The sequence below is a fragment of the Diospyros lotus genome, chromosome 6, assembly GCF_014633365.1.
Source record: "Diospyros lotus cultivar Yz01 chromosome 6, ASM1463336v1, whole genome shotgun sequence".
NCBI classification, from domain to species: Eukaryota; Viridiplantae; Streptophyta; class Magnoliopsida; order Ericales; family Ebenaceae; genus Diospyros; species Diospyros lotus.
In genome coordinates, this window is record NC_068343.1 from 15,559,526 (window position 1) to 15,631,614 (window position 72,089).

Below are 72,089 nucleotides of genomic sequence, written 5' to 3' on the forward strand. Positions count from 1 at the left end.
TCTGTCGAATGAATTTTTTTTAAAGAAGTCAACCATTTTTAAATATGTCGAAAGTTTGCCTTAAATCGTAAGAAAATTTTCAAATTCTCAATGGAAATAGTTGATCAGTTTGAAAATGGTTGACAATTTCTTCACTGATATGTTAAAATGCCTAGCTTTTACAAGTATTAAATGCTCCCGATAGCTCTTGAAGCGACTAATAAATTCAAAGCATAGGAAGAAACTTATAAATGCCAGCCCAATGATGCATTGAAGAATGTTACCAAGCATATACAAGTTTCAAGTGAACTCACCTTCATTCAAGTGCTCAAATTTTCATTATTTCTCTTGACTGAGGTTGTAATTAATTTGTTATACTTTTGTCATATATTTTAAAGAGACATTGTAACTAAGATGTTCAACTCTCAGGTATTCTTAATTGTAATTTATGTATATTTTTTAGCAATTTTGCTAGAGGGAATACTTGAGTGCAAGTATGAAGTTGTATTTACCCAATTGGTTGCTAGAGAACCTTTTCTTGTTGCATGAGAAATTGGTTTTGAAAATATATTTTGTTTGGTTTTTTATTTGTATTCATAATCATATATAGTCATGCTATTTTACTCTATGTAATTAGACTTAGGTTAACCTGATTGGAGACCTTCCAAGAGATGTTCAGGGAGTCGGTTGAGAAAACTCTTGTAAGCATGCCGATGTAGTCACAAGTGACATCATGGAGTAGAATTTTGCATTTCTTTCATGCCTACATTTTATATAAATATTCATTTTTGAGGTTCCTTAGTTGGAAAATAACTTGGGTTAATATCCTAAAATATTCAAACATTTCAAGTAAGGCAAGCAATTTGAAAGGAAATGAAGTTTTTGAATCGTAGACATGGAAAGCTTCATTATTATTTTTTGTATGCCATGTTTTATAGCTACTACATGTAAAGCATGTGTAGGTTTTATTTTGATAATATTAAGTATATTAAATATGTCAAACTTGTTATACGAATTAAATTTTCACTTAAAGCACGTCATTTTTATTTTGGTGGGAATTAACAACTTATATGTTTATATCTTGAGTTATAATGACTTAGAAAGCCCTGTTCTTTTTGCTACTTTTAGTTTTTCAAAACAGTGAAAATGTATTTATTTTTAGATTTTAAAAAATGTATTTTTGAAAGTAAATAAAATTTTTATAAATAAAACTCAAAACAATAAAAAAAAAGTCATTTTAGTTGTTTTCATCATAAATACGTTCAAAATTTTCAAAAAGTAGAAAACTCTATAGACAAAAAAAAAATGCGTTTTCAACAATATCAAAATAGATACTAAAAATATAATGTTAAAAATGAATTCAAAACTCAAAACTAAAATCTGAAACACGAAGATAACAACCCTAAATTCTAAGGGTTTGATTTCTAATGTTTTTTATAGCTTTTATTATCATTTTTCTTTTCCTATGAATATGATGTTTTGAAATGAATCAAAATTTTGGATTTCTTAATTCAAGTTATTGATTAAATTAATTTTAATACATCAGAATGAGTGCACACATAAATACCTTACCTTGATAAACTAAATCAAACATAAAAGCTTAGATGAAAAGGTGATGCCACTTGAGGTAAACATCCTAAGCGTCGCTTATGATAATAATTTATAGTGAATTTTGGAAAAATAAATAATAGAAATGAAAACTCAATCGAATACTATTTTAAATACAAGATGTAAATAAATGTAAATTATGTGTGAAAACATGTTATAAAGAAAATAGTGTTTCAAAAATGACCAACGAGATAATTATTGGATGTTTGGGTTACTAAAGTTTTCCTATCAAGCTGTCTTTCTTTCAATTATGAAACCACAAATAAGAAAAGATGAGAATAAGAGGGAAAAAAAAGAGAGAAAAATAAAAAGTTGGAGTTGGTAGAAAAACTAGCTTGGCAGCTCAATTTTCGTTGGAAGAGACAAGGAACAACAATCCTAGTAGTGTTTCAGTATTTTATTACAGCGAAATATGATGATAACGGTCGAAGACAACTTATGGGTGATAGATGATAATTTCGAGCAACAACAATAGTAATTAGAGCCTTATCGGTGGCGAGCAACAAATTGGAGAAAAAAATGGGGCTTATTTCTTAAAGTTTGGATTTTTTCAAGTGACTTTTTTATCTCAAAAGTTCTAGGTTATTACACATAGATGTACTATTTTTAGTTTATTATGCATATCCCCTCCAATTTCATTCGAATTATACTGGCACCTTGTAATTTATATTTTATTATGCATGGCCCTTTTTAATTGACATAAATTGCACTATATTGTAAAGATCTGGAAAAAAAAATTAATTAATTAATTAAATTAAATTATATATATAATAAATAAATAAAAAAAGAGAAAATATAAAAGAAAATGGGGAGGCTCTCGGGAAGCCCCGCCCAACAGAAATCAATTTTTCTCTCTCTGTTATTTTTCTCTCTTGCTCCCTCTCGGATTTTCTTCAATTCCAAGTGATCAAACCGTTCGATCTTCGATCCGACTTTATTTTTATCGTTAAAGTGCCCCCGATCTGCAAAGAGGTAAGTATTTTGGTTTCATCTTTTCGATTTTTCTTGTTGTTTTCGTGAAATGTGGGTTGAGGCGCGATGGGGTTTTTGGCCGGATGTTTAAGGTCAAATCTACGAAGATCCGACCGTTGGATTTCTTTGATCTTTGGATATGTTGGTCGGTTTGCTTGAGAGGGTTGGATGGCGGTCTTGGATCGCCGGCCACCGTGGCCGGCGACGTTGGCAGTGTGTTTGTCCTTTTTGGCCGAGAGTTTGACTCTAGATCTAGTCGTCCGATTTTTCTCATTTTTGGGTATGTTGCTCTCCTTGGTGCTGCGCATCTCGGGGTAGTTTCTAATCGTTGAAAAAATGGCCGGCGGCCGGCGAACGACAATGGCAAGATTTCGCCCCTATTTTGGCCGAAAATTAATTCTCAGATCTATTAAGATCTGACCGTCCGATGGGTTTCATTTTAAGGTATGTTGTTATTTATGGTGAGGGCTTCATATCGGTATATTGATCGGCCATTTTTGGCCGGCCGGCGGTGGTCGCCGACGGTGGCAGTTTGCTGGGAAAGAAAAAGGAAAAGGAAGAAAAGAAAAGAAAATTAAAAATAAATAAAATATAAGGAAAAAAGAAATGAGGACTTTTGGGGTTGGGCATGTCGGGTTAGGTTTTGGCCTAGGATGGCAGGGCCCGATTGGGTTTTAGGATGGTCCAATGTGTTGGGCATGACTAACCCAGTTGTGGTAGTCCTTGGGCTAACCCACTCGGCTTGTTCTCCCTTGTCGCTTGTCCGTGGACCTATGATGACTTGGTTAGGTTGGCCTTACTCAGGATATCGAGGTTGGTCTAATTTGGGTTCTCTTTAGGTCTCATAGAATTGGCGATATGATTAGCGAGTCATTTTGTTGATCAGAGTCCTAAGGACGAAACCCTATTAGATGACTCGAGACCGAGTAAGACTGACCCCGAGTACGTTCTAGGCTAGTCTATGATGATGACGTGGGTTTATTTTGAATCCTGATTTCTGATGGATTCCTTTTATTCTGAGGCTAGAATATTACAATTTATTCCTTTTAAACCATTTATTAAATTATTAATTAATTATTAAGTTTTTAAGAAAATTTATGAATTTAGTTATAAATATATATATGTATGTTTTTTTGATAAATGAGGAATTTAGATAAAAAAAATATATTATCTATATTAAAAGAAAACTAGTTTATGGGTAAATATATATATATATATATTATGATATTGCAGCCTATAAGTGGGTGTGTAGTTCCACTATACACTTACGCGTAGCATGCAAGGAGAGGCATGATGACGTAGTCGATGGCTTAGCTCGACGAATTCCATGATGCCAGATTTGAATATTGCGCGGGCCAATGTATAAAATAATCAATTCAGGGTGTTAGGTAATGGTTAGGGTTTTCGATAATTTCATTTCATCGTTATTCTTGTTACCTAAATGTGACCACCCCATTCTATTTATTGTAGGCTCAGATTCTCATGATTTTGTTTGATCTTCTCCCCAGACTCGGACTTGAGTCATCGTTTCCCAGGCGATAGACATGATATGTTATGTTTACCTTATATTATGCACGTATATACTGTTTCATTCATAAATATTATAAACTTATACTAATTTTTATATGCATAACTCGTACATGATTTTTATATGCGAATCATAGAAAAATACTCTTAAATGTTTCTAACTTGCATGAAATATTTTCATCCTACTGGGAGAGACATAAGTTGAAAGATACCCTAACTGATTTCTTGTCTTGAGAATGTGAAATATTGAATGATATGATGTATTTTAGGCACCACATGAAATGATAAATGATTATGACTTGTGCATAAATTTGAGTATCATTTGCATTATTATTAGAGGACTATCTAGTAGATTCCCTGGTGACTCATAGCAGGAAAAGATCATGGTACGGTGAGGCTTGGCATACCAAGGCCATGAGAGACACGGATAGTATGTTTCAACACTGCTATCACGTGGGCCATTATGATGATATTGTGTGATGATGATGTATGTGCCGATATATATACTTGTGTGCATGTGTATATAGGCGTTAGGCCAGTTTCTACTAGTGTGTCCTCAGAATCAGTGCATGCATCTTATACAAAAATATAGGGGACTTAGGTGGTTAGGGAACAACTTATGGGGGTTGTCTTTAGGCACCTATTTTTCCTATACTATGTTTTCCTTTGAAACCTCAAATTATTTAAACTTATGGTTCATATTTTCGCTGTTTATACTGTTATTATGTTATTGTACTCATGATGATCATCCTACCATTTTATTATATACTCTCCTAATAGACATGACATACCTTATACTTGCGAGTCCACAAGACTCACCTTTTTGTTTTATTAAAAATATTTTCAGGGAATTCTCCTTTTGATTATTGGTCCAACAGATCTTCTGGTATGATATCAGACCCTTTTTTGAATTCTGATGTGATATAGAATGCTCTGTGGAGACATACACGTATTGTAGAGTCTGATATTTTGTCTTTTATTTTTGTTGGCACATGATTGTGCCAAGAGCCTGAGATACGAGATCGGATATGTATTTATGACAACAGTGTGATAGATATTCTTATTACAACAGGTGAATTGATATTTTACTCATGTTCTATATCTTGTCAATAGTATTGTTTTATTCAAATCGAGCTAGAGAAGAGGTTTACTAGTCCATTGTGGGGCTGTTGAGCCTAGGAATTAGTGCCGATCATGACATATCAGATTTTGGGTCGTGACATATATATTTGAATTTATGCATGAAAAAAGTTTACAATTATTGCATTAAAGCTATTTTTTTAGCAAGTATGCATATATAGGCATATTAATGCCCATCATGACTTGGTAGATAAGAGATACAAGGGGTGACAGGCAGTTCACCTTTGACGATGTAGATTCACTCAATAAGTAATAAACAATGATTATCACTTCATTGTCATAATTGGATATAGTAAGTTATGCATTTATGTATTTGATTATATGCACGTAAATTATTTTTGAGATGTCACTAAATAATTCATTACTTAATTTGACATATTCAAATATATCAACAAATGAACCAAGCACATCAAAGGAAAATATGAAGGTGACAAGATAGAATATTATTCTTTAGTATTAATTTTATGTACCTTAATTTTTTTGTAATTTTCGTAATTGACTAAATGTAACTTGAACATGTAATAATTTTATTTCAACGATCAAATTTTAGTTATTTCATATTAATTACATTTGATCTACATTACGTTTCAAGCAAAACTTTAATTAATCATCTTAATTATAGTTAAAAAGTTATAAAAAAAATTTATGAAATAATATGGGTATAAATTTAAATTAAAAAAATCTTAAAATTTTCAAGATGACATGTCTAGAAGAACGGGGCATTACATCTTTCAAATACAACTTGATAAGTATTCAACTTTTATTTTTTTAATATTAGATCTAAATTTTTAATTTGTATCAAATATGTACTGTCATTTATCTTTAAAAGAGATTAGTTATTTTTAATATGCCATTCTCAATTAAATGAAATAATTTTTTTTTAAAAAATAACTAAATAAAGATGGCTTAAAATCTACTGCTTGCTAAATATGATTAGCTAAATTAGACATTTGATAATGCCAACTAAGAATTTGATATCTTCGATAAGGTGATTATATTTAGCATTTAGTTTTTTAATGAATAATTTTAATTAAAAAATAGCAGAATAAATTTTTAAAAATAAAAAATTTAAACTTACTATTAAAAAAATTAAAAATAGGAATACGATTAAAAACATAATAAAAATAAGTTTTTGTAACGAACCCCTTTTCTTTTTTTAACTAAAACTATCCTCAATGTGATTACATAAATATTTTTTAAATAATTCACTTGTAGGGATTTCGACTTTTATACAGGGCACTCGGGAGAACCCCCAACGGGAAACAAAAATACAATACCCGCACTCGCTCAAAGGCGCGTGCATTCCCTCAACAAAGGTCGCTGTATTGTTAAGACACAAACGTGGTTGGGCTTTGAGTCGCACGCTTTCCTGAAGCACGTGATCGTTGAGTTCTCAGATAGTCTCCAAATACCAAGAGGGGCGACCCTGTGAATCAACTTGAGGGGCGTCCCCGATCCTTCACTGCTCGACCTTCAAATTTCCCTCACTTTCTTGCTTTCTTTCCCCTCCTTTCTCTCTCGGCAAACGCCCGCTTCTTCTCCTTCTCTTTCACATTCCTCTTTCTCAGTTCCTCTGAGCACGAAATGAGTTGACAGTGGTGGTGATGAAGCACGGACCGGCGAGGAATTTATCTCCGAATTGGTTAATCTATCTGGAAGGTATAGTTGTTTATTCCTCGTAATTGTGTGGGTGTGACAAAGACAGATGATATCGTCAGTGGTTGCTGCATCTCGTGGTTAATTTGTGCGTTGTATTTTTATGGAAGCATTTTTGATCTGCTTATTAATCGGTGATTTGTTTCTATTATCAGATTGTTTCCAACTCAAACTTGATTCTGATCAATTGCATTTCGTTTCTCCTCTTTTTTCATGAGCTGGGTATGTATTTTGCACATTTTAATGCTTTGTGGTTTCTAGGTTTTGTATTTTGGGGACCGCCAGAGTCACGTTTACACTTCTCACTCCTCAGGAACTGTCTATTCAGGCGTCTGAACGGGTGAGGCGTCTTCTTCTTCTTCTTCTTTTTTTTTCTCTTTCCCCCCAGGAAGCAATGCTTTTCTTTGATCAAGTGGATTTCTCACTCATTCGAGATGGATTTTTATGTTGCATTTGTTTTGTTTTTCATTTCTGTTTTTCCTCTTGCAGTTTTTCCCACTGGATGATACTTATTAGATGTTCTTCTGGCGGCAATCTTGATTGTTGTAATAAACAATTCTCTTGTCTCATACGAAAGTGGTTGGTATGCTTTTTTTATACGTGATTAAGTGTTCATCCCATTTTTTAAACCCAATGTTGGTTAAGATGAGCTCATATGCCGTGTCAAAATCCAAAAATAGCTTTACCCTCATTATTTCTTTCACCAAATCCATAACCTCCACGTACATCTTTATACCCATTCCCTTCTCTAACCACATGAGTTTAAGTCTCCTTCCATAATAATATTCTATCTTCTAGGTATCTCTTTTACCGACCACTAATCTTCCTAAAATTTTGCCTTTATCTTCTCTCATAACTTAACCCAACTTGAGGTGCATATGCACTAGACAATCTTCGTAGTTTCTTCTCCTAGTACAAGTTTAGCTGCAGTAATCCTGTCTCCTATTTTCTTCACATAATCACATCCACTATCTCAAGCTTTAAAGTCTTATCCATAGTAATCCTCACTCCATTCTTCTCCCAATCCTTCCCAAAGTACCAAAGTTTATATCTAGATTCTGTCAATGTTTTAGCCTTATCTCTGACCCATTGCATCTCTTGGAGGCACATAATATTATTTCCTCTCATTATCATCATGTCCACCACTTCCATTGATTTTCTTGTCAAAGGCTCCTTATTCCATGATCCAATCCTTAATCTATGATTGTGGACTAGTTGCTTTACTTGCAATCGTCCTTGAAAATGCGAGACCCCTTGCAAATTTGGCATATATTCGGGCGTTGATGCAGCTCCTCTAACTCATTTCTGATTACATGAGAGTAGCTTGGCACTATGAAGGATTACACTCCAACATTTGATTTTTCCTAGAATTTCATGTTTATTTATTTGATCCAATGAGTTTTATGTTTGTCAGCTACCTCATGTAAACCTCCTCCTTTATTTGGGTATTGGGATCTGGTAAATAAGAATCTACAGGCAGAGTTACTCCTGTAGTCTTAGGTTGAATATTTTTAAACTACTGAAATTACTTCTGGTGAAACTTTATGGATTTGATTCAGGATGCATCCTTTTATCTTTATCTTTTACAGTAAATCATGACCTATGCTTCTTTTTTTGTTATAAGAAAAACCAACAAATTTTTAGAATTTTGGAAATTGTTGGAAATGCCTAAAACGTTTGTATGCTGGGTTTTCATTTTCCAACCCAACACAGGTGAAGCACACCTCCCTATCCCAACAATGCGCAACCAAGGAACAATGGGTGGCCATTTTGCAGCAATGACCAGCAACTACTGGATTGATGACCGACAAGCACTGTAGCGACAACCAGTGACCGCCCTAAAAACTTGAAGCTAATTCACTCTCTCCCTCTCTGCCTCTGATTCTGTCCAACACTCTTCCTCTCCTTATCAAACAGGCACTTGCCCCCTCTTCAGCACTCTCTCTCATCACTCTCCCGCTCCAGCATTCTCTTTCTTTCTCCCCAACACTCTCTCCCACTTCAGCACTCACTCTCTCCCTCTCTGCCTCTCACTTTCTCCACCACTCTCTTCCTTTACGACACACACTCAGTCTCTCCCTCTCTGCCTTTCAAACTCTCCAGCACACTCTCCAAACTACTTTTCTTACAGATAATTGCAAATATTAGATAAAAATTAATATATGTGCAAAATAAAATTATATTACATGGACTTATAAAATTTCCATCATCATATGGTGAAAAAAATTAACACAAATAAACTCATCAAATGATATTTCCTTGTTTCATTTTCAAAATTTTAGAAATGACAATAAAATCAAACAACAAATTTAGTTTTCCTTTTTCCAACTGAAAACGAAAATTTAACACAAAAATCTTAAAATGAAAATTGAAAACAAAGACATAAAAACTGACAATAAAATCAATCAGGCCCTTAGTAATCTAATGTCCATATGTTGCACTTACAGAAAAAAAAAAAATGTCCATATGTTGCACTATTTAAGAATGCAGCTCTCAAAACCAAGAGTTCAGATAGTCTAATTATGGATTTCTTGGATCACATTCCCAATATTTGGATCACTTTCCCGATATTTAGTGAAGAACCATAAGATGCTAAGAAACAATTAACTTTTTGTTTTTTTCGAGAACTTGGCTTCATCCATCTTTAATTTCACTGTTTATGATAAAATTCAATCAAATAAGTTTTTCTCTTCTCTCTGGAGATTGATCTTTCAAGATAACCATGAATCATGAGGCTGTATGGAAGCTTTGGATAGTGTAAGAAAGGGGAATCATATTATTGCTCCACTGAATTTCTAGGGACTAAGAAGGGAGAAGGTATAGGCACCATTTGGGTGAATGAAACTTACACACTTGTACTTACCTGAAAGAAACAAATTGCATAGAACACTTTTGAGCTACTGTAAATCTGCTTAGACACCTGAAATTTAGTGAGTAGTAGCATCTCCAGAAGACTAATTCTTTTCCCGTAAATATAATTAATGGACTCAGGAATCAAAGAAAATTTGAAAATGTGTTCTGTCGCTGTTGGTTGGCATGATTGTGTAATTTACATCTTATTTACACACATTACTTAATGTTCTGGTAAATGCGTACCTTCACTTGAAGATGGCATCCACCTTTATGTTGCATGGGTTGCTCAAAAAGTGGAGACTACCTATATTGGATGCATGTTAAACTTGTTAGGAGGTTAGCATTGATGTGAGAGTTCTATTGTTTATTTTACAAAAATTGGATTCCAGTGTTTTATTTTTATTTTTGTGATACAATATTTTCTATCAGTTCTTTTTTGCATTTTGATTTAAGGGTTGATGCTCAAGAGTAATACGGTGAAAGTAATTTTTTCATATATTTGTTCTTCCATTTGAAAAAGGTGAAGTTCTTTTGGTGCTAAGATCTTTTCATCTTTTTACTTTGGTTTTTTAAGTTCATATGCAGTGAATTTTAGAAGAGTGGTGTTCTGTCTATTCCAATTTCTTGGTTTTTGATGTCTGCTATTGATTATGGAAAGTCAAAGTCATTCAAAGGTCAGCGGGGCAAAGATGATGCTTTCACCACCAACTGGAACTTTTCAGGATCGTGAAGACCTTATTAGACATGTTCGTGATTTTGGGGCTAATCAAGGATATGTGGTGACTATTAAAAAATCCCGAAAGAATAGAAGAGTCATACTTGGCTGTGACAGAGGAGGAATTTATCGAAACAGGCGCAAGATTGAAGAATGTAAACGCAAAAGGAAAGTGCATTCTCGCCTCATTAATTGTCCTTTTGAAGCTGTAGGTAAAAAGGAAGAAGATGTATGGGTACTGACTATAAAAAATGGTGAGCACAACCATGAACCTTTGAGAGACATATCTGAGCATCCTTATAGTCGTCGTTTTACTGAGGAAGAGGTTAGGAAAATCAAACTAATGACTGAAGCTGGTGCAAAACCTCGTCAAGTACTTAAGGCTCTCAAGCAAACTAATCCAGAGCTTCAGTCAACACCAAGGCATTTATACAACCTTAAAGCTAAGTTCCGTCAGGGAAATTTATCAGGTGAAACCCTTATCCAGACTCGATTGGATTATGAGATGATAGAGTTACCATATTGCTTAATTCTATACCATCACAGCTCTGTTGGAAGGGTTTACAGCTAATAGATTTTTTCGATATGTGGCGCTAACCATTTATTTACCTGGTAACAAGAAGTTGAGACTATGCAAGACAGTATTTTATCTTGCAATGAAAAAAGGAAATTAGGATAGGTGTACTTTTATAATAATGCTTCTGATGTATTAATTTGGCAGACCAGGCTTTCTCATAATATACATTTTTGTTTTCAACCCCTCCTATTATTGGTTCTATGAGAAGAAACCTGTGGAAGTAATGATGTTTAGCATTAGCATGGCTTTAGCCAAATAGAAACTGCCTGTGATTACATAGAACTCTTATATTACTATCAGAGGCTGGGTTTAGTCCATTTATTACTTAATTAGAGTCAGCCTGTAATCCATGTTTGTTTTGGGTTTCTTAATTTTTTTTCCCTTTTATTTCCTATCAGTCTTTCAGAGCTCTTTTAATGGGCCCATAAGCATTGGACATAAATGATTTTTGTCTTTTGCCTGGTCTAGAAGTTGCCATTCTTGATTCTTATCGAGTAATCTCAAACATCTGTGAATCAGTCTATTTTGATCATAATTTTGTATATGATTATGGAAGAGCTTTTTGCTTTTGCAGAGAAAAGTTTCAAATCATGGAGACCCAATAGATCTGTACAAGTAAACACTTCTGTGGAGGCACCAGCAAAGCACAAATGTCCAGTATGTATGATGTGAAAGGAAAAAGAGTTTACTTTCATTGAACTTTTTCTTTGCCTGTTTGGCTATATCTGTTGATACTCTTCTCCAGATCTAATAGGGGATTTGTTGACACTTGTTTTTCTTTTCCTTCCCTTCTCTCTAATTTGAATACAGGTGAAGGTTCCCAATTTTATTGGAGGGAAATTTATGGATTCACAAGCATGTGCAATAGTTGATGTTGTAAATCCTGTAAGAACATACATTTGATGAGATGTTTAGCTTTGTGTGTGTATATATTTATATATATATATATACATATACAACCTATTCATGGTGATCTAATCTTTTACTTTATTGTTTAATTAGGCAACACAAGAGGTAGTTTCTCAAGTTCCTTGTACTACATATGAAGAATTTAAAGTTGCAGTTCATGCAGCAAAAGAAGCTTTTCCTTCATGGAAGAACATACCTATTAGTACTCGTCAACGCATCATGTTTAAGTTCCAAGAACTCATTCGCAGAGATATTGTATGCATAAATTAACTTTTCTTGCTAGTTTAATTGATCCTTGCAAATTTTGACTGCATTAAAGATAATTAACTGATTTTTAGGATAAGCTTGCAATGAACATTGCTACAGAGCAGGGGAAGCCATTGAATGGTGCCAAAGGCGATGTGCTCCTTGGTTTAGGTTTGTATTTATCTATCTGTTAATTTCATTTCTTTGCTTGGTGTGCCCACACACAGCAAGAGAAAGAGAGAGAGAGACTGGAATCTGAGCTTGGTGTGCCCACACACAACAAGAGAAAGAGAGAGAGAGAGAGGAATCTGAGCCCAGTTCATAATTTTATGCAGAGGTCTTGGAACATGCCTGTGGAATGACAAATCTCCAAATGGGGGAGTTTGTTCCCAATGCGTCTAATGGAATTGATACCTACTGCATCAGAGAACCAGTGGGTGTTTGTGCTGGGATCTGTCCCTTCAACTTTCCTGCAATGATTTCTTTATGGGTATTTCTGTTATACTTCTCTAGATTTCATCCTACTTTGTCTAGTTTTCCACCTTGCTAGGACATCAAATTTTAGATTGATAACCATTGATTGGTCTAATTTAGTGTGTAGACAACTATTTCCCTTTTTGGAGTTTATGCTGTCGCTTTAACCTTCCTTTGCATATTCACATGAAAGTGGACAAACTTGGCCACATTAATTATTGTAGTCCTTCATGAATTTTCTGCACATATTCAGAAACAAAGAGAACATTAATTCTCAATATGTTTTCTGGTTTTTTCAGATGTTTCCTATTGCAGTTACATGTGGCAATACATTCATACTTAAACCTTCTGACAAGAATCCAGGTAACTGTTGATTTTTTTTTTTTTAAAGATTTATATCTGTTATATGTTTAATCTCAATTTACTGCATCAGAAAATTGATTATATATTTTTAGAAGTTATAAACTAAAGGAGATAGAGAAAATAACTTTCTCTATTTTCTGTATTTCAATAATACACTGATTTCTCTTTGTTCTTATAGAGGAAGAGTACAATATAATAGGAAAGTACAAAAAAAGGAAAGAAGAATATACAGAATATTCCTAACATATACTCTATCAATCAAGGAGGAGATTTGAGGAATCAATTACATAAATTAGAGATAATTCCATTTCTACACTCCCCCTCAAGCTGGCTTGAAGATATCTTTCATGGCAAGCTTTCTCACTAATTTTTCAAATTGATTTTTGTGCAACCCCTTTGTAAGAATATTGGCGACTTGATCAACTGTTGGAATATAAGGCATACAAATTACCCCATTATAAATTTTCTTCTTAATAAAGTGTTTATCCACCTCTACATGTTTAGTCCTGTTATGCAGTATCGGATTATGGGTAATGGAAATTGCAACTTTATTATCATAATAAACCTTAGTTGGTAAGGAAGTGGAGACCCTTAAGTCTTTTAATAACCTCTTTATCCATATAACCTCACAAATCCCGTGAGAAATTGAACGAAATTCAGCTTCAACACTATTTCTGGCCACCACGTTTTGTTTCTTGCTCCTTCAAGTGGCAAGATTATCTCCCACAAAAGTGCAGCAGCTAGATGTAGATCTTCTATCAGTAATACTGCCTGCCCTGTCTGCGTTTGTATAAGCCTCTATGTGAAGATGTCCTCGTTTTTTGAAGAGTAAACATTTTCCAGGAGTTCCCTTTAGGTACCTTAGAATTCTGTAGGTAGCTTCAAAATGCTGCGAACTTGACGAGTGCATAAATTGGCTTATTACACTTACTACAAATGCTATATCAAATCGAGTGTGGGATAGATACATGAGTCTGTCCACAAGTCTTTGGTATTTCTCCCTTTCTACCACATCTTTGGCCTTGACAGGTTGAAGCTTCAAGTTAGATTTGATGGGAGTTTCAACTATCTTACACTTGAATATTCTTGTTTCATTGAGTAAATCTTGGACATATTTACGTTGGTTAACAAAGATTTCCTCCTTAGATCTTGCAAATTCCATTCCAAGGATGTACTTTAGGGGTCCAAGTCCTTAATCTCAAACTCATGTGCTAGTTTCCTCTTAAGCTCTGCAATTTCTCCCCTGTCATCACCAGTCATTATTTTATCATTCATATAGACAATTAGAATAGCCCTCTTATCGTCACTAGAGTGCTTGAAGAATATTGTGTGGTCCGCTTGGCTCTGAGTATAACCATAGTTTTTTACCACCTTTCCAATCCTTTCAAACCATACTCTTGGAGACAGTTTCAGACCATACAAGAAGTTTTTAGACAACATACCTTGTTGGTACCGAGGCTCTTCTCAAATCCAGTGGGAGGTTAGTAAACACTTCTTTCTCCAAATCGGCATTTAGGAAGGCATTCTTTACATTGAGTTGGTGTAGAGGCTAATCAAATTCACCACGAGAGAGAGGAGGACTCGAATAGAGTTTATCTTTGCCACTGGAGCAAAGGTCTCTGGATAGTCGATGCCATATGTTTGGGTGAATCCCTTGGCAACAAGTCTTGCCTTGTACCTCTCTATGCTCCCATTTGTCTTACATTTTACAGTGAAGACCTATTTACAACCTACAATTGTCTTGCCTCTTTGTATCTCCACAATCTCCCAAGTCTCGTTTTTTTCAAGAGCATTCATCTCCTTCTTTACTGCTAACCTCCAATCTAGATCACCTAGGGCATCTTGAATTGTTCTTGGTACATGCAAGTTAGAAATATTTGAAAGAAATTCCTTGTGACTATTGGACAGTTTTTGATATGACAGGTATTTGGCAATAGGATGTTTAGTACATGACTTTACTCCTTTTCTAGTGGCAATGGGAACATCAAGACCAGACAAATCAAATGAGGAAGAATTTGAAGGAGTAAGTTTAGAATTTTTTTGAGTGGAAGGAGGAACAACATTCGAAGATGCCAACTGTTCAATTACTGGAAGGATATTCAGATCGGTAGCATTTCTATGAGATTTTCTTTTGATATAAAACTGAAGCTCAGCTTTTGGATTACTTTGATCCGTTTGTAGTAATTCTCTCCCTACTTTTGACTCCATTATGCTTGGCACCTGTGAACTAGACACATCTTGTTCTTTATTATTTGTAGCATTAGTTTTCTTGGATTTTTTATTAGAGTGGAGTGGAGTGTCAATAATATCAATCATGTTTGTAAGAGGTTCAGAAATTTTCAAAAAATTATCTTCCTCTACATTATTCTCCCCTTGAAGATGATTTTTAGTAAAATAAGGTTGATTCTCCATGAAAAACACATCCATGCTTATGTGAGTTTTCTTTGTCGAAGGATTAAAGCACTTGTACCCTTTTTTATTTGGAGCATAATCAACAAAAAACACATTTTTCAGTCGTTGGATCCAGTTTGGATTGAAAAATTTGTGGAATGTAAACAAGGCAAGTGCATCCAAAAATTTTTAAGTGTAGTTCGGAGTACAACCGACACATAGGAAAATGTTTTCTTTGAGAATTCAAAGGTGTCTCAAAGTTTAAGACCTAAGTTGGCATTCTATTGATTAGATAGCAAGCAGTTAAAATAGCATATCTCCAGAGATATTTTGGGACATTCATAGAAAACATAATAGCCCTACTTATCTCAAGTATCTGCCTATTTTTTTGTTCAACTATGCCATTCTGCTGGGGAGTTTCACGATATGTTGATTGATGTAAAATATTTTTTTCTTTCAAAAATTTCCCTAAACCTTTATTGAAATACTCTATTCCATTATTAGACTGAAGAATGCAAATTTTTGTTTGAAATTGGGCATAAAAGAAATCTTTGAAAATTCTTGCTATTTTGGATTTCTTGTTAAGAAAGTAAACCCAACATAGTTTAGTATGATCATTGATAAAAGTTACAAACCATCTTTTACCAGATAAAGTAACTTTTGAGGGTCCCCAAACATCACTATGAATAAAATAAAATGGTTTTGAAGAACTGTAAAGTTTGGAAACAAATTTAACACGACAATCTTTAGACAAATGGCAGCTTTCACTTTGAAACATAGAATAATTCACTCCTTTTAAACAATTTAGGAAACATAGATAATCTACTTCAAGATACTGTGTTCTGGTTGGAGGAAACCTAGTATCTTGGAAAAACAAAAAGCAGGATGTTGTTGCTAGGTCAAGTGCAGAAACAGAATATCGTGCTATGGTCTTGGTAACATGTGAACTTATTTGGTTAAAACAATTGCTTCAGGAGTTTAAGTTTGGAGAAATATCACAGATGAGATTAATTTGTGAAAATCAAGTTACGTTACATATTGCCTCCAATCCAGTCTTTCATGAGAGAACCAAACACATCGAAATAGATTGCCACTTCATTCGAGAAAAGATTTTATCTGGTTGTATTACCATAGTTTTTGTCAATTCAAATGACTAGTTAGCAGATATCTTTACTAAATCCCTCAGACGTTCTCGAATTGGATATATATGTTACAAGCTTGGTGCATGTGATATATATGCGCCAGCTTGAGGGGGAGTGTTGAGTTGTATATAAAGATAACACTTGTGTGTGTATTCTAGACTTAGGGTTAGCCTTATGTCATGGCTTATGTCATGACATACGAATGATTTTGTATAAATAGGTGTACATTCTATTAGTTAAGATATGAAAGAAATTTCCAATCTCTCTAAGTTTTACAACATCTGTTAACAATCACACAATGCATGCAACAATGAGTAGATATAAAACATTTAGATGCTTACTTTGGTAATCTAATGGTTAGACTTAATATGTCATGTTCTGCTGCATATATACATAATATCATTAAATCAGGCTGAAGTATTCAGCCCAAGCCTGAAAAAAGGAAAAGGAAAGATTCAGGCTAGGCTTGAGCCACTCAATTTGGGCAACACCTGTGTTTTAGCTCTACCAGCATTTTCATCAGGACATTTCCAATGGTCCAACAGTATTCTCAGTATAATCAAAGGCGACTCAGGTGTTTGGCCGCTGTGGAAGCTCCTCATCTACCTCTAGGCAAGGCAACTTCAATCAGGCGAGTGCCTCAGATGAGGCAACAAGGGCTGTAGGAGATCACCTAGGCATAATAAAAGAAAAAGGAAAAGAAGAACCGGTGCTAAAAATCAGAAGAGGCATGCAAAAAGGCATTTGCTAGCTGGAAACAAGGAGGAAAATATAAGCAAAATAGAAAAGAAAGGAGAAACATCAACATCAAGTTGTTGCTACTATTCATGCAGTTACCATAAGGCATAAGTGGCCTTCTCAAAATTCTCTTTTCTCTCTCCTTTTGTGGCTGGAAAGTCACAATGACATATATCGGAAGAAATGACTTCTGAATCTGTTCATTAAGTGGAAGTGGGAAAAAAAGATTCAGCCTGAAAATATAATTTCTTGCAAGATTGCAATGATTGTGTGAGCATTATCCATTTTTTGCGAGATCCCAAAATTATTTAATTTCCTTTTTCATATTACTTAAGTTAAATAATTTTTTGTCAATTTTGCTCCTAGCTTTGCTTAGATGAGCGCCTTTTTGGTGGCTAGTGCCTTGGGCAATATAATGTCATGATGACTTGAAGGCATCTTTTGCCTCTGACTACCTTGAGTATTCTATTTCTAGCTTATGATAAAAATAGTACTCAATTTTCAAGAAGGTTTTCATATTTCCTCGTCTTTCTATACTTTGTGTCGCTGCGCTATGTTTTCTTTTTCTCCTTTTGGGCATTTTGTACTGCTAATTTCATTATCAAGTTGAAACATCTAAATTATGCTCCGGGGTAATTTTCATTTTGGCTCCTCTTTTTCTTACCCCACTTTGCATCATTGAATTATGTTTCCTTATCTTTCAATGCAATTTTTAGGCATTTCTCACTGCTATTTTCATTATGGTGAACGCGATCTGACTTTACTGTTTTAGGGGCTTCAATGATTCTTGCAGCATTAGCAAAGGAAGCCGGTTTGCCTGATGGTGTCTTAAATGTTGTTCATGGGAGCAGTGTAAGCTTCGTAGAAGCCTTATTTATTCTAATCTTTGTGCAATTATCATGAGAAATTTATGAGGTCTTAAGGACTGCTGTCATAATGCATGCTTATTTTTCCTTGTTACTTTTTTGAATTATGATATTCTGTAAACAAGCCCTAGTGTCCCACTGGATAAGAAAATGAAAGATCACTATTGAATAGAAACTACCTTCTGAAATATCTAGCTTCTATTAACCATAAACGTTACATTGCATGCCCTCCACCTCTGCAGTTTCTTGTTACAATTATGTACCAATTTATATGATTACTTAATCATTTTCCACTAGATGCAATATGCTGTTCAAATTTCCAGTATGCACAATTCTTTTTTTCTTTTTTTTTTTTTTGTGGCAAGTTGTTCATCTATTTATTTTCTTCTAAAATTGCTGTTTGATACTTTTGTTTTCTTTGCAGGATATTGTCAACCATATCTGTGATGATGATGATATTAAAGCTATATCATTTGTTGGTTCAAATACAGTAAGTTCACCAAATTTGGGCAAGTTATGCATAGAGTTCTAGATAGGTGCATTTTAACAACACAATTCTATATTGATAGTTTATTAGAAAGATTTTAGATATATTACTTGTTCTTTGTGAGTTTAAAAGTTAGCTTTTGATAGCACTTTTGGGTGAGGGTCTATGGTATTACAAGTGGAAATTGACTCAAGACTAGTACTCTATTGTATATGGAACAAGAGGGAGTATTTGAATTTAACCTTGGGTTAGAATAATAAGACGTGACATTTTTTGGACCAAGTAATATGCCAAAGATCTTCCTAGTAGATCATTTGGGCACGATCATGACACACTACCTTACTTTTTGGCCCTAACCAAGTTCAGGTTCAAACATTCTTTTATGGCTTGTACCTAGACAAAAGTGGTATTAGGCCAGCTCAAATACTAACTATAATACCATGGGCCCTCATCCAATAGTGTTAATTGAAGTTAACTTTTGGACTCTTAGGACTAACTAGTATATTGAAGACCTCTCTAATTTTCTTATTTTTGAATGAAAAAGATAAAATTAACCCTCTATCTAAGAGTTTAAACTTTTAGATGAGATAGTGGTTCACAATTCAACATATCAAAGCATGCAAAGTTCTTGAGTTCGAATTTTACCACTAACCCAATATTTAAATAGTTGCATGTGTTTGGACCAGTTATACAGTGAAGCCTAGCCACATGTGAGGTCTCATGTTGAATGTGAAAAATAATATAAAAAGATAAAGGTAACCCTCTATCCAAGAGTTTGAGATTTTAGATGAGATGGTTAACAATTCAACACTATTGATGTGGGATTGGTAACATGCTTGAAAACATATCCATACAGAAATTCCTACTGAGTATGGATTGAATGTGTCTCCACACGAAGAAAAAAATGCTTTGTCTATTTTTCTCTCTTTAAATGATCTCCATACATCTTAAATCTGTTTCGACACATGAAGCGTATTAATGATTTTAAACAGTGTTTTAGAGCATTAGGCTGTAAGGCAAGTGCATGTAATTATGCAATAATGCTGAAATTCTATGCTCTGTGCTGAATTCCAAAATACTTCAGTTGAGCACTCTGCTGCTCTAAGAGATTAAATTGCATCCAGTACTTCATTTGTTTTCTGGGTTTAACTGCATTCTCTTCTTTCCACGTGGGGAACAATTGGAATTGCTGATATGTAGCTTCAGTTGTCCTCTACTCATCAAAATGAAATATGAAAAGCCATTCTTCATGTTTATGCCATGCTTTTAGCAGGACTAAAAGCATCAAGTAATTCAAATTTCTTTCATGATTTTTCTTTCTTTCAAACTTTTGAAGGCTGGGATGCAATTATATGCTAGGGCAGCAGTTAGAGGCAAACGTATTCAGGTGACTGCTCTCTCTCTTGAAATTGCTCCTGTTATCCCTAAATTCTGCAATTCTCTGTAAGATGTTTTGGCTTGATAATTGTTACTGTCCTCTGTAGACCAACATGGGAGCCAAAAACCATGCTATTATCATGCCTGATGCAAGTGCTGATGCCGCATTAGATGCTCTGGTTGCTGCTGGTTTCATTGCTTCCGGACAATGGTCCATGGCACTCAGCACAGCGATATTTGTTGGAGGCTCAATGCTGTGGTATAAGTTATTTTTTTCTATTTTTAAATTGAATGCATTTTGTTGATAGCATTTTTAAATCTGCACTATGTTTCCTGTTTCCTTTGAGATTGAGGGTTGAATTGAATCTTCTTGACAACATTCTTAGGCAATGCCCATACTTGTGAAAAAGAGTTTAATGGGACCAAAATACAGTTGGGGTTCTCAAAAATTAAATTTCAAGTGACCAATTAAATACTAATACAGGAATAAAGTAAAAAATATAAATGAAACAGAACACACAAACGAGTTATAGTGGTTCAGCTATGTCCAGTCCTACATCCACTTCTCTGGCTACCTCTAGAGATATTTCACTCTCTTAAAAACGGAGGTTTTTTGGCTGACATATTAAAGCCTTTTACAACCAGTGGTTTCCAATGGTTCACCACAAAACCTTGTAGTTTTCTAGGTTCACTACGAAACCTTTTCAATAACCAGTGGCTTCCAAAGGTTCACCACAAAACCTTGTAGGTTTCTAGGTAACCTTTTCAATTAACCAATGGTTTCCAAAAATTCACCACAAAGCCCTGTAGTTTTCTGGTGTCATTAGAAAAACTTCTCAATAACCATCAAACAATCTCTCAAAAGGTCAAATCTGACATCAAAATTGTTAAATAAGATAAGTAAGGGGGTATTAGTGTATTTATCTTTAAGTAAATGTATGTATTTATATGCTTATGTTGTACACTTGAGTAATATACAAACAGTTCATTTATATACATCTAACATGGTATCAGAGCCCAAACCCTAACCTAACCCTAGCCGCCGCCGCCGTCAACCGACGCCATCATCGCTGGTCGCTTCGCCCGCCGTCGTCATTATCGCGGGTCTCTTCGTCGGCCGCTGGTCATTCAGCTATCGCAGCTCTTCTTCTCCAGATCGCGGCACTTCTTCTCCAGATCTGGTCATCTTCTTCCGGTCGAGCCCAGATCTCGCCTTCTCCGTCGCCGCGCCTGCACCCTCCCCGTCGCTGCACCTGCGTCCTCGCCGTCGCCACGCCCGCGCCTAAGCTTGCCCTCACTGTCGCCGGCGCCCGAGCTCGCCCTCACTGTCGTCGCCTCTGTCCCGGTCATCTCTCCGTCGCCTTCGCCGCGCCTGTCCAGATTCGGCCATCCTTAGGCGAACTTCGGTGACAATTTCAGTTTTTGTGCTCCAGATCTGCCCAGATCTAGTATTGCTCAAGATTTGTTCTTTCTTCTCCTTGGTCGTGTAACCCAATCTGCTCCAGATCTGTCTTCCCTCTCTTTGGTTGTGTAATCAAATCTGCTCCAGATCTGCTGTTCTTTCTGCATCATGGATTCATCTCTAGCTCACTCTTCATCCGCAAGCCGCTCCACCCTGTCCACACCCGTGACCATTCCCCATTTTTCGGGCACACCGGTTATTACAACGGAGAAATTGAATGGACAGAATTATCCCGCTTGGTCATGTGCAATTGAAATTTGGTTTCTTGGTCATGGCCTTGAGGATCATTTATCGAAGACTATTTCAACTGTTTCTGAGGGGGATCAACCTCTTTGGCGGAGAGTGGATGCCCAGTTATTGAGTTTATTGTGGCAGACCATTGAGCCGACCTTAATGCCGATATTTCGACCTCTTCGGGAGTGCAGTGCCCTATGGACTCGGGCTCGTGAGTTGTATACTAGTGACATCACTTGTATTTATGATGTGATTGGTGCTTTGTTCAATTTACGATAAACTGATTTGGATATGACCACATATTTGGGTAAGCTTCAAGCTTCTATTACCGACTTTAACAAGTTGATGCCCTTTGATACTGATATCAAGAAACAATAGCAACAACGTGATCAAATGTTTACTATCCTCTGTCTTCATAGAATTCGACCAGAGCTTGACTCAGTTAAGACATAGATCCTTGGTAGTGCCTCTCTTCCTCCTCTGACAGAGGTATTTGCCAGACTACTTAGAGCCTCCTCTATTACTATTGATCGTGGCATGTCTGTTCCTGGAGATCACTCTGCCCTTGTTATGACCCCGACTAGTCGTGGTGGTTGTCGGGGTGGTGGTCGTCCACGGCCCCAGTCAGAGATGGCAAACGGGCCGGGCCGGGCCGGCCTGCCACCAAGTGGCCCGCGGGCCAAGCGGGCAAGGCCAAATCGGCCCGCTTAAAAACGGGCCAGCAGATTGCTGGCCCTAGCCCGGCCCTACACGGGCCCGCGGGCCAAACGGGCCAGCCCAGCCGGCCCAGTTTTTTTTTTTTTTTTTTTCTTGTTTGATACCATTTTTGGCCATTTAGCCCACTTTGACTACGTGGCCCACTTCCGAGCGAGGGGCGCAGGCGAGGGCGAGAGGCGAGGCTGAGAGCGAGGGCGAGACAGAGGGTGAGGGCGAGGGCGAGACAGAGGGCGAGAGGCGAGGCTGAGAGCGAGGGGCGCGGGCTGTTTGGGGGGGGGGGTGTGGCTGATTACCGGGCTAAGCGGGCCAGCCCGGCCCGCCACCATTTGGCCCGCCAGGCCAAGTGGGCCGGGCCAAATCGGCCCGGCCTTAAATGGGCTAGCAAAATACTGGCCCTAGCCCGGTGCCGGGCCGGGCCCCAACGGGCTAGCCCGTTGGGCCAAGCCCATTTTGCCATCTCTAGCCCCAGTGCTCCTATTGTAATCGCCTTGGTCACACTAGAGAGACTTGTTATTGCCTACATGGACGTCCACCTTATGCAACCAGTACTGCTAACATGGTTGTGGGCGTTTCAAAGGGTCAGACATCTATCACACCCAGTGATTCCTCATCAGTGACTATTTCCGGGGGGGAGTATGCTCAGTTTCTTCAGTTCCGGGCAGCACAACAGGCTACTTCACCTGTCACATCCTTTGCTGACACTGGTAACCCTACTGCTTGCTTTACTAAGTCTTCATCTTCTCTTAGCCCATGGATCTTCGACTCCGGTGCCACCAATCACATGTCTGGTAATCGTTTTCTCCTATCTCATGTTCAAACTTCATAGTCTCTACCTCCTGTTACATTGGCTGATGGCTCTCAAGCCTCAGTCACGGGTATTGGTACCGCATTACCTCTTCCTGCTTTACCATTATCATCTGTTTTACATTTACTACAATGTACCTTTAATTTGCTCTCTGTCAGTCAACTCACTCGCAGTCTTAATTGCTCTATAACTTTTTCGTCTGATTCTGTTCTTGTGCAGGATCAGGGGACTGGACGGACGATTGGCACGGGGCTTGAGTCTCACGGTCTCTACTATCTGTTTCTCCTTGCTTCTTCAGTGGCGTGCACGACAACAACTTCCCCACTACAAGTCCATTGTCAGTTGGGGCACCCATCTCTTCCTAATCTCAAGAAGATGGTTCCCAGTCTCTCTAGTATTTCTTCCTTAGAGTGCGAGTCTTGTCAATTTGGGAAACATATTCGTAGTTCTTTCCCAAGTAGAGTTACTAAATGTGCTAGTTCTCCTTTTTCAGTAGTCCATTCAAATGTATGGGGTCCTAGTCGTGTCAGTTCACAAGACGATTTTCCTTATTTTGTAACATTTATTGATGATTTCTCTCGGACTACATGGTTATATTTAATGAAAACGCGTTCAGAGTTATTTTCAGTCTTCACTACATTTTGTGCTGAAATTAGAACACAGTTCAATTTGTCTATCCGTGTTCTTCGTAGTGATAATGCTCTTGAATATTTGTCTCTCCCATTTAGATCTTATATGGCATCCAATGGGATTCTTCACCAGACTTCGTGTCCTGGAACCCCATAACAAAATGGGGTAGCTAAATGTAAGAATTGTCATTTAATTGAGACAGCCCACACACTTCTTCTTCATATGCATGTTCCACTGCAATACTGGAGTGATGCTATCTTAACTGCATGTTACTTAATTAACTGCATGCCATCTTCTGTCCTTAATGACCAGATTCCTCATTCCATTCTTTTTCCTTGGGTTGACTTATATTCTCTTTCCCCTCGTATCTTTGGGAGCACGTGCTTTGTTCACCATCTTGCCCCAGGTCGTGATAAGTTATCTGCTCGTTCCGTCAAATGTGTTTTTCTAGGTTATTCTTGCCTTCAAAAGGGGTATCGTTGCTACTCTCCTCAATTAACTCGATATTTTGTTTCAGCGGATGTTACCTTCTTTGAATCATCTCCTTATTTCCCTTCTTCATCTACGATCTCCGATTCTGTGTCTGTTGGGTTACCTTTGCCTGTTCCTTCTCTTAACCTCACATCATCTCCATCTCCAACGTCTTCACCATCCTTTGCCTCTCGCCTTGATCGCTCTGATCTTCAGGTCTATCAACGGTGTCCACATCTCGTGGCCCAACCAGCACCGACTGTTGTCGCTAGTCCGCGGGAGCCGTCTCCTGACTCATCCCCGATGCCAATTCGTTCTTCCTCCTCTGGTCCGTCGCCTTTGACTTTTGATCTTGACTTGCCTATTGCTCTTCGTAAAGGTACTTGCCATCCTATCTCCCATTTTGTTAGCTATGATTATTTGTCCCCTGGATATTCTACTTTTGTTTCTTCTTTATCTTCTGTTTCACCTCCTAAATCTGTTCCCGAAGCTCTTTCCCATCCAGGGTGGCATGCTGCTATGGTCGAAGAAATGTCTGCTTTACATTCCACTAGGACTTGGGACTTAGTACCTCTTCCCAAGGGTAAGTCTACTGTTGGTTGTCGCTAGGTTTACACTGTTAACGTTGGCCCTGATGGTCGGATTGATCGTCTTAAGACTCGCCTTATTGCTAGAGGATACACTCAGGTTTTTGGTCTTGATTATGGCGATACATTCTCTCCTGTTGCTAAGATCTCATCTGTTCGCCTTTTCTTATCCCTTGCTGCTATGTTTCACTGGCCTCTTCATCAATTGGACATAAAAAATGCCTTTCTCCATGGCAATTTACAGGAGGAGGTGTATATGGAGCAACCTCCTGGCTTTGTTGCTCAGGGGGAGTCTGGACTTGTGTGTCGCTTTCGAAAATCTTTATACGGTTTAAAATAGTCTCCTCGAGTTTGGTTTGGTCGATTTAGTTCAGCTGTTCTTGAGTTTGGGTTAACTCGAAGTGAAGCTGATCATTATGTTTTTCATCGTTTTCAGTCTGACCACCACGTTTTCAGTTTGGGTGTACTTACAGGGGATGATGATGTTGGTATCACTGAATTGAAGGCACATCTTCACCAACAATTTCAGATGAAGGATCTGGGTCCTTTGAGATATTTTTTGGGTATTGAGGTAGCTCGGTCAAAGCAAGACATCTATATTTCTCAAAGGAAGTATGCCTTGGATATGCTAGAAGAGACATGATTGCTTGGATGTAAACCTACAGATACCCCTATGGATCCAAATATCAAGCTGTTACCTAGACAGGGGGAGCCTCTTTCTGATTATGGGCGCTACCGTCAATTAGTTGGGAAACTTAATTACCTCACAGTCACTCGTCATGATATTTCATTTGCTGTGAGTATGGTAAGTCAGTTCTTGGATTATCCTTGTGACAGTCACTGGGATGCAGTGATCCGCATTCTTCGATATATTAAGGCTACCCCTGGTCGGGGTATATTGTATCAAAATCATGGGCACAGTCAGATTGTGGGATATACGGATGCTGATTGGGCAGGATCACCTAGTGACAGGAGATCCACATTTGGATACTGTGTATTTGTGGGTGGAAACCTAGTCTCTTGGAAAAGTAAGAAGCAAACTGTTGTTGCCAGATCCAGTGCAGAGGCTGAATACAGGGCAATGGCCGTAACAACATGTGAGTTAGTGTGATTGAAACAATTAATTAAGGAGTTAGGAGTTACGCAGATTAAGCCTATGTAATTGGTTTGTGACAACCTAGCTGCAATGCATATTGCTTCTAACCCTGTGTTTCATGAGAGAACCAAACATATTGAAATTGATTGCCATTTTGTTAGAGAAAATGTGCTCTCTGGGGATGTAGTTACAACATATGTGGGTTCCAACGATCAACTGGCTGATTTACTCACCAAGTCGCTTAAAGGGTCTCGTGAGAATTATATTTATATCAAGCTGGGCATGCTCAATATATATGCTCTAACTTGAGGGGGAGTGTTAAATAAGATAAGTAAGGGGATATTAGTGTATTTATCTTTAAGTAAATGTATGTATTTATATGCTTATGTTGTACACTTGAGTAATATACAAACAGTTCATTTGTATACATCTAACAAAAATGATCAATCAAGAACCGTTAGATTGGTTCAGTTGTTTACAATAATAACAAAGAACAAAATCACCAAAGAACCCACAACGATGAACAATCACAATAGGTAGATCTTGCAGAGCTTCTTTGAGAGCTTGAGAGCAATAGTGGGAATCAATCAATCAATCTATTGATCTATCAATCAGTATAGTCTTCCTATTTCAATGAGCCTTTTATTGTCTTAAGAATATCCTCTGATGATTGAAATTAAATAAAGACATCTTGGTAACTTTGACAATAAAAATAAAAATGCACTCTCGTTTTAAGTATGTTTTGAAACTTTTTAATATTCTAGATAAAAAGTTTCGAAAGTTAAAAAAAAAAAAAAAATCAACAATTTTGTTAGCAGGGAATGACAAAACGGGAGTGCATTTTTATTTTTATTTTTATCTATAAACAGTTTCGAAACTTTAAAAAACGTTTTGACAGTATTGTTAACAGGAAATGAGAAATTGAGAGCATGCACTTTTGATCTAGATATTTTGACCCAATATCTTGAAGAACTGATTTATTCCATTTCAGAAACATCTACAATCGTTGTCTAATGGTTTTGTTGGTATCAAAATCAAACATAGGGTCAACAACTTGACTATCTCTTGTTCAGTGGCTATCAAGGGATTAAGCCTAGTTTCCCTATTCAGATCCTGCTTCATTGCACTCATTATTATTTTTTGACTGTGGTCTTTTGCCGGTATGTACTTTTAGGGTGAGATTAAAATTGCAAAGTTTGGGGGTTGACTCTTCTCGGTTCTTCTTTCTGTGATATTTTCTCTCTTTAATTCATTCCACATGCTATCTAGATCTCAATATGCATGATATTTTTCAATTTCAAAGGCGACTTTGCATTTCATATCCATGAAATGCTTCACATGAGCAACTCTTGGGAGTTTGCTCTCCTTTTGACTTCTCAGGTGAAAAACCCTGCACTGCCACAAAATAATAGTAGCATATTGTTCTGTTACGGCAGTCAAAATAGTAATAATATATATCTCTCATCTTCTGGCTTCCATACTAAGACAAGACTGCCAGGGGCACTTTTCTTGGCTTTCATCTTTACTTGATATTAAGATTTATGTCTTAAGTAATTTTGATGTAATATTCAAGGATATTTTCCCAATCATTTTGTAGTTTGGAGTTGTCATAGACTGTTTATCAGTCTAATTTTATCAATAATGCATGTAAGATGCCTAAAATGGGCAGTGATTATATGTAATCATTTCCAGGGAAGAAGAACTTGCAGAACGTGCCAAAGCTCTAAAAGTAAATGTGGGAACAGAGGCTGGTGCAGACATTGGACCTGTTATTACTAAAGAGGTGCTAATTTACCTCAGAATGTTTTCCCAGCTAGCATGTGCCATTAGAAAATGGTGTTGATTGGTTATACCCTACAACTTTATGTTGTTTAATGCAAAACACATTTTGATAAATAGTAGTCTATGTGTACTTGAGGAGCCCATCTCCTGCCTTTACATGCAGAATGCACAATGTGTTCTATTTTTTTTCCCCTTCTATTTTTTATTTTTGTTGGTGGGTGTGGGGGGGGGGAGGGGGGGGGGGGGGGGGGGGGGGCGCTTACGGGGGAGTTGGGGTTTGACTGGATGCATGTTCAGTTTAATTTCAGTGCTATTTAGTGTTTGGGATGCTTTCTGAACTTGCAGGCAAAGGATCGGATTTGCAGAGTAGTCCAGAGTGGAGTTGAATGTGGTGCTAGACTTATTCTTGATGGGAGAAATATTGTGGTATTTATCTGTTTTCTTAACTTTTTAATGTAATTCTTGATGGACTACTTCAATGGCTGCTTCCTCAACCATCCTTTTCACTGTAGAATATGGGACTAAAGTCAGTTTACATGTAATGTCATGATGGGACCCCCCCTGGCTGGACTTGCACCAAATAAGGATAAAATAATAATAAAAAAAAGTGACAACAATCCTTTTGCTGATTGATTTTTCATTTGGAGTATTCCTTTCTATCTGCTCCACTGTCATATCTCTGAAATGGTATAACTTTCTTGTCCAAGTGTTTGTGACCTCCCCATGGGTTGCAGCATTATCTTGATGCTCTTATTTGGCTATTTACTTGTAGAAAAATTATTTGATTATATGCTTGCAGTTACTATTTTGGTGGAATTTTTGTGGTGCAATTCTATGCACTCCCAGTTCTAACAAAAATGTGTAAGCTGATTGATTTGGTATATTGAGGTGTACTTCCTTCAATCATTGCCTTATCTCTCAATTGGGATTATATTCTCTTTGCAAATATTTATGATCTATGGCAATACAACATAAACAACTTATCAAGCCTTAATCTCACAAGGAATTGTGTTCCAATAATGTTGCAATAATATGTAGACTTATACATTATACTGTTCCTACTTTCATATTATACTGTCATAATTTTTTTGCAATATTATAGGTAAGAATGATATAACAAGATATATCTTATTAATATCATATTATATGCAATAACCTAACATTAGCATACATAAACATTCACATATGAGAGGGCATTTTGGTCTCATAATTCCAAATATGGAGATAATTGTCATGGCCTAAGCCTGACAACACTCTTCCTCTCAATTCCGATATGAATTAGGAGGACCCAAATGCCCGAACATAGAGCAGTGACTGTCACGACCCAAAATCCAACGGCCGTGACTGGCACTATCCCCTAAGAAGCCGAAGGCCCCAATAGGGAATAGCAAGCCTGCAATACCCATATTCCTACATATAAACAACAACAACATATCCAGCCTTTATCCCACTATGTGGGGTCGGCTACATGAATTCTAGACTTCCATGTATTTCTGTCTTTTGTCATATCCTCATTTAGATCCATATATTTCATATCAAATTTTAATGTCTCTTCCAAAGTCTTCTTGGGTCTACCTCTACCTCTTTTTGTGACTAATTGTTCCATTTCATCAATTCTCCTCACAGGAGCGTCTCTTAGTCTCCTTCTCACATGACCAAACCATCTTAGTCTAATCTCTCTCATCTTCTCCTCGATTGGCACTACTCCGACCTTATTACGAATAACTTCATTTCTAATTTTATCCTTTCTTGTATGTCCGCACATCCATCTTAACATCCTCATCTCCGCTACACTCGTCTTTTGCTCATGCTGATATTTGACTGCCCAACATTCTGAGCCATACAGCAAGACTGGTCTTATAGCTGTCCTATAAAATTTTCCTTTCAATTTTAATGGGATTTTACCATCACATAACACCCCCGATGCATTTCTCCATTTTAGCCAACCTGCCTTAATTCTATGTGCGACATCCTCGTGGATTTCTCCATCTTTTTGAATCACTGATCCCAAATATCGAAAATGGTCATTTCTTTGTAAGATTTGGTCTTCTAATTTTATTATAACATCATCCACTCTTACATTTTTACTAAATTTGCATTCCATATATTCTGTTTTCTTTCTACTTAATTTAAATCCCTTAGATTTTAAATTGTTTCTCCACAACTCAAGCTTAGTGTTCACTCCTTCTTTTGTTTCATCCACCAACACTATGTCGTCTGCAAATAGCATACACCATGGCACATATGTCTGAATATCTTTAGTGAGTTCATCCATTACTAGGGCAAATAAGTATGAGCTTAGTGCAGAACCTTGATGCAGTCCTATTGTAGTTGTAAATGGTTCAGTATCCCCTCCGCATGTTCTGAACTTTGTCTCTACACCATGATACATGTCCTTAAGGGCTTGTATATAGGCTATTTTGACTCATTTCTTCTCTAAAACCCTTCATAATACTTTTCTAGGGACCCTATCATAGACCTTTTTTAGATCTATAAACACCATATGTAGGTCTTTTTGATGATCTCGATACCTTTCCATTAGACGCCTCAGTAAATATATAGCTTCCATTGTTGACCTACCAGGCATGAAACCAAACTGATTTTCTGACACTTTTGTTTCTTTTTTGAGCCTCTGCTCTATTACTATCTCCCAGAGTTTCATGGTATGACTCATTAACTTAATTCCTCTATAATTTTCACAGTTTTGAACATCTCCTTTGTTCTTATATATGGGAACCAAAGTACTCTTCCTCCACTCATCTGGCATCTTTTTTGATTTAAGGATGGCGTTAAATAGTTGCGTTAGCCAGGAGATGCCCTCTTCTCCCATGCATTTCCATGCTTCTATTGGTATATTATCTGGTCCCACTGCCTTATGATTTTTCATCTTTTTTAATGCTTGCCTTATTTCATTTGAACTTATGCGTCGATAGAATGTGTAGCTCACATTCCCTTCGGAGTTACTAAGATGTCCCAACCTAACTCTTGTGTCACCACCATCATTGAATAATTTTGTGAAATACTCCTTCCATCTCTCCTTAATTGCTCCCTCATTTACTAAAACATTTTGATTGTCATCTTTTATGCATTTCACTTGATTTAAATCCCGTGTTTTTCTTTCTCTTGCTTTAGCTAATTTATATATATCCCTTTCTCCATCTTTTGTATCAAGTCGTTTATATAGATTCTCATATGTTTTTGACCTTGCTTCACTAACAGCTCTTTTTGCTGCCTTTTTTGCTTCTTTATAATTTTTTTGATTTTCTTCATTGTTGCATTGATATACTGCCTTATAGCAAGTTTTCTTATTTTTAATTTTCAATTGTACCTCTTCATTCCACCACCAAGACTCCTTAAGGTTAGGGGCTTTACCATTTGTCTCTCCAAGGACTACCTTTGCCGTGCTTCTCAGAGCATTAGCCATTTCTTTCCACATTTGGTTTGTCTGTCTTTCTCCATTCCATTCCCTTCTACCCTTTAATTTTTCTTTGAAGATTAGTTGTTTCTCCCCTTTTAAATTCCACCATCTGATTCTTGGATTTTGTTTTATGTGATTTTTTCTCTTCCAATTCTTACTTGGACGTCAAGTACTAGAAGTCTATGTTGAGTAGTCAAACACTCTCCCGGTATCACCTTACAATCCTTACAACATAACCGATCCTCTTGTCTCATGAGGAAGTAATCTATTTGGGTGCTTGAGGTGATATTTTTATATGTGATTAAGTGTTCGTCCCGTTTTTTGAACCTAGTATTGATTATAATAAGCCCATATGCCATAGCAAAATCTAGGATAGATTTACCCTCATTATTAATTTTCCCGAATCCATACCCTCCATGTACCTCTCTATATCCGTTTTCGTCTCTACCCACGTGCCCATTTAAGTCACCTCCTATAATCACTTTCTCTCCTCTTGGTATCATTTGTATGAGTCCCTCTAGGTCCTCCCAGAATTTTGCTACATATAAACATATAAACATTTCAAATCATATTCCTACATATAAACATTTCTTATAAACGTTTCCGTCTCTACCCATATTCCTACATATAAACATTTCAAATCATTTACAGAAATACTATCATCGTCTATATACAGAAATCAAAGTGCCATCGGTCCAAAATTCATCATTACTTATCGTAGCCACAATTCACAATAAGAAAGAATCTTAAACCTTCCCATGCACAACCCCGTGGAGTGAAGTGAATCTGCTATAACCGGAGCGTGGCTAGGGTATATACAATGGAATTGTATACCACGACTCTTATCGTCAAAATGTATGTCAACCTACAAAACCTGAAATATTAAGGGGTAAGCCTGACACTGGCTTAGTGAGGGGTAAAAAGCATTGTAATGGGGGGAAACATAGAATCAATGTAACAAATATAGATCATCATGCCATGACATTCCAAGTAATATATGATATCAAATAGGAGATGATGAATAAATATACACATTGGGAGTAAACAATTTAGAACCAAAATTTACATATTTCATTCCCATGGTGCGGATTATCTCTACGCCATTAAGATCCATTTCGACGGACTATCTCACGCTGGACATAAACATGGATGGCAGACTATCTCACGCCCATCCAGGGTGGATTATCTCACACCCTAATGTATATGTGGTGCACCAACGGCTAACTCTTACTGCGGTTAGCTACACAGGGTTCTAACAATTACTCCATTTAAATACACATCTTATACTATCTTTTAGCTTAAAAAAGTGTCACATGCAACATTTCACATATAAGTATCACCATCCATAATCCACATTAATAGACATGCAATCAACCATGTGTCAATATGCGTAAGACATAACAATATGAATTCCACTATAAGCTAAAAGATAGTATGTATAGAATACTAGAATAACAAGATATGAATGCAACAAATACCACTATAATACGATTTACCCACTTAGAGTGATATGGAAGATGCAGGATTCCCTCAAACGCCTCTCGGCTGGGGCACGTCAATGTCACCTAACAAATCATCAAATTACATGAAAATTAAATAAATACAAAAATCAAGTTACCCAATATTAGACCGATCCATGGATTGCCACAACGGCCCCAAAACCCCAAAATAAAATAGCCTAAACCAGTCTCACTACCGCAGCTAGCTGTCGGTGACCATCGTCGGCCGAAGGTTCCTATGATCCAAACCTACCATTAGAACCACCAAGCCAATGAGGTTAATATATCAAAAAATGGGCCAAATCTAACGGTTGTATTTTCATAGATCTAACTTTTAATTTTCGGCCAGATTTAAGAAACACACTGCCAGTCGCCGCTGGCCACCGCAGCTAACATTTTCCAGCGATCCAAGGCCACTACTTAACTGCCTAACCCCTTCGACCAAGATACCCAAAAACCAGGAAGATCTAACGGCTAGATCTTTGTAGATCTAAGTTTAAAGTCTCGGCCAACCCAACCCACACATATATACATACACCTCTCACAAATCTATGTTAAAAGTAAAGCTAATACAACTAAAAAGCTTACCTTGTTGTAGATTGGGGTTGGTTTCACGGGGAAAATGTGGTCGGATTCAAGATCTAATGGTCGGATATTGCAAAATTAGTGCTCTTGGAAGAGAGAGAGAGAGAGAGAGAGTAATGGCATAATGAGAGAAGAGGGGGGGGGGGGGGGGAGCAGCTGGAGCCCGAGGGCTTTTCTATGGCCACATGGGCCTGGTTGGCTCTTCTTGGGCCTTCTCAACATAAGGCCCAAAAATTGGGCTTACAGTAACGGGGAGAGAGAGAGAGAGAGAAGAATGAGTGAGATAGAGAGAAGAACGAGAGAGAGAAAATAGAGAAGAGAGGAGAGAACAGTAAGAATTCCGATTTTCATTCATGCCTCTTCCACTTGTTGGAATAGGAGGATATACACTAGTGTTTGGAAGGAGAAATTCTCTTGCCAGGGTGGGCCCTACTCCTCCAACAAACTTGGGATTCCCTAACCTCTTTGCACATGGGAGTAACTGCCTTCTTCTAGAATTTACAGTAGTAAAATAAGGAAGCTATTATCTAAGGAATTATAGTAGAGAAAGCAACATAAGCAGTAAATAGCAACAATAAAAATTTAAAGATAAGCTCTAGAAAGGCTCTTCTTGTGACATTTCCCCCCGCCTTAATCATTTTCTTATCCTCAAGAAATGTTAAGGAGGCTAGCCGCTCTTGGAAACTGCTTGAGAAGATTTGGTAGATACTCCCAAGTGCTGTCTTCCAAAGGTTTTCCTTGCCACCTGACTAACACTTGAATGAGGGGAGCCTTATGTTTGTATATCACTCTCCTCTCCAAAATAACTTCGGGTTCCATTGTTTTCCTAGCCTCCATAGGAATGATAGGTAGAGCAACACTCGCTGATTGTCCCCCCACTGCCTTCTTTAAGAGCGAAACATGAAATACAGGTGAATGAGTGACCCTGTGGGCAACCTCAGTCGATATGCCACCTTCCCCACCTTGGCTTCTATAGGAAATGGCTCATAGTACTTAGGACTGAGTTTGGTTGCCTTTCCCCAGGTGATGGACTTAAGGTGAGGGTACCTCAACCTTAGATATACTTCACTTCTCACTTCAAATTCTCGTTCACTTATCCTCTTGTCAGCAAACTGTTTCATGCGGTGGTATCCAAATAAGGCCTCAAATGGGGTCATCTTGATGGAGGAGTGATGGGAAGTATTGTACCACCATTGGGCCAAGGCCAGCCATTTGTGCCATTCCTTAGGCTGCAATAGACAAATGCATCTTAGGTAGGTCTCAAGACTCTGGTTCACCCTCTCGGTTTGTCCATCCGTTTGAGGGTGATGAGCAGTTGACATGCTCAGTTTTGTTCCCAGTGACTTCATCAATTCTTGCCACATCGTACTGGTAAAAATCCAGTCTCTATCTGAAATTATGGTCTTGGGAGTCCTATGTAATTTAACCACCCAGTCCAAGAAGGCCTTAGCCACCTCTTGAGCTATGTAGGGGTGAGTTAATCCTATGAAATGGGCAAATTTAGTCAGTCTGTCCACCACTACTAGGATGCTATCCCCTGCCCTCTGACTTAGGCAATCCTTCCACAAAGTCCATAAATACACTTGACCAAGCTTGTTCGGGAATAGGCAAGGGTTGTAGTAGCCCAGGGTAGGCAACTGTTTCTGACTTGCATCTCTTACAGATGTCACATGCTTGCACCAACTCCTTAATCTCTTATTTCATTCTTGGCCAATAAAGATCCGCCTTACTCTCAAGTAAGTGTTTTGCTCCTTGGATGCCCCCCCATGGGTGATTCATGTAAGGCCAGAAATACCTTCCTTTTGAGGTCTATCTTATCCCCAATCACAATTCTTCCCTGGTATCTCAGCATCCTTTTGTTTAAAGTATACCCATTCCCCGCATCGGCTCCTACCGTTAATCCTTCCAGCAAGGGCTTAGGCCTCTCGTCTCCTTCATAACTGTCAATCACCTCTCGATACCACTGGGGAACCACTTTTTTCATGGCTATAGAACTCCCCTCTCCATGGCACCTTGAAAGTGCATCGACAGCTATATTTTCTTTTCCCTTTCCATACTATATAATGTAGTCCAATCCCATGAGTTTGGCCATTTCCTTCCTTTGCAGCTGTGTTTGAAGCCTTTGTTGTAATAGGAACTTCAAACTCTCATGGTTGGTATTGATTATAAATCTCCCCCCTTCCAAATAGTGCCTCCACTTGTCGACAGCCATCAATACTGCTTCTCATATATGCTGAGTCTTGAGTGTTTAGGACCCAACACTTGACTTAGGAATGCTTGAGGCCAAACTCTCATGGTTGGTCTTGATTATAAATCTCCCCCCTTCCAAATAGTGCCTCCACTTGTTGACAACCATCAATACTGCTTCTCATATATGCTGAGTCTTGAGTGTTTAGGACCCAGCACTTGACTTAGGAATGCTAGAGGCCTTCCCTCCTGGACCAAAACCGCCCTTATTCTAGTTCCACTTGCATTTGTTTCTAGGATAAAGGCCTTATTGAAATCTGGCAGTCCCAGAACTAGTACCTTGCTTAGGGCCCCCTTCAATTTCTCAAAGGCCTCCTCTGCCTTTGGGTCCCAACTGAAACCTCATTTCTTCAATAATACAGTTAAGGGCTTGCTAATCATCCCATAGTTCTTCATGAATTGGCGGTATTACCCTGTTAACTCCAAAAATCCCCTTAAGGCTCTCACGGAAGTTGGCCTTGGCCAGGACACCACGGCCTCCACCTTCTGGGGGGGGGGGTCGGTACTCACTCCTCCCTTTGATAATAACGTGTCTCAAATATTCCACTTGCCATTGACCAAATGCACACTTAGATTTCTTAATAAAAAGTTGGTGGGATCGGAGGATGTCAAGGGTAGTTTTAAGGTGAAGTTAGTGTTATTAAAGGCATAAGGCGCACTAAGGTACACAAGGGTCTTGGAGCCTAAGGCATAAGGTGCAAGGCGAGGCGCGAGCCTGGTGGAACTAGGCGCAAGTTAATAAAAAAAATAAAATAAAAATATAGTTGAAGAAAAAGGTATAAAATAGGTCTTTAACTTCTAATAATATTTTAACAAGCATGTTATAAAAAAAACCACTCTAAAGACCAATCATTTCTATATTTTCATCATTGGAAGCATCATCTCTAATATCTTCTTCCACATCATCTACTCCTCTTGTTGGGTGATTTCTATGGTTTAGAAGTGTGATGATAGTTTCATACATTTTTTTGGTAGGTAATATACTAGACTTGAATTTGCATCTTTCTTTTTTGGTGACTTAATGTTGTATTTTGTTATTGCATGCCTTGAATTTGTTCAATTCTCCCAATCCATCTTCATCTAGTTCAAATTCAATTGGAGCATTTGAAGTAGTAGCCTTTTTCTTATTGTCAAATTTGTAGTTGAAGCAATAAATTTAAACCTTAAATAGTAAAAGATTAAATAAAGTAACAAATAGTGAAATAAAAAACTTAAAAAACAGCTAAAAAGCCCAAGCGCGCGCCTTTGCCTAAGGCGCCTTGGGCTGAGGCGCGCCTTAGGCACACCTTTTGGTTTGCGCCCGCCTGGAAGGCTTTCAGGCGCCCAGGGTGCGCCTTGTGCCTAGGGGCGCCTTTAATAACACTGGGTGAAGTAGATGTAGTTCAAAAGAAAGGCTATAAATGAGTATGTTATCAAAGAATATCGATATAAACTTTCGAAGGTAGGGTTCAATAATTCTGTTCATGAGAGTGAAAAGTGGCTGGGGCATTGGTGAGTCCAAATGGCATCACCAAGAATTCAAAATGCCCATGGTGAGTTCTAAAGGCTATTTTGTGGATATCCTCAGGTTTCATTCTAATTTGATGGTAACTTGAGCGTAGGTCAAGCTTAGAAAAGAATTAGGCATTGCGTAGTTCATCTAAGAGATCTTCTACCAAGGGTATAGGGAATTTATCTTTGATGGTTATAGCATTTAATTGGCTGTAATCCACGCAAAACTGCCATGTCCCATCTTTCTTTTTAACCAATAGGACAGGGGAAGCAAAGGGACTTTGGCTTGGTCTAATGATGGATTGTTGAAGCATTTCCCTTACCATTTTTTCGATTTCATTTTTCTGGAGTGGGGGGTAACGGTAAGTTCTGATGTTAATAGGCTCTGTGTGTGGTTTTAAGTTAATAGAGTGGTCATGCATTCGGGTAGGGGGAAGTGATTGGGGTTCAATGAAGAGATCCTCATATTATACTAGCAGTTTATTAAGGAGGTTTAAGTGATGTACCTGATTGGGCATCCCTTGGGGTGCGCTAACCGTTAGGTATATCTCCCCTTGCAGTGCTAGATCTCCTTGTACCTCCTTAGTTGTCACAATCGAAAAGAGGTGTGTCAATTGTCCCCATTTCCCCTTAATCACCCTCTGTAGTCTCTTCCCTGATATCATCTTGCATGTTCCCATCTCTTTTCGTTCGGATAATGTCATATTCCTTCCCTCTTTCTCAAAAGATACTTCCATTCGGTTAAAATTAAAACTGATGGGGCTAACCCCTTTCATCCAATCCACTCCCAAAAGACATTGCAGGTTGATTTGCTCAACACCCTTTGGCCATTAGCCACTGTCACACTCAAAGGTGGAGTCCCTGTTAGTTGGCACTTCAGCCTCTTTACCGTGCTTTCATCAAGAAAGCTGTGGGTGCTCCCACTGTCTACTAAGATCATGAGATCACTGCCCTTAAATTGCTCCTCCACCTTGATGATGTTGTTGTTCGCTAATCCCTTCAAGGCGTGAATGGAAATCTCTCCATTGTCCTATGCTCTAATCTCCCTTCCGTCTGCTTCTACTGCCTCTTCTAGGTTCTCCTCTTCATCCCCCTCCAGCAAGAGAATCTGCCTCTTACAGGGTTGCCCCGGGTGGTACTTGTCACCGCATCGGAAGCAAAGGCCAGCCAACCTCCTTTGTTCCCTTAATTGCTCCCCGTAAGGAACTGAGCTTGATCCACCTACACTCTTCACCCCTTAGTTACCTCTTGCTATATCCTGGTGGTAACTTTTTCCCCAACAGGGTTTGTTCCCAGAGCCACCCTCTCTGTTGTTGCCTCTGCTTCTTCATGAATGCCTCTATGGACATTTCTTGTAATCAAACACTTTCAGAGGCTTGCTCCACTGTCCTCGGCCTCATTATTTTTACCATTGGTCGTAACTCCTCATTTTAGCCACTCAAAAAGCTTGACACAAAGTAAGCTTATGATAAATGAGGGTTGTGGCATATCATAAACGACCTTAGTTCTTCAAACTTTTGTAAATAAGCCTCAACGCTCCCTGTTTGTTTAAGCTTATTAAACTCTTCTATTGTCTCCACCATACTCCTCTCCCAAATCGCTCACACAATTTTTCAGAGAACTCTTCCCATGTGTAATCCTCCCTCACACTAAGGCACCCCTAGAACCAAGCATCCACTGCTTCATTGAAGTGAGTAGTGGCTAACAACACCCTTTGCCCCCTGGGTATGTTGTGCCAGTTGAACAACCTTTCACATTTCCTCAACCACCATCGGGGTTTAGTTCCTTCGAACGTTGGTATCTCCATCTGGGGCATGGGAAACCTCGGGGGATGGCCATGAGGCTGCTCATTCCTTTCTCTACCCACAACTCCCTCCAATCCTTCCTCAGGCTCTACCTCAATCTCTGAGGTTCCTTCCCTTTTATTCATTTTATTTCGCGGTAATATGGGATCATCCCTTTCACGTGGAGGAAAGTCAGGAGCCATTCTTATGTTTTGGCGAGTAAACACGAGCATAAACTGCTGCATTTGCGCCTCCATGTCTTCTTGCAGCCTCGCCATGGACCCTTCCAGTCCCTGTTCCATTCCTTCCAACGAACCTTCTAGCTTGCGATCCATTGGCATGATTGCCTCATGGTTTCTTTCCCCTTGGATCTCCAATTGGTCAATCCTACCCTGGAAATCTGACATAGTTGAGCTGACTTGCTGCAATTGTGTCTCGAAATTCTTCGTGTGGGTCCCTTCCGCCATCACACCAATCTAGCGACTTTGGCTGAGAACCGATGCTCTGATACCAAGATTGTCACGACCTAAGTCTGATAACATTCTTCCTCCCAATTCTGATATGAATTAGAAGGACCCAAACGCCCGAACAGAGAGCAGCAACAAAGAGAAAGAGAAGAACGAGTGAGACAGAGAGAAGAACGAGAGAGAGAAAACAGAGGAGAGAACAGTAAGAATTCTGATTTTCATTCATGCCTCTTCCCCTTGTTCGAATAGGAGGATATACACTAGCGTCTGGGAGGAGATTCTCTTGTCAGGGTGGGCCCCACTCCTCTAACAAACTCGGGATTCCCTAACTTCTCTGCACATGGGAGTAACTACCTTCTTCTAGAATTTACAACAGTAAAATAAGGAAGCTATTACTATAACTATCTAAGGAATTACAGTAGAGAAAGCAACATAAGCAATAAATAACAACAATAAAAATTTAAAGATAAGCTCTGGAAAGGCTCTTCACGTGATAATGATGTAGTTTATATATCCCTCATTCTAAAGTTCCTTTATCCTAGGAGATGGTATGCTTGGCCCTACAGGATATATATCTGATGTGTAAGGGATATGCTGGTAGGTTAAAATATGGTATTGCACCTCTTAAAGTCATATCAACTGCAATAAGACAAAGCAACTAGGGATAAGTTATAATTCCCTTATCCCATACACAAAGTACAACAATATTCCAATGTGCATTATTTGGCTATTTACTTTTTAAAAATTGGCCACGTTCTAGTTACTCTGTTGCTAGAAATTTTATTGTGCATTAATTGCACTGCTGTTTAATTTATTCCCTCTCTCTTGGAGGGGGGTATATATATATATGTGTGTGTGTGTCTTTTTAATTTTCTTTCTTTAAAATTGAAGCATTTATGTCATGAATCCAGTGGTGGCTGTGGGTTGGAACAGTATGGTTTTTCTGAACTGGTTTCTTGATATCTTAATTCATTTTTACAGTTAGAGCATGTCAACTTTTGGGTCTAAATATATTTGGTTTAATGTACTTTCACATATAATCAAGAGTTGTGGTGTGGTAGCTTTTACCTAAATCAATATTTATTAGCATGTATTGGATAATCATGAAAATACCTATTTTAGTAATTAAATTCACTATCAAATGGTTCTACAAACAGTTGAACCTTGATCAAGGACACTGCTTCCCTTGCTGTGCTGATGTAAAGATGCAACTCTTATGGCATACCCATATATGAAATCAAAAGCCCTGTTCATCTCATCTTAATATATACCCTTTATCTATGAATCATGGGCACTCCCATGATGATGACTTGTCATGTTGGACACTTATAGATACATGCCCCACATGTTTTGATTAAATTTTTTAATTTTGCTACTAGACCCTTTTCAAGCACTTGGAGGGCATCTATGTCCATCAAATGATGAAGCATGTCTATTGGTTAAACAAATTAGAATACCTTATAGTTTTAAAAGTGCAAGCTAAAAGCAAATTATGAAATAAAACCAATGTGAGTTGTATTTATGTCATGTACCGCCTAATAATTGAATTGTAATTCGGGGGGAATTAGTGGGAACGGAGTAACCAACGTGCACATGCTTGATGCAAGTGGCGTGGATCAATTAGGCCGCCCTACTTTGTTCTTTTGGTGGGAAATTCTCCCATTTGATTGTGGAGAGATTAGTATAAATAAGAATTGATCTCACTCAATGAGAGGCATGAATGAAAATCATTTCCAATTTGGAATTTTCTCCCTCTCTCTCTCTCTCTCTCTCTCTCTCTCAATTCTCTCATTCCCCCTCATTTCCTTCTCTCTCAATTCTCTTCTCTAATTCTCAGAATTCTTATGGAATTCTTGAGAATTCCATTATTAGATCATTAAGCTCTGACAATTTGGTATCAGAACCGATCCTGGCCAATTTCGATCGTGGTGAATTTTGATAGATGGCGGGAGGTACGTGGATGAAGAACATGGAGATGCAATTGCAACAATTTGGCTCCACTGTGACGGATCTGCAGGCAAGAGTGGATCAATTGGAGCTCGGATCCAATCGCAATCATGAGGCGATTATCTCCATTGATTGTAAGTTGGATGGAGTGGTAACTCAGATCCGAGAGGAGGTTACTCACATACGTGAAAAATGTAGATTAGGGAGCAACTGCAAGGGTTTATGGTAATGTTTGCTCGACAACATTCGATAAGATTATCCCTTAATTTTCCTCCTAGAGAAAAGGTTGATTCGATTCTCCTTGGACAAGGGATGAATCAGAGGAGGCTAGGAACCTCCAAAATTGGAGAGGAGTCGGTGGAAACAGAAGAAAATATAGTAGGAAGAAGGCAGGGGGTAATTTGGGGGGCATGGCCACCCGGGGATTCCTATGTCGAAATTGGATATCCCATGTTTGATGGTAACACCCCTAGATGGTGGATTAGGAGGTGTGAGAGAGCATTTGAATGGTATGGGGTCCTTGAGCAGCAGAGGCTAGCTCTAGCTGCAGCTTACCTCAGCGATGCAGGAAATGATTGGTACCAGGGATGGGCTAAAGCGAAGGAGGAATGTTAGTGAGCTGAATTTGCGGAGGAATTATGTGAGGGGTTCGAAGATAGGGGAATGACCAACGTGGTGGAGGAGTTTAACAAGATTCGACAAGGGGGATCAGTGGCGGATTACCAGTGGAGGTTTGAAGAGCTAAAGGTACTGATGCTCAATCATAACCCCTATCTCACTGAGGCATACTTTGTCTCTAGTTTCATAAGTGCGTTGAATGAGGAGCTAAGGCCCATGGTGAAGGTATTACGACCCATGACTCTCAAGCATGCAGCTGAGAGTAGGGGTGAGCACAACTTCGGTTAAATCGAAGTAACCGAACTGAACCAACAAGTTCGGTTGGTTCGGTTATTTTGTTTTCAAAATTTCAGTTCGGTTAATTTTTTTGAAAAGTTCGATTTTCGGTGTTCAGTTCGGTTTTTTGCTTGAAATAACCGAACCGAACCGAACTTACAAAAACGACACAGTTTTGGGTTTACAAAGCAAAGTGAAAATATCCCCAAGTCAAACAGAAGTCACGCAGAGGCAGAGGAGAGAAGTCTCAGAAGGCGGAAGGATCGAATCGATCCTTCGTTCGCTCTGCTCTCTCCCTTCCAGCGTCTCCGAAGCTCTGGCACGACGGCACCATCGCCCCCTCGGGTGCAACGGCATAAACGCCGTGGCACCCGAGGCAAAGACTCTCACTCACCTGGAACTGGAAGGCTGGACCAAGATGGACGCGAGATGCCGAGAGAGACCCTTCGAGTCCGTTGCCATCGGTGTCGCCTCCACCTTCGACACCTTTCCCTTTGCCGCCAGCAGTCAGCTGCTCCCCGCCTTTCCCTTTGCCGATTGTCGTCCCCTTCATCAGACCCAGACCGACGCCTTTCCCTTCGCCGATCATCGTCCCCTTCGTCTCCTTGTTTCTTCCCTTCCTTGTGCTTGGACGATCGACCCATACCAAGTACCAACGATGACCAACCGTCAGACAGAGGTTAGTATTGACGTTAGGTTAGGGTTTTAATTTTTCAATTTTTTTGACTTTCAGTGAGGTTAGTTTCTTGATATTTCTTCGTTTGCTGGGTTTTTCGTTTGTATTTCCTTCTTTTGCACAAATTGATTTGTATTTCTCTCAATCTCTAAATGGTTTTGCGTTTTTCTATATCAATGGATGTTCTTCTTGTATTTCATTTCTGCAAATCGGTTTGTTTGTTTTTACTGATTTTGCCCAATCGGTTATTAGTTATCAGTTCGGTTAACTTAGTTTAGATTTCGATTAGTTCGGTTTCAGTTAGTTCGGTTAGTTAGTATTAATCGGTCGGTTCGATTCGGTTATTACATGCGATTCGGTTTGGTTCAGGTTAGTATTTTTTGGTCGGTTTGATTCGGTTATAAGCGAATGCACACCCCTAGCCGAGAGTGCGAGGTTACATGAGCTGACGATGGAAGCACTAATGAGAAAGAGGGATTGATAAACAAGGAAAGGACAAACAATGTGTTGACCCTCGTGGGGAAGAACCAAGGAAGGGAGACTATTAGAGCGTTGCAAGGAGTAATGGAGCAAAGGAGGTAGGCTAATCTCTGCTTCAAATGTAGGGATAGGTATTTCCTTGGTCACCAGTGCAAGAAGTAATTGCTTCTACTAAAAGGACAGGAAGAAAACATAGAAGAGGAGGAAATGTTTGATGTGCCTAAAGAAGGAGAGGAAGACAACAGAGGGATCTCATTGCATGCCTTGAGAGGGTTGGCCAATAATAAAATCATTAAGGTGGAAGGGAAGGTGGAAGAGAGTAAGTTGATGATCCTTATAGAGATAGTGGGAGCACCCATAGTTTTTTAGACGAAGGAACTGCCAAGAGGTTGAAGTGTTCCCTAATCAACACCCAACCCCTAACTGTAACTGTGGCAAATGGGAGCAAAGTGGTGAGTAGAACAGTCTGTGTAGGCTTTTGTTGGGAGATGTAGGGGGAACCCTTTGAGGCAGATCTTAGGTTGTTGAAATTTGGGGGTTGTGATGTAGTTTTGGGGGTGGATTGGATGAAGCATGTGAGTCCCATATGCTTTGACTTTAATAGAATAGAGGTCACATTTGAGAAAGAAGGGAGAAGGATGACACTGGTGGGCAATAAGGGAGTGGGAATGTGTAAGATGATTACGAGGAAACAGTTGCAAAAGATCATCAAGCAAAAGATGAATCGGGTGGCCCAACTCTTTTTTATCCAAGCACTGGGAGACGAAGAGGAGGAGCAGGAGGCAATTAGTGAGTTGATGTTGCTTGTCAGCAATCCACCACAGTAGACATGGGAGGTAAAGCCAACTCGACCTACTCAATATGCTTTTAGTTGAATATGAGAATCTGTTTAAAGAGCCTAAGACCTTACCCCCACCCTAGAACTCATGATGATTCCATCAGCCTAAAACCTAATTCTGAGCCTTTCAATGCCCGAGCCTGTCGATATCCCCCAGCATAGAAAACAAAAATAGAAAGGATGGTTAAGAAATGTTATAACACTCTCTAATTCAACCCAACTACAACCCTTTTGCATCCCCTGCGCTATTAGTTAAAAAGGATAGATCGTAACGCTTCTATGTGGATTATCGATAGTTGAATGCCATGATTGTCAAAGATAAATTCTCCATTCCCCTCATTGAGGATCTCTTAGATGAACTAAGGGATGCCACTATTTTTTCCAAACTTGATCTTAGTGCAAGCTATCACCAGATTAGAATGAGCCCACAAGACATCCCTAATACTGCATTTCGAACCCATCAAGCCTATTACGAATTCTTAGTAATGCCTTTTGGCCTTACCAACGCCCCCAGCTACTTTCCAGTCCCTAATGAACCAAATATTTAAACCACACCTAAGAAATTGTATCCTTGTATTCTTCAATGATATATTGGTGTATAGCCGCACTTTTGACCAACACCTAGCACACCTAAAGGCTACCTTTGAGATCCTTAGAGTCAACCAATTGTATATTAAAAGGTCAAAGTGTTCATTTGCTCAAAGGCAGGTGGGGTATATCATCTCTTGTGAAGGGGTCAGCACTAAACCAAACAAGGTGGTAGTCATGCAGTTGTGGCCAAGGCCTACCACCCTCAAAGCCTTAAAGGGATTCTTAGGCTTGAAAGGGTAATACAAGAGGTTTGTGAAGGGTTATGGAGTGATAAGTAGGCCACTGACACAAATGCTGAAGAAGGAAGGGTTTAGATGGGGACCTGAAGCTGCGGCAACCTTTGGGCAGTTAAAGCAGGCCATGAGTAAGGCCCCAGTTTTGGGGTTATCGGACTTCAACAAGACTTTTGTGGTTGAAACTAACGCGTGTGATAATGGTGTGGGGGTTGTGTTAATGCAGGAAGGCAGGCCCATAGCCTTCCTCAATCAAGCATTGGCTCCAAGGCATGCAGGATTGAGTATATATAAGAAAGAATTTGTGGCGTTGTTAATGGTGATAGAGAAGTGGAGACACTGTCTCAAGGGGGCCAATTTGTAATCAAGACTGACTACCAAAACTTGAAGTTTATGTTGGAACAGAAACTACACACCCAACTATAGAACAAATGTATGGCTAAATTGATGGGCCTTGATTATACCATATAATATAAGAAAGGGAAGGACAATGTCGTGGCAAATGTTCGGTCTAGGCGTTAGGAAAAAGGAGAAACAACATCCATTACCTCATGTTGGAACAGGGATAAGAAGTGCTATGGCAGAGAATCAAGAAAGAGATACAGATAGAGATTAGTTTTTTATTGGTTTTATCTATTTGTTGTTCATGTAAATTGATGTAATCTAGTCCTAGATATAAGGTAGGTTATCTAGTCCTAAAAAGTAGGAATGTAATCTAGTTCTAACACTTAGGAGGAGAATTCTTAGGAACCTTCTTGTATAAATTCTATTATTTATATCGATAAAATCATCAAGGAATACCGTTTCCTTTTTCCACATGGTATTAGAGCATCAGGCCTCCTAGTATGATACATTGTAACCCTAGTGCCTTCATCGCACAATCTTCGATTTGATCCATCTATTGGTTCTGCCTTCATTGCACAATTCTTGGCCAGACTTGTTTACACCTGAGTGCCTTCATTGCACTCACAAACCTAATTCTTCCAGATTTCAGTAGTAGTTCTAGATTTTAGATTGTAGCCTGTAGCAGTTCCAGATTTTCGCCCTCCGAAGCTCGCAATGGCAGAATTATCAGATGTTGCAACCGATGAGACAAACCTAATGGAAGGACACCAGCCAGATCACCCTGGTGAAGTTCCTCTGATTTCGAACCTAGGTGAAGTTCCTCTGATCTCGGAATTACCTATAGTCCATCCATCTTATAGGTTGGACGGGAAGAATTATCTCCAATGGGCTCAATTAGTGAAGACTCTTCTTAAGGCCATGGGAAGGGTAACCATCTGACTAGAAACCCTCCCATGGAGACAGATTCGACTTACATAGCCTACTCCAAAATCCAAGATGCTTCTGTGATCTTTGAAGTCAAAACAAAGATTACATCTACCAAACAGAGCCAACTCATAGTCACGGATTACTACAACTTGATGAGAGGATTATGGCTGGAACTTGACCAATATTAGCCCATCAAAATGGTATGCCGAGAAGATGCTGCAACACTCAATCAGATAATTGAACGAGACCGGATTGTAGAGTTCCTAGTTGGACTCAATCCTGAATTCAACCAGATAAGGGTGCAAATTCTTGGTAAGGAGAAACTCCCAAATCTGAATAAGGTTTTTGCAATTGTAAGGAGTGAGGAAAATCGAAGATATGCTATGCTAATTGAACATACCATCGAGGGATCAGCCCTAGTGATTAGCAAGCAGGAAGGTCGAGGAAATAAAGCTGGGAAATTAGGGTTTCAGAACCCCGGCAAATCAGGATCAGGCTTCCCGAACCACAGCCCTAGTACTAATCGAGATTCATAGTGGTGTAGTTTTTGCAAAAAGCCCCGTCACACTAGGGAAACATGCTTTAAACTACATGGGAAGGAGACAGTCTCGAGTAGGATCGGAGGCTTCAAGAACATGAAATCCCAAAGTTTTCATGTCAACAAGGAACAAGAAGAGGAAGTTGATAAAGGAGAAACATAAGGTAATTTCACTCAACTGAATACCGAGGAGTTAGGTAAGTTAAAGGCCTTTCTCCGGACATTTCAAGATGGAGGAACTTGCTCCTTAGCCCATCAAGGTAACTTTCCTTCCTATATAGTTTTTTCAGCATCTAAAACTGGTAAGAATAGTAGTTGGGTCCTTGATTTAGGGGCTACCAACCGCATGACCCCTAATATTCATTGTTTTGTGACTTATGACACCTTTGAGCCTACCAAACATATCATGATTGCCAATGGAACCACTATCCCTATCCTAGGTAAAGGCAAAGTATCATTAAACGCTTAGCTTTCCCTAGAACAAGTTCTTCATGTCCCAGCTCTAACTACCAGCTTAATCTCTATACAGAAACTAACCCAAAATCTTGACTGTTTGGTTGTTTTCTCACCTTCAATGTGTAAGTTTCAAGACAAGAAAACGGGGCAGATGATTGGTGTGGCTAAAGTTCGAAATGGGCTCTATATCTTGGATGAGGAGAATGATTGTTCTACAAGGAGACAACAACAACTTGTGGCTTATTCTTCTTCCTCCCAGTCAGCCTCTAACTTATCTTCTATTTGGTTACACCATTTTAGACTAGGTCACTCTCCATTTAGATTGTTAAAACAATTATTTCCAGGTTTGTTTAAGTCTTTAGATCCTAGTAGTCTTAGGTGTGATGAATGCATTGTTGCTAAACATCATTGAGTCTCATTTCCAATTAGTAACATTTTATCTTCAAAACCATTCTATTTGATTCATTCTGATGTTTGGGGACCGTCTAGAATACCCAACTGTTCTGAGGAAAAATGGTTTATTACATTCATTAATGATTGCACACGAATGTATTGGGTATTTCTTTTAAAAGATAAGGCTACTATTAGGTCTGTATTGATTACATTATGCAAAATGATTCAAACCCAATTTGGGACCACTATAAAAAGACTTAGAATAGACAATGCAAAGGATTACTTTAACACTCACTTGTTGAATTACTTCCAACAAGAGGGAATCATACATGAGTTATCTTGTATTGATACACCCCAACAAAATGGGGTGGCAGAAAGAAAAATGCGTCATCTTCTCAATGTCATCCGAACCTTACTTCATCATCATCATGTGCCAAAATATTTTTGGGGAGAAGCAGTGTTAACTGCTACTTATGTCATTAATAGGGATCCATCTAGGGTTCTCAATGGTCAAAGTTCTTTCCAGTGTTTAACTTCATTTTTCCCAGACTTTAATCTTCATAACCAGCTTCCCTTAAGAGTGTGGATGTGTATGTTTTGTTCACATACTCAAAATCCATAGAGACAAGTTGGACCCTAGGGCCCTTAAGTGCACATTCCTTGGATATTCTCCAACACTAAAAGGGTATAAGTACTACCACCCAAACACCCAAAAGTTCTATGTTTCAAAAGATGTCACATTTAGTGAATCTTAGCCCTATTTTGTTCCCATTCTAGCAGATATAAATCCTGTAGATATGGATTGGGAGTTTTTAAATACAAGTCTTGAAACAAGAGCAACCAGTCAAGGTCATTCTTCCCAAGATAGCAACCCTATTATGACACCCCCAACTCTTACCAACTGATCATTCTATGGAACAATCTCACTTGAGGCTCAATTCTCTTATAAGATATAAAGGTTCTCCTTATGTGTACAAGAGAAGGCAACCCATTGAAGAACTGTAGCCAAGAGAATCATCAGCTCCTAATACTAGCCTTGAAATTACACCAAGTAGTACTCAACCATCAACTCTAGTATACCTCAACTTCAACCAGAATCCTTGGACTTGGACCTTTCAATTGCCATTCGAAAAGGTGTTAGAGCTTGCACCAAACATCCATTAGCTTCTTATCTATCATACCACCGTGTATCCACTCAACATCAAAGCTTCCTAACATCATTGGATGCAATTGTTATTCCCAAATCAGTAGAAGAAGCTGTTAAAGATCATAATTGGAAAAAGGCCATGTTAGAAGAAATGGATGCTCTAGAGAAAAACCAAACCTGGGAGTTAGTTCCTAGATCAAGTGAAACAAAACCAGTGGGCTGTAGATGGATTTTTAATGTCAAATGCAAGGTTGATGGAACTCTTGACAGGTATAAGGCCCACCTAGTGGCCAAGGGTTATACTCAATCTTATGGTATTGATTATCTAGAGACTTTTATGACCCCCCAATTCTAATAGCATTGGCAGCTAAATTTGGGTGGAAATTGCAACAATTCGATGTCAAAAATGCCTTCTTACACGGAGATTTAGAGGAATAAGTCTTTATGGAAATCCCTCCAGGTTTTACACATGCAGGAGATGGGAAGAATCAGGTTTGTAAACTCAAGAAAGCTCTATATGGGCTCAAACAGTCCTCTCGTGCATGGTTTGGAAGATTTTCAAAGGCCATGCTTTCTATGGGATACCACCAAAGCCAAGGAGACCACACCCTATTTATCAGACATACAGGGGAAAAGATAACAGTTTTACTTGTCTATGTGGATGATGTTGTGGTGACGGGGAATGACACAATTGAACAAGGTTGTCTCAAACAAAACCTAGCTCATGAATTTGAAATCAAAGATCTTGGCCAATTACGATACTTCTTAGGTATAGAAGTAGCACACTCAAAGGAAGGTATTTTTCTATCACAACAAAAATATGTCTTGGATTTGCTTGATGAAACAGGGCTATTAGGAGGAAAAGGAGCAAGGATACCAGTTGATCCCAATAGAAAATTACAAGCTAATAAGGGTGGTCAAGAAGTGGACAAAGGGACATTTCAATGCTTGGTAGGACGACTAATATATCTATCACATACTAGGCCTGACATATTTTTTGCTGTCAGCTAGTTCATGCATGATCCTAATGAAGAACATATGGCAACAGTAAGGAAGATTCTATGTTATCTTAAAGCTACGTCTAGAAAAGAAATCTTATTCACTCCAGGGACAAACTTAAAGCTTCAAGGCTATACAGATGCGGATTATGGTGGCTCTTTGGTTGACCGAAGATCTACAACTAGGTACTGTGTATTTCTAGGAGGAAATTTAATCTCTTGGACGAGTAAAAAGCAAGGAGTAGTGGCTAGATCTAGTGTTGAGGCAGAATTTAAAGCTATGGCTCTAGGTGTATGCGAACTCTTATGGGTAAAGATTATCCTAGAAGATTTAAAAATTCTGATACAAAGGCCTATTGAACTCTTGGGAGATAATCAATCATCTATAAGCATAGCCTACAATCCGATGCAATATGAAAAAACCAAGTATATTGAGATTGATAGACATTCCTAAAGGAAAAATTAGATAGTGGGCTATTGAAGATTTCATATATTCCTTCCAACCATCAAGTAGCCGATGTTCTTACAAAAGGTTTGCCAAATACCCAGTTTGAAGTCATGATCAACAAGCTGGGTATGATTGATATCTACTCCCCAGCTTGAGGGAGAGTGTTGGAATAGGGATAAGAAGCGCTATGGCCGAGAATCAAGAAAGAGATAAAGATAGAGATCAATTTTTTATTATATTATCTTTTGTATCTATTTTGTATTTTATCTATTTATTGTTCATTTAAATTGATGTAATCTAGTCCTAGATATAAGGTAGGTTATCTAGTCCTAAAAAGTAGGAATGTAATCTAGTTGTAAAACTTAGGAGAATTCTTAGGAACTTTCTTGTATAAATTTTATTATTTACATCAATAAAATCATCAAGGAATACCATTTCCTTTTCCACACCGCAGTAATACCGGGTTGGTACCAAGAGGTGGCCAACAGCTATGACTCAGACAAGCAAATCAAGGGGCTTTTGGAGCAGTTGGTGTTGGATCCTAACAGCAAAAGGGGATATACACTGCAGAATGGGGTGCTCAGGTATAAGGGAAGGATAGTAATTGGAAACTGCCCAAATGTTAAGGAGAAGATCCTCCGGGCCCTACATGGGTCCCCCCATTAGGACATTCGGGAATTCAAAATGCATATCATAAGGTGAGGCAACTTTTCTTTTGGCCCAAGTTGAAGGAAGCAGTGGTTAGGTTTGTAATGGCTTGTGATGCTTGCAGACGATGCAAGCATGAAATCGTGGCCATGCCTGGATTACTACAACCCCTAGACATTCCAGGTCAAGCTTGGAAAAGCGTGTCCATGGATTTTATTGAAGGGCTGCCCATATTAGAAGGTAAAGGCTGTATATTTGTGGTGGTCGATAGGTTTACAAAATTTGCCCACTTCCTAGGCCTATCTCATCCTTACACCACCCAGAAGGTTGCTAGGGTGTTCCTTGATCAAGTCATCAAGTTGCATGGGGTTCCTTAAACTATCATTTTGGATCGGGACAAGTATTCACTAGCCTCATTTGGCAAACACTATTGAAGTCTATGGGGGCAAAACTTAGCTTGTCATTCGCTTGCCACCCCCAAAAGGATGGGCAAACATAGAGGGCTAATCAATGCTTGGAGAATTACTTAAGGTGCCTGAGTTTCTAACAGCCTAAAGGTTGGCATAAGTGGTTGGCTTTAGCCCAGTGGCGGTACAACTCCAGCCACCACAGCTCCATCTGGATGTCATCGTTTGAAGCCTTATTTGGGTACAAGCCCCCTCTACTACCAGTGACCCAGGAGTTCACCAATGTGGCACCAGTAAATTCCCACCTCTAGCAAAGACAGGAGGTTCTCCAGCAGCTTAGACAAGATTTAGCCATGGCCCAGAACAAAATGAAGCAACATACATGCAAGGGTAGGAGTGAAAGAGAATTTGTAGTGGGAGAAGAAGTGTACTAAAGCTCTGACCCTCACAAATTAAGGCAGTGACAACTGAGCAAGTGACTAAGCTAAGCCTGAGGTACTACTGGCCTTTCCCCATCGTAGCAAAATTACAAGCTCCAATTGTCGAAGAATTCTCAAATTCATCCGGTGTTTCATGTGTCCCTACTGAAGAAATATGTGGGAGATCAACCAACAAGTCCTAGCTTGCCCATAGGTAATCGAAGGGTAGAGCCTAAAGCAGAGCCATAAGCTATCCTAGATCAAAGAGTCATCTACCAATAGGGAGCCCCCATAACTCAGGCGTTGGTGAAATGGGCCCATCTTCACATGGGTAACAATACCTAAGAGTATCTCCCAGATCTGCTCAGACAGTTCCCTAGGGCAGCGGGTTTACTTTTTATTTCTTGAGGATAAGAAATTCCTCAAGGGGAGAGTAATTGTCGCGTATTGCCTAATAATTAAATTGTAATTCGGGCAGAATTAGCAAGAAAGGAGTAACCAATGCGCACATGCTTGATGCAAGTGGCGTGCATCAGTTAGGCTGCCTTGCTTTGTTCTTTTAGCAGGAAATTCTCCCATTTGATTGTGGGAAAGATCAATATAAATAAAAACTGATCTCACTCAATGAGAGGCATGAATGAAAATCATTTCCAATTTGGATCTAATTCTCTCTCTCTCTCAATTCTCTCATTCCCCCTCATTTCTTTCTCTCACAATTCTTAAGGAATTCTTGAAAATTCCATTGTCAGATCGTTAAGCTTTGACAATTTATTGGTTTTTCTTTAAACTTTTTATCTTTAATCTTAAATTCTAAAACTTTGATTTTTTTTTTATAATACTTGTGGGGTGGCTCGTGTTATGTATGTGCAAGTAAAAAAAATTAGAAGATTTCAAGTGGTGATGCTTGATGTTTGCAATTTAGTTTGTTCACTTTTAAGTAGATCTTAAATGAAAATGAGGTTTGATGTAATAGCTAGGTTGCTTTTGCTCTATCATAACCTAGAAGTCATAGGTTCAAGTCAAGAAACCACTTATTTGGTGGTTGTGTTTTTTAAGCAAAATATATGAAGGGCATTTTAGGGAATAAAAAACCTGACAGCGCTTCATAATGCCAAATGTAGTGTTTGCTTATATAATAATATATGTTAAGGTTGACTTCTAATCATGTTTATTTCCTGTTTTGTAGAATGTGAGTATTTTTATATATTGTGTAGAGTATATAATTTATTATTTTGATGTGTCTCTGTCATCCCACTTAATGGGGTTAAGGCTTGGTGGCGGTGTTTTCATCTGCCTCTTTCACATGGTATCGTAGGTTTTCTTTCGCATGCCATCCTTGTCCTGAGTTCGTATTCATGTTTCTTGGCCTTTGATGAAGCAAACTTTTTTTGTGTAGGTCCCTGGATATGAGCATGGAAACTTTGTGGGTCCAACCATCCTATGTGATGTTACAACAAGTATGGAGTGCTACAAGGTATGTTGTTTTATTTTACATTTGTTTGTTAATGTTTTCAAATAAATGTAATTGACCATGTTGTGATTTTGAGTGAATGAAGAGTTGAAACAAACACAATGCCATATTTTTCACCACCCTATATGTTTTCTTTTTTGACAGGAAGATATCTTTGGACCAGTTCTCCTTTGTATGCAGGTATTCCTGAGTTGGTGATTGTCCCATCCCTGTTATGAATGACCATCTCTTTATATGGAGATTGGATAACATGTATTCTGTTTTTTGACCACTAAAGGCTGACAGCTTAGAAGATGCCATAGCTATAGTCAACAGAAGCAAGTAATTTCTTAAACTCTTTTATCTTTCATGTTGATATTTAATTAGGACTTGGTTCCATGATGTAAGATTTATATATCTCTATCATATGTTTAGTTTGGGTTCCTATCCCTCCCAGGGCTCTCACATTGGGAAAGAACCTTCGTTAACATTTTACTTCTTTAAGTTGAAAGCAGAGTTTCTGTCTGTGTGCACACGCATGGGCCAAATCATTGTTCATTTGTAAATGTTCTCTCCCTTTAAATTGTTAAATGGACAATTTAGAGTTTTTTGAAATTTTTGAACTCCTCTTATTTCAGGTGTGGAAATGGGGTTGCCTTGTTCACCACATCAGGTATTGCTGCAAGGACTTTCGAGAGTGAAATTGAGGCTGGCCTGGTAAGCCAAACTCTTGTTTTTTTAATTTGACATGTAGATATCGATCAGGAGCTCTGTTCTATCTCAAGTTAAACTAGTTTGAACAGTCTCAGATGAAGTGTGGTTAATTCAGGTGGGGATAAATGTTCCTGTTCCAATTCCGTTGCCATTTTCTTCTTTCAATGGATCTGAGGCATCTTGTGCTGGTGATCTCAATTTCTACACACAACTCTCTCTCTCTCTCTCAATACCTGCCAAAGATGCTTACTTTCTTCCTAAATTACAGGAAAGGCAGGCGTACAACTCTACACACAAATTAAAACTGTGGCACAAAGATGGAGGGATTTACCAAGCAGAAGAGTCTCACAGCCTCTACCTGTAACGTCAGAGACTGAAATTACAAGTCGAGGAGCGTCCCTAGTGCAACCTCCAACCTCTGAGAGTGATTTACCTAGCCAAGAAGTGTCGCCAGCAATGCCTTCAGCACCTGAAGGGGATTTATCAGACCACAATGCATCACTTCCCTTGACTCCAACATCTGAAAGGGATTTACCAAATCCAGATCCTTTACCTTCTATACCTCCAACAATGGACAGAAATTTACGAACCCAGGCAGCCTCACAGACAATTCCTGGCACCTCTGATATAGATTCAACAAACCAGGAAATATCATTACCTGTGCACCCAGCAACCGAAAGGCGGTTACCCGGCACTGGAATGTCATTATCTGTGCCTCAAACATCTGATAGGCTATACATTCCTCAAGCATCTCACTGGGGTGAAAATGTTCCCCTTTGTTCCGAGAGGATTTATATTCCTCCAGCATCTCAGAGGAGTGATGAAATGGTGGCAACGTGTCAGAGAAAAGATGTTGCAACTTCAACTTCTGAGAGGGTGTACTTGCCAACATCTCACATACATGATATTATGGCTTCGGGGTCTCACAGGAATGACAGTGTTGGTCCTTTGTCTCATAGGACTGACCCTAATATGCATCCAACTTCAGAACGGCTATACATATCTACAGTTTCTCATAGGAGTACCGAAAGTGTTGGTTCGTGTCAAAGGACTGATACAATGATGTATAAAAAGTCCGAGAGGGTCTACATGCCAACATCCCACCAAAGTGACAGCTTGGGTGGTCTAATGTCTTTAAGAACTGACACTACATTGCTTCCAGTGTCTCAGAGAATTTACATTAACTCGACATCTTACAGGAATCAAAATGTGATTCCCTCCCAAAGTTGTGAAAGCATGATTTCTTCCCAAAGGACTGATACCATTGCTGCAACATCTGGGAAGGCTTATTCAGCAATGCAGGCAAACGATGCTATGCCATCAACATCTGAAGGGTTATACCTACCTGGTACGCATCAAAGGATCTATACTCCACACCAACTGCTATTGCTCGATGAGTTCCCTGGCCAAGGAGTGTCTCTGAATATGCCAACTTCTCAAAGATTGTAGTATCCAACCCATGTGGGATTTAGATTTTACCATTAGGAACTTGGCAATAGGTTAACAAAAGTTGCAGACAGAATCAACCTTCTTTCAATGTGAATTTTGTTTTCTTCTTACTTGGATCCCTATGTTAGAGTTGGGGTCGCCATTTACATGTTTCAGTGGCACTTCCAAATTCCTCTTCTTTTTCTGATAGTTATAATGTGGAAAGGGGAAAATAGTGCCTAGCTTTAAGCCTTGTGTCGAGTTTGAGCTTGAGCCTATTAGCGAAACTCGACTTAGCTTAGTTCGATTGTAACTTTTCTATAACTTTGTTAGTTTAGAATTATTGTAAAATCGATCTTAATAATTAAATTTTACATTCAAGATTTAATATAAGTATATATAGTAGTTCTCATGTTTTTGAAGAAGATTTTATTAACTAGTGTCATGTACCTTATATGAAAATAAAGCATATTCATTATATTTTTAATATTATTTTTAAAAATTATATTAACTAATTTTTGGACTGACCTTTACAATTAGATTTATGTTGTATGACCTAATCTTAATATTTTACATGTTTAAACGAAATTAATATCTATTTACCAAAAGAAAGGGAGTTTAATTTTTAAAATGTGAAGGATTAAAAGGTAATTTAATCTAATCTTGATTGAGCCTAATAATATTATATTATATTAAGATAATATAAGTCAAAAATGGAAAAGAAATTTAATCTTACAATTTACTATCGGAAATCTTTTTATTATTTCCTTAAGTCACTAAAACCCTGCTAAAAGTTTAGATAACTTCAAAATTATTAGGGTTAACTTGCAATCTATAAGATTTATTAACTATACTCTTTATTATTCAGTTAAAGTATACTTTTTAGACACACATTGCTTGTCTCTTTTATTTTTGAGTCATTTTCGTATGAATCTCAAGAAAATTCTAGAATTCTTAACCAATCAACAATAGATTGTACACTTTGAAAAAATATTCATTACATATTTCTGAAGGTAAATATATGTTTTAATATGAAATAAATAACGTTGTCTAAGACTTAACAAAAAAAAAAAAAAACAAAACAAAAAGTCACATATCTTAAAGGTTATTTATCACTCTTTAGAATCTCATATTTAAGTGAGAACTTCTATATAGTATTTGTTAATCAAGATATAAATAAAAAAAATAAAATATGAAAAATATTTTAGATAAAAGTATTTTTTTATGGTATTTGTTAAATTTATCTAGTGACCCTTGAAAAAGAATTCACGTGACTTCTTATAAGAGTTTTTTCAAAAAATAAATTTATCTCACATTTCCGCCAGAGGAATTAGTTGCCAACCATATTGATCTCAATGAGCAACCTAGGCTAACCTCAGTTGTTATGTTGGAGCAACAGATGGGTACCAACGTATGTCAACCATGTATTCAGTGCAGGAATTGCGTATTTCATACATATTGATCAACCACTTATTGCTGCCTAAATTGGTGGTTTTCATTATCTCGATCCACCGTTGTTCGAACTTCTCAGGCGATTTAGACTGTTTAATAATATTTACCAGCCTGTGATACTGCTCATTATACAGCATGGCGTTGAATTTTTCTGAAAACTTGTTCAAAATATGCCATAGGCAAAACCGGTGCAGAGTGAATGGCAATAGCATTGAGATAGCCTTTGAAATTGCAGCGTCTTGATCAGTGATTATAACAACAAGGGCCGCTTGGTTTGGCATGGCTTCTAAGAACTTCGAAAACAACCAAACAAATGATTCTATAGTCTCATCACTTAACAATTCGCAACCAAAAATAATGGTCTGGCCATGATGGTTTACACCAACAAATGGGGAAAATACCATCGAGTACTTGTTGGTGTTGTAGGTTGTATCAAACACCACGACATCGCCAAAGAAGGCATATGATCTTCTTAACTCAGAATCAGCCCAAAAACAACGAAGCATCCTATTGTCCGAGTCTGTATCGTAATCAAAGAAAAAGTTTGGATTTTTTTCTCTCAAATGTGAAATGCTCGATTAGTGTTTCAGCGTCATGACCCATTTGTTCTTGACGCAACAAGCTAACATGATTCCTGATATCTTTCTCAGTACAACCCATCGATGATGGACCGCCCGACTCTATCTCCATCAATCGCACTTGTTGACATGTTGGTATATTGGCTTCTGAAAATTGTTGCGCAAGTGCCTTCTTTGTTGCCGAGACTTTTCGGTGTGATCTTAACAAATGTACTCTACTAGGAGTAGTTAGACCATGGTTGTGTTCCTCCACAAAGTGGCTAACCACCCAACTATTGCCAGTTTGTTGCTTCACCACCGACAATCTAGCATTGCACCCAAGCCGTGTATGTCCACGATTTCTTTCACCAACCCGTGGCACAGCATTTTTACGAGACATCTGATAGGTCTCGTCTGTTTTTCCCTCTTTAGAGAAAACAAATAACTTCCATATAGTTTCACCCATTTCTTATTCTTTTTGCTATTTGCAATTCGAGTGCTAAAACCCGCTTCTCATGCATATACATTGTAAAAAGTGTAAGCCTCCTCGTGTGATTCAAATACCTGGCCAATATTCGAAATTCGACCAATGGAAACTTGAGGAAGATACACATTATCAGAACATTGTGATTCCATCCCTACAAAAAAAGTTACGCTCTAGTTAAAAATAACACATTAGGACAACACAAGATATATCAATAAATTAACTACAAAGTATGTCTTCAATACTACTAGTAAATGACAATGGTTATTAGACAAAATGAACGAGGTAAAATTTAAGAGATGAAAAAATATAAACAACATACCAAAGGTAATGGTGGAGTAAAATATATTAAGAAAGGAACAAAATGAATGTAAATTGCAAGTGAGATTTTGATGCTTAGAGTTTCATCGGAGGGGTGGGGTTTAAATGGGGAAGGAGAAGGGGTGGTTCAGGGATTTAATTGGGGGGGGGGGTGTTCACGGGGAAGGGGGGCCAAAATAGGGTGGGTAGAAGGTGAGGGGGATTTGCAGCTATCTAGGAGGAGGGGGAGATAGAGAGTGATTTATTAAAAGATTTTATGGGGAAGGGGCGAGGGGAAATAAGGATGGAGCCAATTATTTGTTTGTATGTGCATGTGCCAGAGGGATCTTGGCTGGGTGTTTGGGGGTGGGGGTCCTGGCTGGGTGATTTCGGGGGGGGGGGGGGAGGAAAGACAATTATTTGTGTGCATGACAATTATTTACGCGCATGTGTTGTTTGAGAGAGGGGTTTACATCTTGGCTGGGTGTTTGGGGGGTGGGGGTTCTAGTTGGGTGATTGAGAGAGGAGGAAAGGAAGACAATTATTTGCACGGATGTGTTAGTTTTGATGTGACATGGGGGGTATGTTCAGGGGGTGGGCGTCGGGGGGGGGGGGGGGGTTATGTTCAGGGGGTGTGTTAGGGGGGGTTCAATTGTGGGCGGGCATGCATTTTGGGGAAGTGGGGCTCGCGGCGAGCAACATAAGTTTGCCCGCCACGGGCAACATAGCAAAACTGTGAAAAAATAACACGTCTTATTCAGTGCATTTCAAAAAATTTAACAAATAATTTGATAAAAATTTTAAGATATTTCTCAGTCTTATCTTGATCATTTAATATTTTGATCTAAAAAAAAATTGAATCTTACCTTAATACAACATTTATCTTACTCATTTTAATAAACACTATGTGAGATATTTTCAATGTTATATAATGGCATGGTTGTTTTTTATATCAGACTTTAAAATTCTTTTGTTTTAAACCTTTTAATTATTTTTTCAAATCTTAGATATTTATCTCAAGTATGTGGATATCTAATTTTTGATTCTTTTCAATTATTTGAAACCATTTAAGTAAAATATTCTAGTATTCTCATGATTCATGAATGTCTATGTAGTTCTTATTTTAGACAAAATATTTTTTGAAATAGAAAATTTAAAAAATATTTTCACATACAAATTAAATTACAAATACTAATAATTGAATACAAAACCTCATTTGAAATTATTTTTTAGTGAGCCACATGAAGTAATATTCAAAATTAATCCTTTTTTTTTTTATCTCTTTTTGAATATTAAACATCCCCATTCATCTTAATTCTTCAAATACTTTTCTTGATCTCAAATTACAAATGCCCTTATAATACATCTCAAATACTCAAGTGCACCCTCCTTCATCTCCCTTGATTTATGCATTATTGTTGTTGATAATTTATATTTTGTAATATTTGATTTTTGGATTTCAAATATTTTGAATTTTCAATTTGCTGTCAAATCTTTCAATTAGAGTTTTAAATATTTCAAACACTTATATATGTTTATTTAAGATCTTTACAATCTTAAGGTATCTATTTTAAAACTTTTGATGTTTATATCAAATCTTAAATATTTATCTCACTAAATGTCTATATAGTTTTTTTTTTTATAAAATATATTTTTAAGATAAAATATTTAGAAATTTTTTTATATAAAAACTAAATTACACTCACTAAGTATCACTAGTTGAAGATAAATCTGTATTTGATTTTTTTTTTTACTTACACGTGTGCTATAGCACGAATCATCTATTTATTGAAATAATAAAAGATAATATGTATGGTCCAATAATCTCACAAACCCTAATTTTTTTTCCTATTTATCCTTTTAAATGCAGATGTTGAATGTCCTTATTCAACTTGATTCTTGAATTCTTTGCTTCCTCTTGAACTGAGAGATGTTCTCCTTAATCTCAAATTGACTGATGAACTCTTCATCTCCTCTCTGTATGCATTGTTATTGTTGGTAATTTGTACTTTATGATATTGTTTTATTTTGATTATTTGATTTTAGATGTTTAGGCTTTTTATTTTAATGTCAGATCTTTCGATTAAAATTTAAGATATTTCTAATGCTTGTCTATTAACATGGTTGTTTTTATTTAGATCTTTGAAAAAAGAAAATTGTATTTGTTATAGAACTTTTGGTATTTATTTCATATCTTATGTATATTTTCTCATATTTTTCAATTAACTTAAGGTATGATTGATTTTTCTTTTCAATTTTTTGAAACCATTAAGTAAATTATTATAATATTCTCACAATTCATGAAAGTTTCTGTCTTTTTTATTTTAATTAAAATATTATTTTAAATAAAATATTTAAGAATTATTTATATAAGAATTAAATTACAACCATTAAGTGTCAATCCATGAAAGTGAATATTCTTTTTTTTTTTTTGCTTGCACGTATATAGCACAAGGCAACCTATTTAGTGAAGTAATAAAAAATAGAAAGTATGAATAATAGATTTTTCAAATACTTTCCTTTATCTTGAATTGTCAGACATCATCGTTCATCTCGATTTTTCAAATACTTTGCTTCATTTTGAATTGCCAAACATCGTCGTTCATCTTAAACTACCAACCGCACCCTTCTTTATCTCCTCTTGGTATGTATTGTTCTTGTTGGCAATTTATATTTCATAATTTTGTTTATTTGAATAATAGATTTCAAAAATTTTAACTTGTTTATTTTGATTGGGTTTTTAGATTTTTTGATTGCTTGTCTCTTAGCATGGTTGTTTTTTTATTTAGATCTTTAAAATTTTTAGGTCTTTATTTTAGAAATTTTGATGAAGTTTAAATGGATACAAATATGTTGGTAGTTAAACTTTTGTATCATGAATATCAATAGCAATAAGTAAGAGAATTAGATCCTTAATGGGTGTGATGCCAAATAATGAGGTTATACCTCTTTAAACCTCCTACCCATTTTCCATACATTCAATGGTCTTGAATGAGTATGGGTTGGGTTGGGTTGGGTTGCCATGGGGCAAGTTAGACTGGCGTAACCCAATTTGGCATTGATAATATTATAATTGATTGGGTTGATCGACTTGGGGGCATTGAGAGACTAAAAAATGTCAGTTACCCCTACATTGATTTTCGAGCCCCCTTATTTAGTCTTATAATGATTTGTGAGCTTGGACTAATTAGTAAGGCTTTACAATACTCGAATTATCATTTATAATATCGTAATTGACGAGAGTGACCAACTTAAGGTGTTAAATTATTAAAATGTCTCATTTACCCTTACATTGATTTTTGAGCCATACATTTACTTTTACATTAATTTTTGAGTCTAGGTTGAGTTAGGCTTGAACCCATCCAAATCATTATCTATAATATGGTAACTGATGAGAATAACTGATCTGAGATGCTAAAAGACTAGAAAATTTCTTTTACCCCTACATTGATTTTATGAGTCCTCTCATTTACTATTACATCAATTTTTAAGTCGATATTGAGTTAGGCTTTACTAGACCTGAATCACCATCAATAATATTGTAACTAATGAAATTGATCGACTTGGGGTGTCTATCGACTAAAAAGTTTCATTTACCCTACACTGATTTTGAGCTCTCTTATTTATTCTTACATCGATTCTTAAGTACAAGTCAACTTAAGCTTAACTTGACCCAAATCATCATTAATAATATTTTAACTGATAGAGAGATAACTTGGGGTGTCGAAAAACTAAAAACTCTCCCCTACATTAATTTTTTTAGGCATCTCATTTACTTTTACATTGATTTTTGAACCCAATTTTGGTTAGGCTTCACTTGACCCAAATTACTATCCACAATTTCGTAGCTAATAAGAGTGACTAACTCAAGGTGTAAAGAGACTAAATTGTCTCATTTGGCCTTATATTGATTTTTGGGGCATTTAGGGTCTAAAGAGACAAAATGGTTTATACGTTTTTATTTTATAAAATATATTATTTTAGATAAAATATATAAAAATATTTTTATATAAAAACTAACTTACACTTACTGAGTGTCACTGGTAAAAGATAAATCATTATTTGAATTTTTTTTTACTTGCACGTCTGTAGCACGAGTCATCTATTTATTAAAATAATAAAAGATAACAAGTATAGTAAGTTAATCTCACAAACCCTAATTTTAATCCTATTTACCCCCTTGAATGTAGATTTTGAACGTTCTTATTCATTTCGATTCTCGCAAGCTTTGCTTCTTCTTGAATTGCCAAATGTCCACCTTCATCTCAAATTGACTGGTGAACCCTTCGTCACCCCTCACATTATTACTGTTGGTAATTTGTACGTTACGATAATGTTTTATTTTGATTTTAGATGTTTAGGCTTTTCATTTTAGTGTTAGATCTTTCAATTGGGATTTAAGATCTTCTGAATGTTTGTCCCTTGACATGGTTGTTTTTATTTAGATCTTTAAAAAATCTTTAGGTATTTGTTTTAGAACTTTTGGTGTTTATTTCAAATTTTATGTATTTTTTCTCATATCCTTCGATTAACTTATAGGCATGATTGATTTTTTCTTTTCAATTTTTTGAAATCATTTAAGTAAACTATTATAGTATTCTCGTGAGTCGTGAAAATCTCTATTTTTTTATTTTACATAAAATATTATTTTAAATAAAATATTTAACAATTATTTTATATAAAGATTAAATTACAACCACTAAGTGTCACTCCATGGAAATGAATTTTTAATTTTTTTTTTCCTTGCTTGCACTTGTAAGCACTAGGCAACCTCTTTGGAAAAGTAATGGAAGATAGTATGTATGATAAGTTTATGTTCTTAGCCATAATTTTTTTCCCATTTATCTCTTTGAATGCAAATGTTGAATTGTAAAACATTCTTGTTCATCTTGATGCTTCAAATACTTTGCTTCATTTCGAATTGTCAAACACCCTCGTTCATCTCAAATTACCAAACACACATTCCTTCATCTCCGTTCAATATGTATTGTTATTGTTGGGAATTTGTACTTCATAATTTTATTTATTGATAATTAGATTTCAAATCTTTTGACTTTGTATTTCGATTGGGATTTCAGGTTTTTTGAATGCTTGTCTCTTGCATGTGTATAGCATAAGGAACCTATTTAGTGAAGTAATAAAAGATAGTATGATAAGTTTTTATTCTTAGCCCTTATTTCTCCATTTCTCTCTTTGAATGAAGATGTTGAATTGCCAAACACCCTCATTCATCTTGAACTGCCAAACACCCCCATTCATCTCAAACTACCAATTGCACCATCTCTCATCTCCTCTTGGTATGTATTGTTCTTATTGATAATTTATATTTTTAATTTTTTTTATTATTAGATTTCAAATATTTTGACTTTTTGTTTTTTTGATTGGGTTTTAAGATTTTTTGAATGCTTATCTCTTAACAAGGTTATTTTTTACTTTTGATCTTTAAAATCTTTGGGTATTTATTTTAGAAATTTTGATTAAATTTAAATGGATACAAATATTTATTGTATCATGAATATCATTGACAGAAAATAAGGGAATTAGATCCTTAAAAGGGGTGTGATGACAACTAATGAGGTTATACTCTTTAAACTTGCTACCCATTTTCCATCCATTCAATGGTCTTAAATGAGTTGGTTTGGTTGACATGAGGCAAGATAGATTGCCTTGACCCAACTTGTATCCATAATATCATAATTGAAGGGACCGATCGACGTGGGTTGCCGAGAGACAAAAGTCATTTATCCCTACATTGATGTTTTGAGCCCTCTTATTTAGTCTTACAATGATTTTGGAGCTTGGACTATGTAATGCCTTACAACACCCAAATTGTCATCCATAATGTCGTAAATGATGAGAGTGACCAACTTTGGGTGTTGAGTTACTAAAAAGTCTCATTTAACCCTATATTGATTTTTGAGCCCTTCATTTACTCTTGCTTTGATTTTTCAGTCCAGGTTGAGTTACCCTTGATGCCATTTAGAACTCTGTCTACAATATCATAACTGATGAGAATGATCAACTTAGGGTGCTAAAAGACTACAAAGTTTCTATTAGCCCTACACTAATTTTATAAGTCCCTTCATTTACTCTTACATCAATTTTTAAGCCCATATTGAGTTAGGTTTTATTAGACCTGAATCACCATCCATAATATTGTAACTAATGAGAGTGACAAATTTGGGGTGCCTATAGACTAAAAAGTTTCATTACCCTGCATTGATTTTTGAGCTCCCTCATTTACTCTTACATCAATTTTTGAGCACAAGTCAAGTTAAGCTTAACTTGATCCAAATCACCATTCATAATAGTGTAATTGATAAGAGTGATATCTTGGGGTGTTGAGAGACTAAAAAATCTGATTTACCTCTACATTGATTTTTTGAGGTCTCTCATTTACTTTTACATTGATTTTTGAACCCAATTTTGGTTAGGCTTCACTTGACCCAAATTATCATCCATAATATTGTAGCAGAAGTAGGGTGTAAAGAGACTAAATTGTCTCATTTGGCCTTACATTGATTTTTGGGCCATTTAGGGTGTAAAGAGACAAAATTTTCTATACGTTTTTGTTTTATAAAATATATTGTTTTAGATCAAATATATAAAAACTAACTTACACTCACTAAGTGTCACCGGTAGAAGATAAATCATTATTTGATTTTTTTTTTTTACTTACACGTGTATAGCACGAGTCATCTATTTATCAAAATAATAAAAGATAACAAATATAGTAAATTAATCTCACAAACCCTAATTTTATTCCTATTTACCCCCTTGAATGTAGATGCTAAACGTTTTTATTCATCTCGATTCTTGCAAACTTTTCTTCATCTTGAATTGCCAGATGTCCTCATTCATCTCAAATTAATCGACGAACCCATCGTCACCCCTCAATATGCATTGTTACTATTGGTAATTTGTACTTTATGATAATGTTTTATTTTGATTCTTCGATTTTAGATGTTTTGGCTTTTCATTTTAATGTTAGATCTTTCAATTAGGATTTAAGATCTTCCAAATGTTTGTCTCTTGACATGGTTGTTTTTATTTAGATCTTTGAAAAATCTTTAGGTATTTGTTTTAGAACTTTTGGTGTTTATTTCAAATCTTATGTATTTTTTCTCATATCATTCAATTAATTTAGGCATCATTGATTTTTTCTTTTCAATTTTTTGAAACCATTTAAGTAAACTATTATAGTTTTCTTGTGAGTCATGAAAATCACTATATTTTTTATTTTACATAAAATATTATTTTAAATAAAATATTCAAAAATTATTTTATATAAATTACAACTATTAAGTGTCGCTCCATGGAAGTAAATCTTCAAATTTCTTTTTTTGTTTTATTTTTTCTTTTTTGCTTGCACATGTAAGCACTAGGCAACCTATTTGGAAAAGTAATAGAAGATAGTATGTATGAAATGTTCGTGTTCTTAACCCTATTTTTTTTTCTCATTTATCTCTTTGAATGCAAATGTTAAATTGTCAAACATTCTTGTTCATCTCAATGCTTCGAATACTTTGCTTCATCTCGAATTGCCAAACACCCTTGTTCATCTCAAATTACCAATCACACATTCCTTCATCTTCTTTCGATATGTATTATTATTGTTGGGAATTTGTACTTCAAAACTTTATTTATTGATAATTAGATTTCAAATCTTTTGAATTTGTATTTCGATTGGAATTTCAGGTTTTTTAAATGATTGTCTCTTGCATGTGTATAGCATGAGGAGCCTATTTAGTGAAGTGATAAAAGATAGTTATTGTTAATGGGTCTAGATTATTTTGGTGTTATTTTTATGTGTGTTATGTCTTGGCATTAATTAACATAAATGTTGAAAAAAAATAATGTATTGTGTTTAGTTTTAATCTAAATGAAATTATATGTGGGTATGGAAAAAGTTAGCAAAGAGTTTGAAAAGTCAAGTTAAGTGATGAAAATAAAGTGGAAAAGTCAAAGAGAAGTAATGGATAAAAAGTCAAAATTTATGTGTATTCAAAAGAAACATAAGAAGAAAGAAATATATATATATATATATATATATTCCTTATTTAAAAGAATTAAAGGAGGGATAGGTGGGGAATTATGCAACAAGTGAGGGGGCAAATTGGGGAAGGGAAAAGCTATATAAAAAAAAAGAAGATTGTGGAAGCTACGGGAAGCCACTATCTTCTTCTCCTTTTGTTTCTTCTATCTTCTTCTTTCTTCTTTTTCCTCTTCTTCATTTTTCAATCTTTTCTCTTTTATTCTTGATCTTGAGGCTTTTGGAGGTGAGGAACTGCAGATCTAACAGTTTCAATTGTCGGTTAAGCCATCAAAACCACCTAAGGCAAGTTCTTTCCCCTTTTCCTTCTCTGTTTGCGTAACTTTTTATCTTCTTTCTTCATATTATGCAAGTTTCTATCTCATGCCTTCCATTTTTTTTTTGCAAGTTATTTCCATCTCTTTTCCATTCAATAGATTTATTTCTTCCATTTATGAGATTTGTTGGTTGAAACTCTTAATTTTTGGCAGATTTGCGCATGTTGTACATTTTGGGGTATAACTTTCTGTGTGTATATCTAAATTGAGATCCGTTATTTTTCTATAAATTAGACTTCATAGGCTTCGTTTTGATATATTATATAAATTATTTGGTTAAGTTTTGAGCTTGTAATCGCCCTATCAATCTCTGACTGAAATTTAGAATTTACTACTCGTGTAATCTGACCATGTTTCAATTTTTGAGGTATAAATGTTTGTGTTTATATATATATGATTTGAGATCTACTTTTTGATCTATAAACTAGACATACTAAGCTTCATTTAGATATATTACTTGCATTATTTGGTTACTTTTTGAGCCCGTAACATTCCTGTTAATCTTGGCCTAAAATTTGTAAATTTTTTGGAGCTTTGCCTAATTAATGTTTTTGCGTTGGCCATTCTTCCTATGAATGAAATGAGGAGAGATTAATAGGTGGGTATGCACAAATTACATATATTGCAGCATAGTGTATGTGCATGAATATATACAATTATGCGCCTATTATAATGCGCTAAGGCTATGCCGTGTAGGGAGAAGGATATCTAAAACAAGCTCGATAGGCACTTGCTTGACCATGGGAGCTTTAAAGCCAGAACATGGGTGGACAATGGTCCACAATATGTATGTTTATATATTGACATTATGGTTGTGGCACTAAAGTTCATAGTTGTTTAATGTTGTATAGAATGACATGATGAGTCCTAATATGGAGAATGATGGATAGGGAATTATGTGTTCGTTTCAGGGAGTTCATTCACTTTTACATTTTATACTCTCTTTGTTTACTCTACATCATTCTAGAAAAAGGTAAAGTTAAACAGGGAGCTAGGCCTAACAGTGCATCAGTTTTCCAAGGTAGGTTGTGTACAAAGTCGTCCCTGCCAAAAGATCCCTAGGTGTTTTTTTGGGAGGGCTTGCAGAGTAGAGTTTGCTTTGTAGTTTGTTTAAATTACCTTTTTATTTTGTTGTTTAGGCAGTTAATCCCTAACCAGATTGTTTAGTGAGCTCTGTCGTATGTATATATCTTGTGAGCCTTGTTAAATAAATGGGATGTATATAGTTGTTTATGTCTAAATTTGTTCTGTATCATTCCTTTTATGATCTTCTCATGAATCTCCTTTGCTAGTGAGAGCTCCGAGATAATTCTGCATCATGTCTAAATTTGTTTTGTACCTTTATGTATGCACAACAAATCACCGACCTCTCATCATAAGAAGAAATGGATAGTTCTCCCATTTGTTCCAACATCCTCCACTCTTGGACCATTATCGTTGTCATCATCGCTCCACGTTGGCTCAATGCATCAGCCACCACATTGGCTTTCCTCGGGTGGTAAAGGATCTCATAGTCAAAATCCTTAAAAAACTCCACCCACCGTCATTGCCTCAAATTTAATTCTTTTTGGGAGAGAAGATATTTCAGACTTTAATGATTCATGTATATTTTCACCTTCTCGCCATATAGATAGTGCCTCCAAATTTTTAGAGCAAAAACTAATACTATTAACTCCAGTTCATGTGTGGCATAGTTCAACTCATGCTTTTTCAATTGTCTTGAAGCATAGGCATTTACGCGCCCATCCTACATCAATACACACCCTAGTCCTGTATGTGAAGTGTCACTGTAGATAGTGAACTTTTCTTCACTCCTCGAAATAGTTAAACCCATAGTCAGCCTCATTTTCAATTCTTGGAAGCTATTTTCACAAGCTTCATTCCATTTGAATTTTACTCTTTTCTTTGTCAATTTAGTCATGGGTGAGGATAGTCAAGCAAATCTCTTAATGAATCTTTTGTAATAGCCAGCTAATCCCAATAAGCTTCGAATACCCATCACTGTAGTAAGCCTCGATCATTCCACCACGGCCTTAATCTTTTCAGAGTCCACTGAAATGCCCTCACCAGAGATTACATGCCTAAGAAAGTACACTTGTCTTTGCCAGAAGTCACACTTGCTCAGCTTGGCATACAATTTCTCTTCTTGAAGTTTCTGCAAAATTATTCTGAGATGGGCTTCATGCTGCTCTAGGCTCGGGGAGTAGATTAGAATATCATCATAAACATGATAACAAAGCAGTCCAGATACTCCTTGAAGACATGATTCATCAAATCCATAAACACTTATGGGGCGTTAGTTAACCCGAATGGCATTACTACAGACTCGAAATGCCCATACCGAGTACGAAAGGTTGTCTTCTTAATATCCTCTTCTCTAACTCTTACTTGGTGGTAGCCTGATTTCAAATCTATTTTGGAGAAGACTGAGACCCTATAGAGCTAGTCTAGCAAATTATCCATATGCGGGAGATGACACTTATTCTTCAAGGTCACTTGATTTAGTTGTTGATAATCGATACATGGTCTCATCCTGTGAAGCACGGAAATGGCTCGGAGATGCCGTTTCGGCGTTTCCGAATCGTTTCCCATTTTGGAAAGGGAAAAAACGGCCCAAAATGTTTTTCGGGCCGTTTGTGTAATTTTTGTAAAATTTTGGGCCGTTTCATAATTTAAAATACTTGACCAGAAACGCGTTTCCAGCCGAAAATGCGTTTCCAGCAAGTGCTGCCATGCCCAAAGTGCTGCCAGCAAGTGCTGCAAGTGCTGCCAACTTGAATCCTTTCAAAATTTTGGACCTTCTTTCTTTTCCCTCTCTTCTTCTTCTTCTTCCAATGCGACAGCTTCTTCTTCTTCTTTTTCTTCTTCCAGTGCGGCTTCTTCTTCTTTTTTGTTTTCTTCTTTCAATGCGAGTGCTTCTTCTCAGCGATTGTCGTCTGCTTCCAATGCATCGATCGTCCTCACCGCCATCTACTTCCAGTGCGTCGATCGCCCTCGCCGCTCCGTTGTCTGCTTCCATTGCTTCGGTCGTTCCTTCTCTGGCCTCTCGTTGCCGATGTCGATTCCCTTTTGTAAGCCCCCATCTCCCTCTCTCTCTTTCTATATATATATACATATATATTTCTTGCTCTTTATGCAAAGTTTTGAGCAGTTACAATCTGGACCTTTCATCCCAGATTGTAAGTTACAATCAGTCGATCTGGGCATTTTGGCAATTTTGAATTTTTTTATATTCCAATTAGCTATAAGTTGTTATAGAATGTCAAAATTATTAATAAATTATCAAAAATTAAATAACAATTAATTGATGTTCAGTGGAAGGATGTCATGAACAAGTTTAAACCTGGTTTGCAATTTTTTTTGTTCAAGTCTTCTAACTTTAAATGTCTATTACTAAAAATGTTTAAATAACTTCTATTTATTGAGTTGATCTTTTACAAAAAGAAATTGTGACATTGTTGAAATGTTTATGTTTGAGCTTTTCTGAATGTATTATGGATTTTATGTTTATGTTTGTTTGAAATTTAAATACATTATTAAACTTATGTGTATTATTTATGTTTGAATATTTTTTTATTTTTTTATATTAAAAATTATATTTACAAAAGAATCCCTATATTTTTTAAATTTACATTTTACCCCGCGTTTCCGTTTCCTACCTTTTTAGAAAAATGGCGTTTCCACGTTTCCGTTTCCTATTGGAAAGGTCTCCCGTTTCCGTTTCTGTGCAACCTAGGTCTCATCGATCCATCATTCTTCCTCACAAATAATATTACGGCTCCCCACAGGGAAGCATTGAGTATGATGAAAACCCTTATCAATCAACTCCTGAATCTAGATCTTCAATTCTTTCAACTCGTTAAGGTCTAGTCTATACGGGGCTTTAGAGATGGGTTGTGTTCCTAACATTAGTTCAATTGAAAACTCAACTTTTCTTAAAGGCGCAACCCCAATAACTCTTCAAGAAACACGTCGGGGAAATCTCAGACAACTAGAATTTCTGGAAACTCTAACTTATTCCCCTTACTTGTGGTAACAAATGCAAGGTATGCTTCGCAACCGAGGCGTATTAACTTCTCTGCTTTCATCACTGATATCATGGGGCTGGAGCTCATTGGTTTAATCCCCTAGTATACAATAACTGGCTGTTGGAAAAGCTCAAACTGAATTATCTTTCGGCGACAATCAACTTTAGCGTAGTGTTGAGATAACCAGTCCATGCCTAAGATCAAATCAAAATCCTTTATGTCTAAGACCACCAAATCTCCTAGTAACTCTTTGTTGTGCACCTTAATCTTGCAAGCTTTATATACCTCACTACCCATTAAAGCTACATCCTTCGGCATACTTACAATCAGATAATATGGTAATCAAATCCCAGGAACAAGTACGTGGCATAACACTCAGGGTGCAATAAAAGAATGGGTAGATCCTATGTTAAAAAGTACACATACATCAATGTTGTATAAAGAAATAATACCTTGGATCGTGTCATTTTCCTTTTCCGCATCTACTGTCGTCAGTGCAAAGACTCTCCCTTGAACATGGGGTTTGTCAGTGATAGCTGGACGCTGAGCTGGAGGTAAAGCTAGCTAGGGAGCTACTCCTTGAACCCTAGGCACCACAGGCCTCTAATCAGGTATTTGCCTGTTGAAAACATGACTTAAAAGCTGCTAATGTGACTTGAATGAATCAAAATAACTGTTAAAGATTATTCATAACTAATAAATTAGCAATTATCTGATATACTTCAGGTTGTTTGTTAGCTAATCTTTAGCTAAATTTTAGCAAATTCTGTTTACATTTTAAATGTATAAATATGTGCTTTTACTACTGAATAAAATAGTATTGTGTATTCTCTTTATTCTCTACATATCTTTCCATAGAATATATTTCCTTTTCTTATTTCTCCATAAAAAACCAACAAATGGTATCAGAGCATATTTTCTTAAGGGACTTGTGAGTATGGAGAATCACCGAGAGCAAGACCAGGAGCAAGAGCATAAAATGTACGGAGGAGAGATTCCAGAAGAAGCAGAGATGGATGCCAATGTCGACATGTCTAGGGCTGAGGAAGAAGAAGACCCTAATGCTAAGGACTTGCAGGAGATGAAGAAGAGACTCAAGGAGATAGAAGAGGAAGTTGGTGCCCTTCGCGAAATGCTGGCCAAAGTTGAAAAGGAAATGGGCGTTGTTCAAGATTCTTCTAGTGGGTCTACTACACAGGCTGAGAAGGAATAAGTGAATGCCCAGTCAATATATGTTGATAATGTTGACTAGGCATGCACACCGGAAGATGAGGAGTTATTTTAACCCTACTCAAAATCATATCCATGCCTATGCCCCATTACCATATCTATGCCTTATAACCATAAATAATAAAATGCCCATATGCCTATATCTAAGACATGCCAAAATTAAAAATTTGCATTTCCAGCCTCAAAGTCAAGGAGGAGTGTTGAAAATATGACTTAGAAGCTGTTGATGTGGTTTGAATGAGTCAAAATAATTGTTAAAGATTATCCATAACTAATAAATTAGCAACTATCTGATATATTCGTGTTGTTTGTTAACTGATCTTTAGCTAAATTTCAGCAAATTCTATTTATATTTTTTATGTATAAATCTGTGCTTTTACTACTGAATAAAATAGT

At 37.2% G+C, this 72,089-nt stretch overlaps 3 protein-coding genes across 7 annotated transcripts; 2 read left to right on the top strand and 1 right to left on the bottom strand.

Annotated features, from left to right (window-relative positions):
* Positions 1-6,613: 6,613 nt before the first annotated feature.
* LOC127803819 (uncharacterized) lies at positions 6,614-55,521 on the top strand. 5 transcript variants are annotated; one of them, XM_052340352.1, is made up of 22 exons: positions 6,615-6,885; positions 7,144-7,222; positions 7,372-7,465; positions 10,310-10,920; positions 11,602-11,684; positions 11,838-11,912; positions 12,030-12,191; positions 12,275-12,353; positions 12,518-12,672; positions 12,956-13,019; positions 18,063-18,142; positions 18,581-18,646; positions 19,980-20,030; positions 20,128-20,279; positions 27,715-27,805; positions 28,150-28,230; positions 53,077-53,154; positions 53,296-53,331; positions 53,429-53,472; positions 53,769-53,847; positions 53,960-54,032; positions 54,113-55,521. In XM_052340352.1, the coding sequence occupies exons 4-22, from the start codon at positions 10,386-10,388 to the stop codon at positions 55,291-55,293; spliced, it is 3,165 nt and encodes a 1,054-aa protein (XP_052196312.1). In that variant the 5' UTR covers positions 6,615-6,885; positions 7,144-7,222; positions 7,372-7,465; positions 10,310-10,385; the 3' UTR covers positions 55,294-55,521. The 5 variants fall into 5 exon arrangements, with proteins under 5 accessions (XP_052196311.1, XP_052196312.1, XP_052196313.1 ...); XM_052340353.1 differs by having other exon boundaries at positions 7,372-7,461; XM_052340355.1 differs by having other exon boundaries at positions 7,372-7,427.
* A 1,133-nt stretch (positions 55,522-56,654) lies between these two features.
* LOC127804351 (protein FAR1-RELATED SEQUENCE 5-like) lies at positions 56,655-57,747 on the bottom strand. Its single transcript, XM_052341211.1, has 2 exons — positions 57,324-57,747; positions 56,655-57,244 (listed from the first exon to the last, which is right to left on the bottom strand). Exons 1-2 carry the CDS (start codon positions 57,745-57,747, stop codon positions 56,655-56,657), a joined length of 1,014 nt encoding a protein of 337 aa, XP_052197171.1.
* Positions 57,748-71,400: 13,653 nt separating this feature from the next.
* On the top strand, positions 71,401-71,676 carry LOC127804352 (polyadenylate-binding protein 3-like). The gene has a single exon (XM_052341212.1). It carries the CDS (start codon positions 71,401-71,403, stop codon positions 71,674-71,676), a length of 276 nt encoding a protein of 91 aa, XP_052197172.1.
* Positions 71,677-72,089: the final 413 nt, after the last annotated feature.

Coding starts and splice junctions, on each gene's coding strand:
- LOC127804352 (XM_052341212.1), top strand. CDS start 71,401: ATGGAGAATCACCGAGAGCAAGACCAGGAGCAAGAGCATAAAATGTAC.
- LOC127803819 (XM_052340351.1), top strand. CDS start 6,831: ATGAAGCACGGACCGGCGAGGAATTTATCTCCGAATTGGTTAATCTAT. Junction 18,647..19,979: donor CATTTGTTGGTTCAAATACA/GTAAGTTCACCA, acceptor AAACTTTTGAAG/GCTGGGATGCAATTATATGC. Junction 20,280..27,714: donor GTTGGAGGCTCAATGCTGTG/GTATAAGTTATT, acceptor AATCATTTCCAG/GGAAGAAGAACTTGCAGAAC.
- LOC127804351 (XM_052341211.1), bottom strand. CDS start 57,747: ATGGGTGAAACTATATGGAAGTTATTTGTTTTCTCTAAAGAGGGAAAA. Junction 57,245..57,323: donor GTTGCGTCAAGAACAAATGG/GTCATGACGCTG, acceptor ATTACGATACAG/ACTCGGACAATAGGATGCTT.